Consider the following 70,300-nt stretch of genomic DNA (forward strand, 5'->3'; position numbering starts at 1 on the left):
CAAATTCTGTTACAGTGACAAGAGACAACATTCAATCACGAAAAATTAGAGCTCACAAGACAATCTGGTCACCATCATCAGCTCGACCAGATTTCGGCATCAACATATTATTATCTTCATTAACTAATGGATTGGTTGTTCTCATTATAGGATGAATTTAGATTTAATAATGAGCTAAACTTTATGCCGAATTTTTTACAATATTATGAATAATAATTATTAAATAATTAAATCTTAATGGTACAGTACAATGTTATAAAAAGATAAGTTATCAGTCATCTCAACTCAGTACGTAACTATTTGAGGAGTTGATGGATAAGGACCTCTCATGCACGATTTTATCATATCCGAGTTTTGAAGAATCTTTTGACATATATCTACTATTATTTATATATGTTCAGGATTTACTTAATTATTGTATTCTCATTTATCAACTACTAATCATATAAAGTAATAAAATATCAGAGTAGGAGAGAATTCTAATCCGAGTTGATAAGCTAATTCTTGTAAATGTGTTTATTAGCCATGTAGTGCGTAAACCAGAAGTAGTTATAGATGCTAGAATAAACTTCGTAAGAAAATATCTCGAGAAATCTATGAAGACCGAATTCGATTACAATGGAAGAATATGAGTGGGGGAAAGGAATTGATTTGATGTTATGCTAAATAATTAAAAAAAAATCAGTACACAATGTCATTTGGTAATATAGAACCTGGCCAATTAAAAAAATCAGTACACTGTAACCTGGCCAATAATAGAACACGTAATGTCACTCATTTCCTTAATGAATCAACAAATTAGTAACAGTGACAAAAGTTGTGCAATAGTAAAATAATCAAGTTAAAAACAAATTATAAAAATGGCAATTAGTAACAACGAACACTAAGTCAAATTTCTTTTCCTTTCATTCAATCAAATCAAATTTGAATAATTGATATCATTTGGATTCGGTAAATTTCATGTGAAACAAAATTAACTTTTGAAATAGGCTCATCAACTTGTCTTTAAGATGTAAGCATAATAAAAACTACTATTTGAATGAAAATGATCATCTTTTTAAAGAAGAAAAAAAGGGAAAACAAACTAATTAAAACGCTAAACACAACATACATTTTCCAGAATCTTTAAAAAACTAATCTATATTCTTTTGGAATATATTATTATTCAGTTAAATTAAAATTAGTGCACTAGAGTGATTTTATATAAACCAATAACCATATGGGAGGACAAAGTGTGTGTATGTATATATATAGCCCATAAATTTCATACAAAATTATACCCCCATATCACATCATAATGCCAATGAATTGGACTGTTGAAAAAAAAAAAAGAAGAATTTTTTTAGTAATCTTGCTAACAAAATGAATTTTTACATTGCATTCAATAACTTGAAATGAGTATCAGTATAAAACAAATTTGCCAATAGTATGAAGTTTAGTATCCTTGAAAGATAGGCGGAGGCGGTGATGGATACAAGTGACCAATGTTTGGTGGGAGCATGAATTCCGTAGGTGGAGGAATAGTAGAAGGTGGAGGGGATAAAGTTGGCGTTGGTGGAGGAGATTGGATAGGTAGTGGTGGGGAGTTGACAGGTGGTGGAGTAGAAATTGATTGAGGTGGAGATTGTACCATTGGTGGAGGAGATTGAACAAATGGCGGAGGAGAGTTGTTTGGAGGTGGTGGAGAAGATGCCTGTGGAGGTGGGGACTGAACAGCTGGAGGGGAAGAGTAAACTGGTGGTGGTGGAGTTGCTGAACCTACTAGTGGTGGGGACTGGATTGGTGGGGGTGCTAATGGTTGAGATGAAGGAGGCGGTGGTGGAGATGATGCTGGCGAAGGTGAAGGTGTAGGTGGAGACTGGACAGGTAGTGGAGGTGGAGCTGGTGAAGGTGAGGGTGGAGATTGCGTTGGTGGAGGCGGTGAAAATTGAACTGGGGGAGATATTGAAGTAGGTGGTTTTGATGGCTCAGGTGCTAGTGTTGGTGTAGGGGCTAACTGTTTGGGTGGCTCCGGAGTTGGAGCTGATGGTTTTGATGGCTCAGGTGCTAGTGCCGGTGTAGGGGCTAACGGTTTAGGTGGCTCCGGAGTTGGAGCTAACGGTTTTGATGGCTCAGGAGTTGGAGCTAATGGTTTGGACGGACCAGGAGTTGGAGCTGATGGTTTGAATGGTTGAGGTGCTGGAGTGGATGGTTTTGATGGCTCTGGTGGAAGCAATGGTGTTGGTATAGGAGGTGATGGTTTGGAAGGCTCAGGAGTTGGTGATGACGGTTTCGATGGTTCAGGTGTTGGAGCCGATGGTTTTGTTAGCTCAGGTGTTGGGGATGGGGTCATTAGTCCAGGAGCTGGAGTTAATGGTTTTGATGGCACTGGTGATGGCGATGGCGTTGAAGGTGTTGGAGTCAGAGGTGATGGTTTCGAAGGCTCAGGTGTTGGTACAGGTGTCGGTGTTGATGGCTTTGATGGCTCAGGCGCCGGTGATGATGGTTTGGTTGGCGCAGGCGCTGGTGATGATGGTTTTGATGCTGTAGGAGACAAAGGAGAAATTAGTGGTGGAGATCTAAAAGGAGGAGGAGATAACGATGGTTGATGTGGAGGTGGTGGCAATGGGGGTTGAACGGGTCGGAGCGGAGAAGTTGTTGGAGGAGAAGTTGGGGGTGGAGACTGTATCAATTGTGGAGGAGATTTCATTGGCGATGGAGGTGGTGGTGATTGAACTGGGGGAGGTGGTAATGGTGATGGTGGCAGAGACGAAGCTGGTGGAGGCGACTGCATTGGTGGCGGAGGTGACTGCATTGGTGGAGGTGATTGCACTGGTGGCGGAGGGGAAACCGGGGGTGGATATTGTACTGGCGGTTGCACTGGCGGTGATGGTGTCGGAGGAGAAGGTGGGGGAGGTGACTGTATTGGTGGCGATGGTGATTGCACAGGTGGTAATGGTGTTGGTGGTGGAGGAGAAACTGGAGGTGGGTATTGCACTGGCGGTTGCACTCGTGGTGGTGACGGAGGAGAAGGTGGGGGAGCTGACTGTACTGGTAGCGATGGTGATTGCACAGGTGGTAACGGGGTTGGTGGTGGAGGAGAAACTGGGGGTGGATACTGCACTCCTATTGGGGGAGATTGCACTGGTGGTGATGGTGATGGTTTTGACGGCTGAGGTGTTGGAGCCCATGGTGCTCGTACTGGAGGTGGAGTTGTGCCCTTTGGACGTAAGACTTTAGCTTCTCGTGGTGTTGGAGGAGCTGGTGTAGGGGTCTTCAGTTCGGGTGCTGGCGGAATTGTCGTTGGCTTTGGAGGAGCAGTGTAAGGTATAGATGGTGGAGTGCCTCCTGCCGAACACATGTCCCTACTACAATCCACTGGATTGCTCACCACCGGCTCGCATGTGTTAGCCCACTTCTGACTTGGCCTCTCTGCCAAACAATTGCTGGTATCATCAAATTCACTGTTCACCTTCGAACCTGGAATGCATTCGTTTCCCAATCCTTGGAAGTAATTATAAGAGAATGTGAAATTGGATAAGCTTGGCAACTTGCAAATTTGCTCCGACACAAATCCCGTGAGCTGATTATGTGAAAGAATCAGTGTTTGTATACTCTCCAAGCTTGAAAAGCTTTGCGGCACATTTCCATGGAACAAGTTAGAGCTGACATCGAAGACTCTCAAGTTTTTAAGCGACCCAATTTCGGATGGGAAACACCCCGATAGTTTATTGTCCGAGAGTATAATCTCGTTCAAGTTTTGCATGTTGCCAATAGATCTTGGGATGCAACCGTTGAAATTATTGTGAGCAAATGTCACAACAGATACGGTCGATCTTCCTAATTTTTCAGGAATGCTGTACGAGAACCTATTGTTGTTCAAGAAAAGTGCATCGAGTTTCATATCAAAAAGATCACATGGCAACTCTCCCTCAAAATTGTTGTATCTGAGATCAAGGAATTTAAGACTTGGCCAGGATAAAACAACTCTCGGGAAAGAACCAACAAGCCTGTTGTTGCTGACATCAAACTCAAACATAAGTTTCCAGTCAGAGAAGTCGGGAATAATCCCACAGAACCTATTAGAGTTGACGTGAAACAATGCAAGATCAGTCAGTAGCCCCAACTCAGCCGGAAAACTCCCAGCAATGTCGTTACCATTCAGATCAATGCCAGCCACAACGGTGATATTGGGATCATCCAATGCCGGTGCACAGAAAACACCGTTATAAGAACACACGTCTGTGTTGTCCACCCAATTCGCTGTTGTGTTAAAAGGGTCCGAATAAATGGACTTCTTGAATGCCTGAAGAGCGACATATGCTTTCTTCAGCCTTTCATTGGCAAAAGTTTTGTTCTTCAGACCATACTCGTCGTCAAAATTATCAGGAAGCTTGCCATCCTTGGGTAATGTTAGAAGCTGGCGGCGGGTAATGAAAGCCGCTTCAGCATCGGACAAAGCCAAACAAATGGATGAGAGTGAGGAGCAGGTGACTAGGAAGAAGAGAACAAAGCAGCCAAAAACTTTCATTTCCCCGAACTTTCGCTATTGCTTTTGCTACACCTTGGTTTCAGGCCCAAGGCTGCTTGTTGCATGCTCTCAATGGCTTTGCATATTTATATGCAGCGTGGGCCTCAAGTTTGATAGGCATTGACAGGTTGGGAAAAGTTGGCCTCTCATTGTTTTTCGCCATAATTATCTTAATACCGCATAATATTTGTCTGATTATTGCAAGCCTATATTTAGATTATATTATTTATAGCTAATTATGGGAGACAGATAATTTGAATGAAGCTTATTTTTTTAATTAAAATTTTCTTGTAAAAATGTAACAAAAAGATGTTGAAATAAATTAAGAAAACCATTAATACATAACACCAACAATAAGACAAATAATTTTAAATACATTGTCAAACAATTATGTAGAAATTGGGACACTCTCTCCCCGGTTATGGGGTACTTCATATCTAGATTGTAAATTGAATAATTTTACTGAAATACACTGTCAAACTTAAACCTTAAACTGAATTTTCTACGTATATAATTACTGTTAATTCTTATTGATGTTGTTACGCGTTTATGATTTTATTTGTGCATTTGTTTCGAATTTAGAATGCATTTGAAGTTTTATTATGATGAAGAAGAAAAGTTTGACAGCTTTTCATATAGCCTCTCTGTAATTTTACTCAAATACACTGTCATTCTTTTTACAATTCATTTTGTTCGGTTCGGTTGCATGTGACCTGATTGGTTCAATTTTTGCTTATATAATTTTTATTAATATTACTCAGCGGCTATCCATAACAATATGATTTAATTTCTGCAGATTGAGCCATTTCTGGCTTCCCAAGTAGACCTCATATAGCATATATAATATCCCCTCAAACTCAATTTTTGTTACAGAGGACAACACAAATTTGAAAAAAAAAAAAGCCTCAAAATAAACCATCACAAATAGACTCTGTTGGTACCAGCTTAGACTTTTTTTTTTTAATTATAAAAGGGCATGAAAATTATTTCTCCTTTATAAAAAAAAAAAGAAGAAATTTATAGACTTTTGATTCAATCCAAGTATCCAATCATACAAATAACACATAACAATGCCACCATAAAGAAGAAACAAAACAGCAAAACATATGATAACTCAATTGTAACACTAACAATGCCAAAAAAACTATGCTGTGTATTCTTCAAAAACATCGCCAACTGAATGTATGTACTTCCAAATATATTTATTCACACAAAATTATAGTGTCACAGTCTCACGTAAGCTTTTTTTTTTTTTTTTAAACCAAAGATACAATATTTTAACGAAGAGTAACTGAGATTATAATTTCGAAAGAGCATATAGCTATATATATATATATGATTCTAATATAATTAAGCTTGAGATTTATTTTATGTAATGACATTTATCCATGATGATTAAAAATTAAGCCCATGGTTACAATCTTCATTCCACGAAGAAAAAGTCTTACAATCAAGCAAATAATTAATACAGCTTGCAGTTGTTGCAGTTAATTCAAAGAGCTGCCCAAAATATCACCCGCAATGTAAGCAAAATAATGTTTTAGGAGGTAATCTAAATTTAGAGTAGCATAAGAATTATTGTATGGTGAATAAAAAGCACCCAACAAATTTTCAGGCGCAAAAGAATGAGATGCTAAATTTTACCAAATATGTGTGGCAGTGTATCAACAAACCTGAAGACATATATAATACCCCTGCTGCCATAGGCATCCACAGCCCAGAAAAAGCAGCCTGGGCCTCAGAATAGAAAGTGTTAACCAAAATGGCTAACGCTTCTTCGACCTTGCCGGTCTTTGGCTGCCTTGTTTTGATTTTCCTTGTCGTTTCTTCATTCTCTTCCCTTTGTTTTGCTTTAACCAAAACTGAAGAGGCTTTCATTGCTCGGCGTCAGGCATTATCATTGCCGAAAGATGGCAAGCTTCCCAACGATTTTGAAGACCAGTATGATCTCAAGGGCAAAACTTTTGAGAGCCATAGGATGAAGATGGCATATGTTGGTCTTCAGGCATTCAAGAAGGCTATCTATTCGGACCCTTACAACCATACGGAAAATTGGGTTGGCACCGATGTGTGTCAATACAACGGCGTTCTATGTGATGTATTCATTGACAACCAGGAAAGGTTTGTGGCTATGATTGATCTGAACAAAGCCGAAATTGCTGCACATTTGCCGCCAGAGATGGGGTGGTTGCTTGATCTCATATATTTTCATGCCAACACAAATAGGCTCTGCGGGATCATCCCGGAAACCTTCGCTAATATGCACCGCCTGGAGGAATTTGATGTCAGCAACAACAGGCTTGTCGGCCCCTTCCCGACTGTCGCTCTTACCTGGAAAAGGAATTTATATCTTGATCTCAGGTTCAATAATTTCGAGGGAGAGTTGCCACCAGAACTTTTCCAAACAGGACTGGATATTATTTTCTTGAACCACAATTGGTTCAGGGGAAGCATCCCGGAAACAATAGGGGAATCACTTGCAAGATATATTGTATTGTCTAGCAATAATTTCACTGGTTGCCTTCCACGATCAATTGGCTACATGAAGGAGTTGCAGGAGATTATCCTCATGGAAAATCAACTTAGTGGTTGTCTACCTTCAGAAATCGGGTCCGGGGAGTATAAAAACTTGACAGTTTTTGATATCCGCTCCAACAAATTCCACGGAAGTGTGCCGCAGAGCTTTGCAAACCTGAATAATATAATGAGATTGGATATTTCTGACAACATGCTAACAGGATTTGTGTCAGCTGACATTTGCAAGTTGCCACATCTATTGAATTTCACATTCTCTAATAATTTTTTCCAGGGAATGGCTATGGAATGTATTTCAGGTTCAAGAGATGACGTTTACTTCGAAGAAAAAGGCAACTGTCTAGCTGAGATGGAATATCAAAAGTTGCCTACTGAATGTTATCCAGTCGTTAGCAAACCTGTGGATTGCAGCAAAGATGAGTGCTCATGGGGAGGCTCTCCACCTTCTACACCTTCTGCCCCAACTCCTAAGCCATCAACGTCGACTCCAGCACAAGAACCAAAGACACCTGCACCAGCTCCTCCAACACCCTCGTTGCCATCGCCACCAGTAGCTTCTCCTACACCACCAACATGGGAATGGAATAGAGTACCCCGCCACAAGGTCCCTCCGATAATAGTTGAGCCGCCAAAGCCATCGTCACCTACACCAACCACAATGCCACCAAAACAGGAGCCCCCTCCACTTGTCCAATCTCCACCTCCATCTTCACCTCCTCCAGTTTCATATCCGCCACCTGTTAGATCTGCACCCCCACCTTCCCCTATGCCATCACCTTCATCTCCTCCCCCAGCTCAGTCTACACCTCAACCTTCACCCCCACCAGTTTCGTATCCACCACCTGTCAGATCTCCACCCCCACCTTCCCCTATGCCATCACCGTCACCTCCCCCGCCAGTTTACACTCCACCTCCGCCTTCACCTCCACCAGTTTCATATCCGCCACCTGTTAGATCTTCACCACCCCCTACCCCATCACTTTCACCTCCCCCACCAGTCCAGTCTCCACCTCCACCTTCACCTCCACAAGTTTTATACCCACCACCTGTCAGATCTCCACCCCCATCTTCCCCTACACCATCACCTTCACCTTCACCTTCACCTTCACCTTCACCTCCACCTCCCCCACCCATCCAGTCTCCACCTCCAACTTCACCTCCACCACCTGTCGGGTCTCCACCCCCACCGATTCAATCTCCACCACCACCTTCTCCTCCACCACCGGTTCAATCTCCGCCGCCACCTTCACCTCCACCACCGGTTCAATCTCCACCCCCACCTTCACCTGCCCCACCGGTCAAGTCTCCGCCGCCACCTTCACCTCCACCACCGGTTCAATCTCCGCCCCCACCTTCACCTCCCCCACCGGTCAAGTCTCCGCCCCCACCTTCACCTCCACCACCTGTTCAATCTCCACCCCCACCTTCACCACCACTAGCTTCACCTCCCCCACCAATCAAGTCTCCACCCCCACCTTCACCTCCACCAACTTCACCTCCTCCACTAGTCAAGTCTCCACCACCACCAGTCAACTCTCCACCGCCACCTGTTCAATCACCACCACCAACACCAATTGTATCTCCCCCTCCTTCTAATGTTCCTCCACCAGCAGAAGTCATCCTTCCGCCAAACATTGGCCACTTGTACCCGTCGCCGCCTCCCCCTATCTTTCAAGGATACTAAATGACATATTAATGACAAATTTACTCTATCTTGATACACATTTCGAGTTACTATATCAATATAAACATTCTTTTTGTTAGATGGACTTCAGGAAAAAAATATTTTTTAATAGCCTTATTCAACAATGAGAGGATTTTTTGTATGAATTAAAAGGCTCTTTATTATATATGACTTTTTTTTTTCCCTTGTTTGCTTGTGTAGTACATAATCACACTCATAAGCAAATCTGAATGAATCTAACACATCAATTTTTATAATCACACTCCTAATAGAGTTGAAAATTTCTAGTACCTACGACTACTATTCATTCCCCATGTTAATGATTAATTCCGTTAACAATTATGGTTACTAATCTTGTACAAGAGTAATTATCACGGATTGTAGCTACAAACACTGCAAAGAAGATGACAGCGAGACATAATGGATGATCATACACTGTTTTAATTGTGCAGAATCTGCAGATGGCAGTTTCTTTTATTTGCTATGCTTAAATTGTGGAGATGGCAATTTCTTTCATTTGCAACTTAACAGGAGTTATTGTACTTAAAAGACATGAGAACAAATACTTGTTGAGAGAGCTTTGTTGCTCTAGTGGTTCTACCCCGCTCGAATCTGGATTAGTCGGAACCTAATGCGGTTTGAAGATACCAAATAATTTAATACACCGGAAAAAAAAGAAGCCATGAGAACAAAACTTGGTAGTTTTATTTATTTTATTTTATTTCCTCTTTTCAGTCCAATTATGTACAGTTATTGGGTTCGAATATCCCAATTAAGAAGCGACCCTAAAAAAGCGTTCCCAAACGAAAAATTCCAAATCCAAATCTTAATCCCAATCCTGCAAGTCTTGAATCATATGCACCACTCTATCCATTGGAGGCCTTTCTTGTGGATTCCTAGACAAGCAAAGCCTTGCAATTCCAATTAATTCAACCATGTTTTCTTTCACTTCTCCCAGTCTCTTATCATATATTCCTTTAAGGCCCTCTTGTTTTCTCTTCTCTATTATGTACTCTCCCAAGTCTGTCATTGTAGGCCTTTGCCCTGTAATAAGTTCTAATAGCAGTACTCCAAAGCTATACACATCAGACTTTTGTGTAAACAATAGTCTACTACTCTTTTTATTGAATGTCGTCAGTTCAGGTGCCACCCGCCCAATGTTCCTTCTGATTATGGTTGCCGGAGAAACTATGTAAGGTGTTTCGTAGCTGGCAAGACATGCAGAGCAGTCTAGTCGAATCAATATATTTGAAGACTTGATCACACCACAAACTAGTGCTTCACCACTTTTGGTTACTTGGGTATGAAGAAAGGCCACTGCCTTGGCAGCTGAAAGTGCTATGTGCTTTCTTTCTCTCCAACTCAATGGAGAAAATTGCATTCCTTCGCTCCCTACATTGGGAAAAACTGATGCAAGTTAACATTTTTTTCCCCTTGAAATTGCCGCGCAAGACTAAAGGAAAAAAATCAAGAGAATTAATTACAAAACATGAAATCATATATATCTTACCATGTAAGAGATCTTCAAGACTACCTAAGCACAAATAATCATACAAAATAAAAGCTTCTCCACCGTACCAGAAGCTGAAATGCATTGGGAGAAGCCATCTGCCATGAATTCCTCCAAAGAACTTAATCCAGGACTCAAGGTTTTCATCACCAACAAGACCAGGTCGAATCATTCGCATCGCGATGATGGAACCGCAATCTAGAACTATCTTAAACAAAGTCCCCAAAGTACCTTCTCCAAGCCTGAGTTTTGGAAGCTGAGTCAGTGCTGCTGGATCATATTTTTTGGCAACAGTTTTATCTCCAAAGATTACTATTGTGGGCAGTGTCACCTGAACCTCAAGCATAGACACTGGAGTCACATTGGTGAGTGTGACTTTTCCAAAGCTGGATTTGTCCTTTTTTCTTTCTCTGATCCCTTGTAAACAAGAAGATATAAGGCAAAAACAGAACAACAGAACTGGAAGAACAAAAAATGCAGGAGGAATTAACATTTTATTTTTCCAACTGAAATTCTCTCTATAGGCGAAGCTTCAGAGGCTTTGTTCACTTTTTGGAAGGAGATGAAAGATTTTGTCTTGTCTTCTTCTCATCTTAACCATTCCTTGTTTTCTTCACTGCAAACCTTGGATTAATCATCTGTGCAGAAGCCAGGTAATTTCTTATTTGTGTTAAAATCTTTTTTAACTTCTTATAGCTAGATTTTGTAAGGACACAGGACAAGTTCTGAAAATTCATCTAATCAAAAGTATGGTTAATTACAAGTGTTCTTCTTATTTAATGAAAAATAATAAAAAAATTCTTGCATGTTGATATTATCGAATTCAACTGAATTATAAAATAATGCCTTTTGACTTTTCATAATTAGAAGCTTTTTAATCAAAACATATGTTTATATAAAGCATTTTTAAACGAAAGTACTTATAAAAGTTTCCAGGCAATCAAAGAGTATATTTGATGTACTGTGTAACCCATCAACAAAAGAACATCTACCATTTCAACAAGCTGCAATTTTTTCAGTTGAAATTTTGTAGATTGTGGTACTTGTTACAACTTTTTTTCAGGGATCTTTTGTGAAATTTGTGAATCTATTTGGGTCATATCCATAAAGTTTCGATACTTAGCCGTTGCAGCTGAAATTATAAAGAGTACTGAAATTTGAATGGAATAATCTAACATAGAGATTTTATAATGTTGAGTAAAACATTAGCAATACTTTTCGATTAACACTATAATATCATATGATTTTCCGCTATTTTTGTTGACGTGGCAAAGCCCAAAGATTGCAACAAATTACCCTTATTGAAACCCGTTTAAAAATTTTATATCGTCAAATTCTTGTTCAATTATATTATTTGAGGGATAAATGTATTATTTAAATTATTTAAAATGATGTATTAAGTAAATATTTTGAGGGATAAAAGTCACTATAAAAACATTGAATTAGGGAAAAAAAAGAAATTTAGCCTAAATCAAAAAATATTGTTGGTATCATGGTGGTGTTACCGTTAAGCTATAAATCATTTATCAATTTTAAATCACTAATATAATCACAACAGTAACACTAACAAGTGTCTCCATAATCAAGATGATTAATCATCAATCGAGGTTATGGTTATTATATTTGTCTAAAATAATTTCATTTTAACGAAGAAAAAAAACAAAGGGGACAAAACAGTAAAAAACCATCACCAAAACGCTGTCGTTTATAGAATCAATTGAAACCGAAACGACGGAGATTGATTGCCTTCAAAAACACGTTGAATCATCTGGTTTTTGAGTCCATTCTCGACTTTTAGTCAGTTGTTGCAACCAAAGAGCTCTCTTCATCAATCACTAATCATTCACATTTATCACTTCCAGATCTCACTCATTTTGCCCAGTTTTCTTAACCAATTTTTCAAGGCCACGAAATGGAAGATGAGAAGAGCAAGAACGATAACCCACCGCCAGAACAAGCAAAGGAGTCTGGAAATCAAGAAACGAAAGCAGACACAGTGGAGGCGACGACCGGAGGATGGGGAGGATGGGGATTTTCTCCATTTTCAGTTCTTTCAGATCTTCAAAAGGCTGCTCAAGAGATCTCTCGCAGTGTAAGCTTTATTCATTCAGTTCTCTCTCTATTTGTGTAAATATGTACTTTTTCTTTGGAACCACTTCGTTTTCTTGAGTATGTGAAATGGGTTTTTGTTCTTAAGGCTAGATATGATTGCTTTAATAAGCTTTCCGATATTGGAGCCAAGGGTTGCTCTTTTATTTTTAGTTGAGAGTTGGGTTATGTGTGGATTAACAAACGAAAAGTTGAGATTTTAGTTTTCAGGAATGAGAATTTGGCATTTTAGTGGAAATGTGGAATTGTTGGCTCATAAGTGTATGGGACATGTAGGCTGTATGATACAACTCTGCAACTCAGAGTTTATATCCTAGATTTACACTTTTCGAGTAAGTGCTGACTCCCGCAAAAAGAAGCAAAAAGAATTGAAATTAATTGGAGAAACAGAGATTGCAGGAGAAGACGGAGAGAGAAGAAGAAATATTTTCCATTTCCTTACTTTCTATGACGTGTTCCCCTCTACATATATCTTTTACCCCTTAACATTACACGTGTAACTAACCAACAAATGAATGATTCAAAGAAAAAACAGTCACAACAAAATAACAAAATCACAGCTGCCATCTTTTCCACTCTCTTTGTGCCTTCTCGAATATTCCTTAGGTAATGTAATCTTTGAGGTATGTTGGTGCCCTGCGCATACGAGCTAGACCTTTTGTGTGCTCCTCAACCAGCTGGGCTTCTTTCTCTGTTTCCCATGCTGACTTGTCATTAATCTCGGGCAAGGTTGTATCACTGTACATGTAAAATTGAAATCTCAATTTAGGGCCCCAGTTTGCGCAAACTGTGACAGATATGATTATTAAGGTCAATTTGTGGATTACTGCACAAAATTTATGATTGGCAGGGTTCGAAGCCTATCTTTTCATGGTCATTTATTTGTCATTAGTTTAATTTCAGTCACGTAAGGTAAATTAAATTATGCTGTAAGAAACGTTGATTAATGTATGTACTTATATTGAGTGAAAAGCCTTTCTTACTGAATGCTGATTATGGTTTACCATCCTTCATGATAGTTTCTGGTCCTTGAGCTTTCTTTGCTTCTCAACTATCTTACTGTAATTAATCACCTATAGGACTTAAAGAAGAAGAGTTCTTAATTATCTTGTATAAAAAATCAAATTAAACATCTTTCTAGATGCGTGAGAAATATACAAAATCGAGCTATCCCTGGTGTAAGAACTAAGTTGAAACAATATACGAGTTCTTAAACAATAACATGGCTGGGATTCTGAAACTTGTAATCAGGATGCACTTGTAACATTTTTGAGGTTGATTACTAATGGCCGCTGTCTGTATCTTAGATTTTAACACCTATAGTTTACTGTTCAATGTCCTTGTTAGTTTGCATGTTATTGAGCCATGTGTTGTAGATGCAGGCTTCTGTGGCTGCTGAGAAGGCGGCAAAGAGCATTGCGGACATACAAATTTCTGAAGTATCAGAATCTTTGAAGGAAGAGGAAGAAACAGAGGAACCTGCAGCTGAAAAAGAAAGCGATGATGAGGATGAAAAGCGACGAAAATCTGCTTTGGATAAATTGGAGAAAGCAAGTGAGGAGTCCTTCCTTGGTCAGGCAAGTTTAAGTTGAACTTTCGTATTTTAATATTAAAAACTGTACTTTTGTCTCGCTTGGATATGCTAACCTTTGTTTTCCGTCATTTCTGTCACTGGCTTTTTATGTTTTTGATCTTAAGTTATCATACTTTATTTAACATAGGTTTTTATTCTGTTAATTATCTTCTATGTGTAGTCTAATTTAGTCGCTTTTCTGCTGGATGTGAACTTTCTTCTCACATGTATTTGTCTTCCACTGCTGATACATTAGTTTCTTGCACTGGTTTGAACTGTTCTTTCTTCTCAACTATTGCAGCGTTTGAAGGTTATTGATAATTCTGTGGAGAATCTTGCTTCGGGAGCTTGGCAGGCTTTAGGAAGTGCATGGAAGGGCAGTGCCAATTTTGTTCAGAAGTATGTTCAGTTGCAGTTGAATGCATTATTCGGTGCACATTCTATTACTAACTCAGATGGAGAATTAAAATAGTTATTTGTGCAAGCGAACAAAATTTTTCTGGTCATGTTGTCTATTTCATAAAATAAAATGAGCAAATTGCATTTTGAGTGACACGCTGATTTGACCTTGCTGTTGTTTTTGCCTGTTTGGGCTATTTGTGCCATTTGTGTGTTTGAGTTTGCATTAAATTATGACTCATATTGTTTTATCTATGGTAATGCAATTTCCTTTATTGACTGTTTGTATCTTGTATTTTGCAAGTCCACTGCATGTGAGAAATTAAATCAAGATTTGCAGGTTGGTTTTGACTCATTTGCTAATGAATTGAATTTCTTTTTTCTCCTGTAGGCTTGAGAATTCTATTCAACAAGGTGGTTTACCGGTGGCAGCTGATTCTGTTGCACCATCTTTTATTGAGGTTTGCTTAATCCTTTACTTCTTGTATATTAATGCTGCCCCATGCTAATTTCTCACCTCTATGTTACAGACTGGAAAAGCTTTTACTGCTAAGGGAATGCAAGTTCTTGAATTCGTTGGCAAAGAGACTATGGATCTACTGATCAGTGAGACTGGCATTGAAGTTGAAAAGAATCCTAAAGATGGTGAACAAGAAGGTTATGAGGATCAGTTACATGAGGAAGTGACATTTGATCGATGCTTCTACATATATGGGGGTCCAGAACAACTGGAGGTCACTTTCTTATCTTTGAAGTTGAAAGTTGATGGTTGAAGTACAAAACTTTCAATATTATTGAACTGTGTAATATTTTCAGGAACTGGAGGCTTTGTCCAACCATTATGCACTGTTATTTAATAGAAGAAAAGCAAAATTGTCATCAGAGCAGAAGTCTGTATATGATGGAAAGCTTAAACAGGTCCAGCAAATTTTTAGCTTGAGTACTGATGTGGAAGGGAGTGGGAGAGAGTCAGACAAAGGAAAGAAAGTAGAGACCGGAACTGAGGGAAGTGGCGATGAGATGAAGAATTTACATGATACAAGTGTCAGTAAGGCTGCTGATATGGCTGCAGGGTAATATGCTTATTTCAAATTAGTTGTTTGGAAGCTTCATGTAATCCAGTGTTATTGACTTTTGTGCTCCCTTGCATGGATGTGTTGATTCTATGGCTTTATGCGATCTTTCTTTTGGAATCAGATCTAGCTCCCATTGTCAAATTTTGAGGTTTATGCAATTCACTGTCATTCCATAACCTGACAGTCAATCTTTCATTTTATTGAAATGGTTATAATTATACACACAAAAGCAGATTTTTATCCTGGCAAGTGTTTAAATAGTTTAGTTGGATGGTAGGCTTCTGCATTCTTTCATTCAATCACACTGAGTATAGCAACTGGGTTGACGCTATTGAGAGTTCACGATTTTTGGACATTGGGAGACAAACTGTACTCAGCAGTAGGAATATGACTGTTTTTCTTTACTTCAGACCCCTTTTCAATGTGTTGTAATTAATTCTTTCCTTATTTTTTGCAGGTTCACAAATGCCTTAGCTGGTCAAACTGTTAATGATATAATTCAACGGACTGCTGGCAGACTAGAGTCTCTTCACTCGGAGGGGGTTCACGTATAAAAATAATTTAAATTTAGTGCAATTATTTTCACAATTATTTTTTATGCAAACAATTATTGAATGCAATTTGTCTATGTATGTTTGTGCAGAGAATCTCGGAAATGTGCTGTTTTGCTATTTCTCAGTTGCTTATGCTTGGTAAATCCATTATATCCAGTACTAACAAGGTTCAGGATGAAGATGCTGATACTGACATTTTGAATATTGACTGGCCTGTGGATTCTGTTGAAAAGGCCAAGATAATCAGAACAAAGGCACAATTGATGACAGGATTTGTGGAAGCAGTTTCCAGCAGTTTTATCACAGGTTGGTCTTTTGGTTCTCAAATATCTGTGCGTACGATCATATTGACATCATGCTGATTACGTTCCTTGTAATTAATTAGAGCGAAACAGTTTTTGCAACGCCAATATCTTGTCATTGTTGAAATGACAAAGATTCTTTTATTATTGTCTGTCATGATAAGATGTGAATTGAAAAGCCTCTCAAATTTTTCCTAGAGGTTCATAAATATCCAGTCCTTAATTACTTGGTTCTGTCATTCTGATAGCCAAAATAGTAAGCTGTCTTCTTTTCTGCTGCTGTTAGTTTCTTTTCTTTTCTTTCTTTTTTTAAAGAAAAAAAAAAACTTCGGTAGCCACCTTGCATGGTCATGCTCAAATTTGTTTTGAGACTCACTGTAAAGGCATATTCCTTTTGCTGCTTTCTTGGTACAAAAGATTTTAGCATTTAATTTCCTGATGTCTAAAAGATGCTTCTATCAAATGGTAGATATTTTATTGATGACTAAAGAATGCCTTTCTCAAATCTTTTGGATATGCTATATGTTGGTGTAGTTTGCATTTGCTATCATATAGTAATGCATGGCTTAGAGCTACAAGAATATGCTTTCTGTTAGCTTTGTTTTGTTGTATTCATTTGTGGGTCATAGTATTCCCAGTGAAATTTGAAAGCTTGTGTTAATCAGTTAATCACCATTCATGGTTATCTTTGTTCTTAATGTTTTGTTTGCTGACCACTGCATGTAGTATTGACATTTTTTTATCCTAATGTTTTGTTTAGGCGTAGCTGATGTAGCTGAAGCTTACCAAGCAGCTATGAAGGCTGTCACTGCCACTTCCCTTGATGCTTCACCACAAACATTGGTTCAAGAAAAAGTCAAGGCCTTCTCTGAACATCTCCGATCTGATCAGACGACTGCTGTGGGAAATATCCAGGATGGGCTGCAGTACTTGACTTACTTGGTCCTTTCAACTTCCATGCCTTCTGCTTGATAACTGGAGTCACTCTACTCATTGTTATATAATACCGTCTCACATTTCGATGTCATTTGTATATAGTAGAATTTAGTGGTGGATCTGTCCCTTGTTAAAAGATTTATGGTATGCAAATGAAATTGAAGTTAGCAGAAAGATTTTTCTTCATTAGGTCCCTGAATTTCTTTTATAGGGAATGCTAGTCCCACTGGTTGAACATTAATGCTTCATTGACATTCAATAAAGAAAATTAACAGTCCAATACGTACTTTTGACAAAAAATTTAGAGGATGGATGGGCATTGCGCTCTCTATTTTCACTGTGCTTCACTTGGATGGTAAGATGAAGTGTACTTATGGGGTTCAAGTATAATTTTTTTTTTACTGGTAGTTCGAGGTTGAATTTTATAAAAAATAGAGATTAAAATATTAATTTAGACTTTGTTCACTACTCCCCTCTACGCTTAAAGTAATAAATTAATAATAATAATAAATAAATAAATAAAAAGAACGAAATGTCATCTAATTGAAGACATGTAATTCTGTTTTCAAGGTGCTCTTGTGCAGGTGGAATGGCCTGTCTTTTTTTGTCCCTCTTCTTCCTAAAACTTGGAGAAGTTTCTTACCTTTCTCTGGCAGATTTGTCAATAATCAGTAAGAGATGAGCATGACTGATGGAAAATATCATAACTACCACCTCTAACCAGCAATAAAAAATTTACACACGTTACAGAAGTTTCCAAACCAACCCCAGTACCCCACCAACCAACAATTTTTTTTTTTTCCTTTGTTCATACTGAAAAATGTCCATGTTCATTGTACATACTTTAACACTACACTAAGATTATTAAACTACCTCTGTTTTGTTTCTTGAAGAAAGGAAAGTTCTCCCACACACACACAATCACAAACAGAAATATAATCTGCTGGTTTCAATCATGGGAGATGTTGATCCAGCCTTCATTCAACCCCCTGAATTCAGACCAAAGGTTCAAAACAACATGGAAATAGATGATGAAATCCCAGTTATTGATCTCTCTACCGACCCCAAACAACTTGTCTTGGAAGTTGGCCATGCATGTCAGAAGTGGGGATTTTTTCAAGTCATCAATCATGGGGCGCCATCAGAATTAAAGGCCAGGATTGAAAAGGCAGCAAAAGAATTCTTTGATCAACCAATAGAGGAGAAGCAGAAAGTGAAAAGAGATGAAGTTCATCCTATGGGATATCATGACCAGGAGCATACCAAGAATGTTAGGGACTGGAAGGAAGTGTTTGATTTTTGGTTGCAAGATCCAACTTTTCTCCCAGCTTCTCCTGAGCCTGATGATAAGGAGCTGAGGAGGCTCACTAACCAATGGCCTGAGTACCCTCTTGGATTTAGGTAATTGAAATTGAGTTTGTTTGACCTTATCTGTAAGTTTAAAAAAATTTGTGGCTACAGATTAAGAGTCCCACTTAGCCTGTGGCTTCACTTTTAGACTAATATAAATAATAGAGTAATTTGGTTGTTGCATGAAGGGAGTGCCATGCTAATTTTGTAATTTTGGGCTAAGCAGTAGCTTTCATCCTTCAGTACTTATTTGCATCTTTTGCCATGCCGAACTGCTAGCCTTAAGCAAGATGTTAATTTGTCTGATTGTTTGTACCATCTAATTAATCGTGTTCACCAGGGAGTTATGTGAGGATTATGCTAGGGAGGTGGAAAAGCTAGCTTACAAGTTACTGGAACTTATCTCCCTCAGCTTAGGCTTATCTGCTGATCGGTTGCAAGGCTATTTTAAAGAACAAACAACCTTTCTGCGATTCAACTACTATCCTCCTTGCCCTTATCCTGAGCTAGCTCTGGGCGTTGGTCCACACAAAGATGGAGGTGCCTTAACGGTACTTGCTCAAGATGACGTTGGTGGACTTCAAATAAGGAGGAAATCAGATGGAAAGTGGATTCCTGTTAAACCAATCCAAGATGCCTATATTATTAACATTGGTGATGCCACTCAGGTACTTGACTTATCTAATTCAAGTGGTTTGTTTATCATTAGTGGGAAAGCGAATTAGCAGCACGTATAATAGTTAGGATGCGACCATGTAATGTAAAATGAAAGGTAATGGTTTTAGTGATTGACACCTAAACATTCAGGCTACTTTTGTGAATTGGTTATTTGGTATGTTTTTTCAGGTTTGGAGCAATGATAAATATGAGAGTCCAGAGCACAGAGTGGTGGTCAACACTAAGAAGGAGAGGTTTTCGATTCCATTCTTCGTCTTCCCCGCCCACCACGCCATGTTGAAGCCATTCGATGAGATTGTAAACGAGCAAAATCCTGCCAGGTATAGGGAATTCAACTGGGGAAAGTTTGTTGTTGCTAGAAATCGAAGTGATTACAAGAAACAAAATGTCGAAAACATACAGATTAGGCATTTCAGGGTGGTGGACTGATCATGGCAGAGCAAATTTGTTGATTATTTTAGCAATTATAACTTTTTTAGGAGTTTGTTATATCATGCATGCCTGCTGATTAAAGAATAAGGCTTATGTTACAACTTGTTGCTCACAAGCTTAGCTTTCGAACTTGGTGGTTACTTAATGTTGTATTGGAACAGAATCATTGTATGTGAATGTCCGCATTTGTTTCTGAATCTGCATGACTTGTTGAGAGCTTTTATTTTCAAAACAAGAGAGGTTTTTTTTTTTTTTTTTTTTTAATTTAAACCACCAGTAAAGTGGGGGGTTAGGCATGGACCTTCTATAAAACAGTAAAAGTTAAGGTACATATGGAGGGGAACGTGGACCAAAACCTCCAAGCTAAACAAATAAATACATCTAAAATAAGAGTAAAATATAATAAGACACAGCCTAATTAAAAAGGCGATAAACAAGAGCTAATGTAATCGCCCTTTGCGATGCTTGCGGCGAGTGACGAGCAAAGTCTTTATTTTGTTGTGAGCCAAACACTAAAATTGGGCTCGAGATCAGGCTCCTCCAGTGTAGATGAAAAGTGTTAATTAGCCATCGGGATATAGCCCATGGCTTGCTGATTATCTCGGTCCCTATCAATACTATGGTCCTCATCAGAGACATGAACGTCGGTACTGTAGGAATTGATCCCAAAAGTTATTTGCGAGATATTTGCCATGGTGGATTTTAGAAAGTTTGTGCCAGCAAAAACTCTATGAGCGCCTGAATCCTCAAACTCAACTCAGGCAGGTGATCCGGAATAGTAACATTAGCAGTGAGGGCGCTCATATCATCGGATCGGGTCACCGCAGGAGATCCCCTAGTAATTGAAATCCCTCCATTAGCTGTTTTCGGGGTATTGCTCTCTGTTGCTCCTTGTTCGACTTTTGGGGACGAAGTCCCGGGTTGGTCATATAGCATGTCTCAGCATTGTGACCAAGGTGCTTGCATCAATCACAACAAGGTGGAACTTTTTCAAAGTTAACATTCTGCCAAAATCCGAAATCACCTACACCGATCCGGATCCGCGTAGGTAAAGGTTGGGTTACATTTCTAAATAAGAGAGGTTAGAATCATGCCATCTGCCAAGTTTCAATAGTCTGGTGCGTTTACTTATCAGATTGGGAAATTGAAATTCAGAATCAAAATTATTAATAATGTTTTCTTCACAAAAATGGAGCAGGAATCGGAATCAAAATCGTGGGGCCTCCCACTATTTTGGGAATGGAGAATGGGAGATTGATTCCCATGGGGGAGGTGGGAATCAATCTCTCATTCCCCAAAGTTTCCATTTTACCTTTATTGACATTCAAATTTTTCTAAAATACCCCTCCTTTAAATAAAAAATATAAATATCAAAAATAAAAAAGCCAAATACATAATTAATTAATTAGTATATTATAGTTAATTAGTATATTGATATATTATTAACAAGAATTATCAATAATTGTAATTTTTGAATAAAGAATCACAATAATTAATATATTGTTATTATAATTAATTAATTACTATACTATTATAATAATTATTAAATATAATTATTATAATTAATTTATATATTATCATTAATTAATTGCAATAATTATTACTATTAATTAATATAAAAACTATAATTATTATTAAAAATAATTAATATAATTATTATAATTGATTCATATATTATTATTATTATTAATTAATATATATAATTATTACTATTAATTAATATATTAATACATTATTAACAATAATATATTAATAATTATAGTTTTTGAATAAATAATCACAATAATTAATATATCATTATAATTAAATAAGTAATATTAATATTATTAATTAATATATTTTATAATAATTATTATAATTAATTAATAATTTTTATAATTAATTAATATATCAATATATTATTGACAATAATTAATAATAATAATAATTTTTGAATAAATATCACTATAATTAAAAGATAAAATAATAATTATGACAATAATTCATTAAGAACTTTTTAGTAATTTATTACAATCTAACTCATTTCGATTCCGATTTCAAAATAAAATAAACACATTTATGACAATTTAGCTCATTTCGATTCCTACAGTTCAAGTAAATAATTTATTCTCATTTTCACTCTCTATTCTCATTCTAATTCATTCTCATTCCTTCCCATTCTAATTCCAACTTTTTTCAATTTTAATTTATTCTCATTCATTCTCATTCTAATTCTAATTTATTTCAATTTCAGTTCAATACCCGTAACGTAAGAATGTCCGGTGAGAAAATGATGCTATGAATCGACTGAATGGCGCAAAAAAATCATCGTAACGGGGCCGCGGCCCACGGGCTGTAATTAACATCCAGGTCCTGCTTTGTTTAACAGGGACTCAAATAAATCAAACGTCTTCCTAATCAATCAACCAAGTCCCCAGTATTCGCCGTTATATCACACGCCCGGACGTCCCTTGATGGCTTGACCAGCACTAATATTTGATTGTGCGTGTTTTTATCACTCAATTTCTTTAACATTACAAACTCCAAAATAATAAACAACCAAAGCAATTCATCAAGATTGTATAAATTTCTTATCTTGCATTTATGTTCACATTTTTTGAAAGTCTAGACTGACTGTGCTTAGAAAAAAAAAAAAAAGAAAAAAGATAAAAACAGTAGATTCCAGGAAATTTTTCTCCTTATGTCACTTTCAATGGAATTTCCACGGGGGGCCCCTTCGGCTTCCTGGCAGAATCCTTGCAGTTGTCACTCTGGGTCCATCAGATAGAAGTCTTCCAGGTCCATTAGATATCTTGTTCACTCAATCCCATTACCCAAAAAGCACATCAAAACACTGTTTTGGATTTTTGATCTGCTAACAGAAATGGCTGAGGCTATCCTTCAAGTTGTGCTTGACAATTTGAACTCACTGATCAAAAACGAGCTCGGATTGCTTCATGGTGTTGAGAAAGAGATGGAGAAGCTATCAAGCACACTCTCAACAATCCAGGCTGTGCTTGAAGATGCAGAAGAGAAGCAACTGAAGGACAAGGCACTGCAGAATTGGCTGAGGAAACTTAAAGATGCAGCTTACGAGGTGGATGATCTCTTGGACGAGTACAAAACAGAAGCCTCCCGGTTAGCTGATGACAACAAGGTACATGCTGCTTATCTTACATGCTTTCGTCCAAATGTGCTTTTTTATCACAATATTGGCAATAGAATTAAGGATGCACGAGAGATGTTGGATGGAATTGCCGAAGAGCGAATCAAATTTCATCTTCGAGAGGCAGTAGCAGATAGGCGAGTTGAGGTTAGCGCAAGACGCGAAACTGGTTCTGTTGTAGCTCAACCTGAAGTTTATGGAAGGGAAGAAGATAAAGAAAAAATCGTGGAACGTTTGGTGAAGGATGTGGCCGGTTCTGATGATATTTCCATCTATCCAATTGTCGGCATGGGGGGCCTGGGAAAGACAACACTTGCGCAGTTGGTTTTCAATGATGACAGGATAAAGAGGCATTTTGAATTCAGGATTTGGGTGTTTGTTTTTGAGGATTTCAATGTGAGGAGGTTGATGACTGATATTATAACATCTTCGGGGGGCAATGTTAGTGAAGCCTGGAATTTAGATCTTTTGCAGAGACGCCTAAAGGATATGCTGGATGGGAAAAGGTATTTGCTTGTTTTAGATGATGTGTGGAACGAAGATCAAGAGAAGTGGGATCAGCTGAAATGTACACTGACTTGTGGATCAAAAGGATCTTCAGTTGTTGTCACCACTCGCCTTGCAAAAGTTGCTTCAATTGTGGGAACACTCCCGGTGTATCGTTTGTCTGATTTATCGGAAGATGATTGCTGGTTGTTGTTCAAGCAACGAGCATTTGGAAATGATACAGAGCCGCCAATGAACATTTTAGCAATCGCCAAGGAAATAGTGAAGAAATGTAAGGGTGTCCCACTGGCTGCAAAGACTTTAGGGAGCCTGATGCACTTTAAAAGCAATGAAAACGAGTGGCTTCATGTGAAAGACAGTGAACTTTGGAACTTACCCCAGGAGGAAAATTCAATTTTGCCTGCCTTACGATTGAGCTATGCCAACTTGCCAGTGGAATTGAGACAATGTTTTGCTTTTTGTGCTGTATTTCCTAAAAATGCTGAAATTAAGAAAGAACGTCTGATTCATCTTTGGATGGCTAATGGTTTTATTTCATCTAAGGGAAGTCTTGAGGCTGAAGCTGTTGGTAATGAGATATTCAATGAATTATACTGGAGATCTCTTATCCAAGACTTTGCTGGAGACAATGGTTCAACATACAATCAAATTTACAAGATGCATGATCTTGTACATGATCTTGCCCAATCTATTGCGGGAGATGAATGTTGTATTACCAAGGCTGAAAGACCAAGTGATCATTTATCAAGACAAACTCGCCATGTCACATTTACTCTTTCTAAAGATTCATTTACCATTCCACATGCTCTGTACAGAGTTGAATTCTCAAGGACACTCTTAATACAACCAACTTATCCAATCATCCTCACCAATTCTGGTGAGTGTCCCTCTGATATCTCAAAATTTCATCGTCTGCGGGCACTGGAATTTATCGACCCTAGATTAACCAAGTTGTCACCTGCAATTGGAAAGTTAAAGCATCTAAGATACTTGGACCTCACTAATGCCCTTATAAAATTTCTTCCAAAGTCGCTATGTAGCCTGTGGAATTTGCAGATTCTAAAATTGGAATGCTGTACGGCTCTCCGGCGATTACCACATCATATGAAACGCCTGAAAAACCTGCATCATCTTTACTTGAATGGCTGTTCTTCATTAACCTCCATGCCTCCTAAACTTAGGCAGATGACTGCCTTAAAGACTCTTCCTATTTTCATTGTGGGCAGAAAGAAAGGTTATCGCCTAGATGAACTGCAGGGCTTAAATCTCAGTGGACAACTACATATTAAGCACCTTGAAAGAGTTGGAAATCCAATGGATGCAGTAGAGGCCAGTCTTGGTGAAAAACCCAACCTCCGTCGACTTTTCTTGTCTTGGGAAAGTGACAGTGAATCTGAGTTGCGAGGAAATGCTGAAATGGTACTTCGAGCCCTTGAGCCTCACTCGAACCTTGAAGCACTTGAAATATCAGGATACAATGGTATCAATTTCCCTCTTTGGGTGAGCAGTCCAGTCCTTAATAATTTAGTTTCTATGGGGCTCAAAAACTTCAACTGCTTAGAGTTACCTCCCGTGGGGAAGCTGCCGTCTCTAAAACATCTCAGCATAAGTGGAATGAAGCATGTGAAGTACATTGACCACTATTTCTATGGTGAAGGCGTAAAAGTATTCCAATCCTTGGAAACACTCAGTATCTATGAGTCACCAAGTTTGGAAAAGCTTTCAATAGAACAAGGGAGAAACACGCTCCCCTGTCTTACTCACTTGTTCATATCAGGATGTCCTAGTTTGACTTTGCCTTTCCTTCCATCACTAATGGAGTTAAGAGTACAACCATGCAGTGAGGCCTTTCTGCATTCAATATCAAATCTAAATAAACTTACCAATCTTTCGATTGAGGGTAATGATAAGATGACATTGCCAGATTCGATTTTCCTGAACCTAACCAGTCTTCAATCATTGAGTATGCGGTATTTCACCAAGCTTAAAGCCCTGCCCACTGACCTGAGAAGCCTCAATGCTCTAAAGTCATTGTATATTGGTAAGTGTTACGAGCTTGAATCTCTTCCTGGGCAGGGCCTGCAATGCCTGAACTCTCTTGAATCTTTGTACATTGAAGACTGCAAGAAGTTTAACTGTTTGTCCGATGGGTTAAAACACCTCACTGCCCTTCAGAATTTGTCTCTTGTGGGTGTCCCAGAGCTGGTAGATTTTCCAGACGGACTTCAGCATCTTGTTTCCCTAAAACATTTGGGCTTCCATGGACAAGGAAATGTACATAATCCTGTTGGTTCCTTAACTGCTTTACCTGAAACCTGGCAGCATATCCCCTCTCTTGAAGCTCTGGCTGTAACTGGTTTTCCAAATTTGACTTCATTACCCTACTGGCTGGGCAACCTTACCTCTCTTCGATTTCTCCAATTCAGTAGATGCTGTAAATTGAAATGTCTTCCTGCAAGCATCAAGAATCTTATCAATCTGCAGACTTTGGACCTGTGGGGTTGTCCTGAATTAGAAAAGCGATGCGAGAAGGAAACTGGTGAGGATTGGCATAAAATAGCACACATTCCATTTGTCGAACTGTCCTCTAAGACACTGGTGGAGGAGGAGAGTTCAAATTGTTGCATGCGTCTCTTTGAGAGGTATGTCAAGGCCTTCTCAACTGATCTTTTTTTTCTTTTTTTCCTTTTTTTGGGGCACTAAGTTTGAACATGGAAAATATAACTTTCTGCAGATAAAAGAAAATGCGGATAACACAATTCTTTCAAAAGGTTGTTGTGCCTCTTAAGAGAGTTCCAAGCAGTTGCATCGAGATGCTGAACCACATGTATGTAAGAATGCTCTTTTATTCATTCATTTATTTTCCTTTTTAATGTGTCAAAAAGAAAAGAAAAATGAGTGAACTTTACACTTGTTTTACTGATCAAAGAGTTCATGCTGGGAAGCATAGTTTTGAGTCAGTGTTCGAGCCTTGGGGGCCTCTCTCTGTAAATCATGGATACGGATTGTTAGTTTTTAACTTATTTAACATTTCCACTCACTTTTACCTTTCATTTAGTTTTCTCTGGTGTGTTTAGAATCATTTATCTGTCATTGCCTTCCCAATAAGAAAGCAAAGCCAAAGGATGTGCAAGCCCAACATAACACGGTATCCAGTGAATAAAAGAAACATACCAGTCTCTTCCTTACTCATTAAACAGTGTTCAAGGGCTCCTCTAGTGTGTTATAACTTTGATAAGCACTTGTGTCAATTTCAACCAGCATTTAAAAACTCTAAAAAAGGCGTGTTTGGCATTGTTTTCAATGGTGGTTTTAAAATTTATTTTAAAGAGTGAAAATACTGTTTGTTGATGTGATTTTTTTAGAATTGAGAAAGAATTTAATATACAGCTTGTTTTGAAACCAATATCTGAAAATGAAAACGGTAAATCCTGTTTGCTAGTTTTTTTGTAAATATAAATATTTAATATGTTAAAATAAACTTGTGAATGGGGTGTGTTTCTGCAAGTGCAGAGCATAGAGAGTGGTGGTGAACACTGAGGAGAGGTTTTCGATTCCATTCTTCTTCATCCCCTGCTCACCATGCCTTGCTGAAGCCCTTCGACGAGCTAGTAAACGAGCTGAATTCTGGTGATCCAGTTACTTGATGTATAAGGCATATGCTAGAACTTCAATATTACTGATAGAACTATGCCTTGTTTTAGCAGTCATTTATATCATGCCTGTAGATTAAGAGCAACGCATATGGTAGAACTTCAATATTATTACTGATAGGCTCTTCCCAACAAGCTTAGCTTTCGGATATGGCGGTTACTTAATGTCTGCATTTGCTTTTCTATATCTGCATGACTGCATTCATTTCTATCTTGCCTAAGTAGCTTAAACTTCTGGGTACTACTGATTTCTGGATCGCTTTTATTATATCTCGACGGTCATCTCTTGATGTACAAAATCGTGCCAAGTTTCAATAGTGTTGGAGAAAATTAAAAGGTACTTGGGAAACTGATGCTGTGTAGCCAATTCCTTTTATTACCAAATGTATACTATTACATTATTCGTGGAAAATCAATTAATTTATTTAATATTAATTAATCAATAAATTATTAAATTATGACGTTGTTATTATGGATATGAATAATTTAAAACATAAATTGAAATATCATAAAAATATTGTTATTTTTATTATTATTATTATTGTTGTTGTTTTAGTCGTTGTGGTCATTATAAACAATATATTTTATAATTAAAATTGATTTTTTTTTCATTTTTATGTTAAGGCTCCGTTTGGTACAGCTTATTAAATAGAGTTTATAACAGTAGAACTTATAGGAATAGAGCTTATACCAATAGAGTTTTTGGACAAAAAGTCATTTGGTGTTTAGTTGTCAATTAAAAAAGTATTTTTGAACCATTAAACTGTTTGGTTGTGTAAAATTAAAAGTACTTTTGTGTAATTAAATTACCAAAAAGAATATGTATTCATAATTATATAACATGTAACAAAATATATCCAAGCTATCAATTAATGAGAAAAAATTAGTTCAATCATTTCTTTAATTTTCAAAATTAAAAATCGCATCATTGATATATTCTCCTAAACAAATAATACTATCCAAATTAAAATGATAATCAATAATATCCTCACCAAAAAGGTTGGCTATGACTATGATTGCGCTCTCAAGTGTTGGGTATGTGTATGGATTGCAAAATTAAAGTGCTGGTTATTTAAAAAAAAAAAGAGAGATAAAGTGAAGTGGCGGCAGTAATATATTTATATGGCGGCAACAATTTTTGTTGGGTAGGTTTTATACAAAGGGTATTATGTAATTAATGAAATATGTCAATGATATTTTTGATATTATATATTTTTTGTAAAAGCTCTCTAACCTCTACTCCCAAAAGCTAAAATTTTGGGCTTTTGCTAGTATAGGTAAATTAGCTTATTTAAGCTAAAAAAACTCTACTAAAAAAATAACCAAACACTATAAAAATTTTTAAAAAGTACTTATGAGATTAAATAAGTACTTATAGCTCTTAAATAAGTCATACCAAACAGGCACTAACTGAGTTTTCATTTAGGCATCATTTAGGATTAAGGTTAAAACTCGATAAGTTACTTATTTCATAATTTTTAACAAAAAAATATATATTTGGTAAATTTTATAAAAGTTACTTATTTTATAAATTTTTCTATTTTGATAGTGACTTTTAAAAGTAAGTAGAGTTTTGTTCGTGAGTTTTTTTTTTGGTAAATAACTCATTAAATAAGTTATCATACATTTTTAAAATTCCTATTATAATTTTAATATTTTAACAAAAAGACAATTATCTTATTTTTCTATGCACTCTAATATATAAACTATTAGATATCATATCACTGTCATAATCAAATTACCGCAACTGTACGTTCTCTCTAGTATCAAAGTTTTATCCTATAAATTCATATTTTTAATTATACTTTTATTTTTCCATTATAAGAATCAATAAGATTTGCATACGATTATATAAATTTTCTTTGAACTATGAACAATTTCACATAAAAGCTAAAGATAACTTTTGAAATTGCAATTTCATAACCATGACTTTTAACATTCAATGTATTTATATTTTTTTTCGATATTCATGGTGTTTATTGCAAAAATTTTAATGTGAATGTAATGCATATTATTTTATTTTTTTAATTATGTACTAGTATAAATTTTGTATCATTTTCTAAAGTTCACTATATTTTATTTAATTGATTTTTTTACTTTACATAATTTTACATGTTTTAAAAGAAAAATGTACGTCTAAATATCACTAAACATACTCTAAAAATAAAAAGTAATTTAAATTTATATTTTTTCAACTATTATATAATAAAATAATACCACCAAATACATAGATACTGCTTTTTAAGTTCACAACATTTCCAACAATATAGTTTACTAAACAATAAGCTTCTTTTTTACTCAATAACTTATTTTATCCGCACAGCAGAAAATAACTTATTTAATTAACCACTGCAATACCTTATAATAATTTAATTAAATTATAAATGACATGTCGTTTGGGTATACTCTGGGGTGAAATATGTATGTAATGTCATTTATGTGGTCAAAATATAAACGAAAAGTCATATATTTGATCAATTTATAAACTATATGTCATACATTTTTTAATCCAAAGTAAAATTCATATGCAATGTCATCCATGCTCTGAAAAAAAAAAGGACATATCATGCTACTTATAAACATTTACCATAGGTCCACTATGTGATGAAGTTGTAAATGACATGTCATACATCAATAGCCAAATATTTATTTTCTCTTCATTTTTATCTTCCAACTTAATACCAAACTAACAAATCACTCGTTGACTGAGCGCCTCCTATCTTCATTTTGAAGCAAGTTCTAACGATATCATTTCATCCTTAGACAAAATCAATTAGATGTTTGATCAAGAAACTATTATACTAGGTGTTAAGCAAATTAAAGAAGCATGGAACTTTAGTCAGGAACTTTAATTAAAAAGGTAAAATATCAACTTTATGAAGTGGCATTCGCGAGCACTCAATATTTTTATATTGTGTGCTCAACTAGGGGTGGGCATAAACCCACAACCCATGGTTTAACCAAACTCAAATCAAATAAAATAGTTTGGGTTGGATAAATCATTAAATGGGTTAAATTTGAGTTTTTATGTAAAAAATCATTTTATAATAGTTTGGGTATGGTTTACCCATGGGTCATGGACAAATTCAAGGTGACATGTTAATGAAAAATAAATTAAACAAAATAAATGGAAACCAATTAATTTCATTATTTTCAATTCTAAAATCTCACATTCAAATTGAGCAAATCAACAACGAGGTATTAACTATTAAGCTATTAGGTTTTAAGCTAACTTCTTTATATATTTAATTATGTTTGGCATCGTGTTTGACTTTTTTTTTTTTTGAAGCTCAATTTTCTTTTTGAAGTAAAATACTAAAATATCTTTCCCTTAATAGCTTTTTTTTTTTTAATGTGCAGTCCACTCTTTGTTATTTGTTTATTTATTCATTTTGTTTGTGAGTTTATACTTTCAACATCTCATTATCTTAAAATTAAAAAGATTTTTTCCGATCTGCTTCAAATTAAAAAGATTGAGATGAGATTTTATGCTAGAGTTTTTGCCATGTATCTAGTGATATATAAAATTAGGGAAAAAGTCATTTTCATCCCTAAGATTTAATGTAATAGTCCATTTCATCCCTACTTTTCAAACAATAGCCCAAAACATCCTTCTGTGAACTCACCGTTAGTGTAAAACCGTTAACTAATAATTCATTAAGGGCAAAATATAATTTTTCATTAAAGTGATACAAACTATATTAAAATATTTTTTTTTACACAATTAAATAACACTACAAAGTATGCAAAATTTATAAATTTTTTCTTAAATGAAGTTCCTGAGATGCTCAATCAGTGGCCTGATTATCCTCCTGAATTAAGGTAAAATTAACTCTTATATTGTGATGGTGAAGTTTGAGTACTTAACGATAATTTGATCATTGCAATGTAGTGGACCTATTTGATTTGAATAGATAATTATCTTGTTTTCATTATTTTTCGAAACAATATGTTTTTTATTTATATTTTTTATTTTTAGTATAAATTCTTAAAAATTTAAGAGATCTCAAATGAAGAGATAAATATTCTAATCTTTTAGTACAAGTGTCGAAAAGAGTTTTTCCCTTTTTATGCATCTAATTGACATTTTGATTACTATCTTTGTGCTATCCAATTTAATATGCTTGAGAGTAAGCAAATCTAAATTGGTGACGTGAATTTTCTCATGGTTGGAGAGAAGTCACAATATAGTCCACAAGAGGTACTTATTGACAAGATAAACAACCATAACAAGCTGATTCGTAGGTGTTAAATACCACTCAAATGGTTATAATTGGTTGTTGGTCAATATGAGAACTTGTAATCTTTTGGAGCCACCGTATATACTTTGATTAATGCAAATGTTTAATTTTGCAAGAAAAGATTCAATGATAGGACTTTAGTTATGAATTTATCTTTGGTATGCTTGACAGAGAGTCATGTGAAGAATATGCTAGAGAAGTGGAAAAACTTGCTTACAAGTTGATGGAACTTATAGCCCTAAGCCTGGGACTCCCAGCAAGGAGGTTCAGTAGCTTCTTCGAAGATCCAACCAGATCTGTTAGACTTAATCACTATCCGCCATGCCCAGGTCCTCACCTAGCTCTAGGTGTCGGTCGACACAAGGACCCTGGTGCCCTTACCATCCTTGCTCAAGATGATGTCGGAGGCCTGGAGGTGAAGAGAAAATCAGATGGAGAGTGGGTTCGCATCAAACCCACCCCGGGTGCTTATATCATAAATGTCGGTGACATTCTTCAGGTAATTCGTAATAGCCAGCTTAAGTTTTTTGTTCAAACGGTTAATAATTACTAATATGGTGTCAAAAATCAAAATTTCGTGTTCGATACACTTTTTTTTTTTTTAATGCCAATAGAATCTACGTAATTGTGCAGGTATGGAGCAATGATGTTTATGAGAGTGTGGAGCATAGGGTTACGGTGAATTCTGAGAAGGAAAGATTTTCAATTCCATTTTTCTTCAGCCCACCACATTACACAATGGTGAGACCATTAGATGAGCTTACAAATGAGCAAAATCCTGCTAAATACAGAGCATACAATTTGGGAAAATTTTTAGCCACTAGAAGGCAAAGTAATTTCAAAAAGCTTGATGTTGAGAACATTCAAATTTTTCATTTCAAGGTACAAGAGTTAGCTAACGAGTTGGATGGAGCACTCTCTATTAACAAGAAGTAATTAATTTAAATTTGCTTTGTAGTTAGCGAAATTACATATGTAGTGTATTTCATCTTTGAATTGATCAACCTGTCTGTGAATATATTATGCGATGGAAATAATGGAATTTGCAATAATGCCATCTGCTAGTTGGTGAATTAATATTGTTTTTTTTTTTGGATTGGATAGCTCCTCTAGTTTTGGGAAATCAATCCCATGATTCTTGCTAATACAATATATCTAATGCTTATCTGTCTTCATCCATGTTCTGGTAATAAAAACGACACATCCTATAATTTTTATACATATTTACGACAAATCAACCACTTGCTGAACTAGTAAACAACGGGTCACGCATCAATTAAATTTTTACTTAATGTTAATTTTTTCATGGGGTAAAAGCTTGTTTAGTCCCTATATTATGAGGTTAGTGTTTATTTAGTCCCTGTATTTTTAAAAACACCTCAAAGCGTCCCTGCTACTAAATATTGACACTTATGCCATTATTTTTTTATTATTTTTAACTTATTTTTACAATATTACATTTTTACAATAATATTTCTTTTTTGGATATTAATAAAGAAATTAAATTATCAAATTAAACTCAAAAATAAAATAAAAACAAAAAAGGTATATATTAATTTTTGTGGAAGCTCACGTATGTCTAAAAAATTAATATCGTAAAAAATTACATTTATCAATTTTTTTAGAAAAATTAATATTTTAACTCAAGAGTGTGTTCCACAAAAATTAATATATATATTTTATTTTATTTTATTTTTTGGTGTTAAACTGGTAATTTATTTTTTTCTTTTTAATAATGTCTAAAAAAATTATTATAATAGGGTTATTTTTTTCTTTTTAATAATGTCTAAAAAATTATTATAATAGGGCAATATTATAAAAATAAGTTAAAAGGAACAAAAGATAATGGCGAAAATGTCAATAATTTAATGGTAGGGATGATTTGAGGTATTTTTAAAAATATAGGGACTAAACGGACACTAACTTCAAAATATAGGGACTAAACGGGCTTTTACCCTTTTTTCATGTACTGAATTACCTAGGCCTTAATTAAGGAGTTAAAAAACAAAATTGGGCTCAACGAGATGGTCGGAGGGCCAGCTACGGTTCTTATTTTGCAGGCCCGTGCTTGTATTAAAAAATTCGATCCCAGGCCAAGGCCCAATTATTAATCTCAAGTTTTAATTTTATTTTTCTAATACAAATGTTTTTAATCTAAAGGGCCTGTTCTGTATTGTATTACATTATATTATATTAAGTTGTAATATAATATTATATTTACTGTGGTATGGATTATATTACTTAAAATAATAAATTTTATTATAATTTAATATTCCTGTTCAATTAATATTTTACGATTCATTTATATTTTATTACTATTTATATTGAATTAATAATTTAAATTTATATAATTAAAATAAACAATTTTCACCGCTGGTCACCCTAAATTGTGGACGGCCGCTATGGGGCATACTTTAGTATTATTTGAACTATATTTTGGTATCATTAGAATTCTTATTATTAGGACTCGCAATGGTGCAATTATTATTTGAAAGGAAATTTTCATCTGCCATAGATCTATAGTCAAAGTTTCGGTTTTTGATTTTTTATTGTAAATTTACGTCGAACGGAAGCTTTTCTACTAATAATAATTGCACCATAGCATGAGCCCCGACAATAAGAATTCTAATGGTACCAAAGTTTTGTGCAAAACACAATCTTATGTGGTGGCCACGGGTAGTCAGTAGCCGTCGAAATGTCGCTGACAGTTCATTAGCACTTGCCGCGACATACTTGAGTTTTTAATTTTATTTATTCATTTTTATTATTTTAATTAAAGAAAAAAAAGTTAATGTGAATAGTGCCATATTACACAAACTCGATCCCCCCTTATGGTTATTTTAATATGCAACTCTTAAAATATAATTAGGCCATTGTATTTTTTAGGATTGTAATGTTTATGGAATAAATCATTTAAATGGAATAAATCATTTAAAACAATGTGGATCATTTGTATAAGAATTTCCATACGAGCTAAAAGAAGCTTTTGTTTTGTCTAAGCATCAAAGCATCATTTCTTTCAAAAACTAGGAAACAAGCCAAATCATATATCTATCACTCAACTCACAAGCAACAACTTCTTTTTGCATTGTAGATAAACTGCTAAAAGAGACTTTGGCTCAACATTTTACCATAAAAGCAATACCGATTGTTGCGGACCGCCCAATTCACTAGCCCAATTGCCCACAATTTCGGGCTAGAGAGCCAACACAAGGCCAAGAGTGCTAGCTTGGCCCAATTCCGGAAGGTTCTAGGCAACTCTAGCACATGTGAACATGTAAATATTTTAGAATACTTTATACAATTCCAGCACATGAGTTTGACCAAGTTTGGCAAAGTTAGGTGAAGTTAGGCAAAGTTAGGCAAAGTTAGGCAAAGCCTCCCCTATAAATATGGGATGGCATTAAGCATTTGTATCCAACAAGCACTGTAATCTCTCTTTGCGCAATACAAGTTTCTTTGGCTCAATTGCTCTCTTCTCTTGTTCGAGAATCTCTAGGCTTACTTAGCAACATTCGGCAAAGTTGTCTAAGTGCCGCACGGGTTAGCTGCGCAAAACACTCATCCCGTGACAAGTGGTATCAGAGCTAAGGTTTGCACGCACGCAAATTAGCTCACGAAGCAATGGCCAACCCTTCGAACGTAGCACAAGAGGGTGTTGTTGGTGTGGATGTTCCACCGGAACCAAGCCGTGGCCGAGAGGGAGAACGCGCCCAAGGCAAGACTCGCGGCAAGTCCAAGGCCCTATCCGTGGATGCGTTGGAGCCTCGTGTAGGCACTCTCGAAATAGCATTGTCCGCCGCTCAAGATAGCCTCGTGGGATTGGAGGAAAGAGTGGATGGTCTCGAGGGAGAATACGCCGAGTTCACGGTGGCCACAAAAGCTCTCATCCATGAGCAAGCGAACATTCTCCGAGGTGAGTTTCGTTCTTTCCATGATGAGTTGTTCAAACTTCGTAGTTTTGTTCAGGACGAACTACGTACTGTCCGTGCGGAAGTGGATGAAGTCCGCTCGGATTGGGCATGGCACAAGCGCACACTCTCCACAAGTCCAGCTTCTGTAAACTCGAGTGATGCGCGCCGCATTGACGTGCCAAAGCCTGACACCTACGATGGCACACGCAATGCCACCATCGTGGACAATTTCCTCTTTGGGCTGGATCAATACTTCGATGCCATGGGTGTCCGAGATGAGGCATCGAAAGTGGGCACTGCACCCACCTATCTTAGAGGCGCTGCACAACTATGGTGGCGTCGCAAGCATGGCGAGATGGGCAAGGGCATTTGCGCCATCGACACTTGGGCCGACTTCAAGCAAGAACTCCGAAAGCAGTTCGCCCCAAGCAATGCGGAGAAGGAAGCACGAGTGCGCTTACGTCGCCTCAAGCAATCGGGTAGCATTCGGGACTACATCAACGAGTTCACTACCCTCATGTTGGAGATAAGCGACATGTCCGACAAGGATTCACTCTTCTACTTCCAAGATGGCCTCAAGGATTGGGCCAAGACCGAGCTTGATAGGCGTGGTGTTCAAACACTTGACGACGCCATTGCTGTTGCGGAGTCGCTCACCGAATACTCTACCCAATCCAAGGACAAAAAGGCCAACCAAGGCAAAGGTGGGGGAGAGAGTCGCAAGGACAAGGGCAACAACCGCAAAGATTGGGGGCAGAAAAAGCCGCCTAGCAACAAGAGTTGGCAAGGAAAATCGGAGGGCAAGAAGGAGGCGCCAAAGCCGCGAAGCCCATGCTTCATATGCAATGGTCCTCATTGGGTACGCGACTGTCCGGAGAAGAGGTCGCTTAATGCTCTTGCTGCCCAACTCAAGAGCAACCCCGCAATGTCCACGGAGGAACCCCAACTCAGCATGGGTTCTCTCCAACGCCTCGGCGCACTCAATCGCCAACAGCCCGCACTCGTCAAGAAAGGGCTCATGTATGTAAGCGCAAAGGTAAACGGTCAGTCCGTTCGTGCGCTGCTAGACACGGGAGCAACACACAATTTCGTGTCCGTAGACGAGGCCAAGCGCTTAGGCCTCAAGGCCACTAAGGAAGGAGGCACAATGAAGGCTGTGAACTCACCCGCCAAGCCAATTGCGGGAATCGCACAAGGCGTGCACATCACACTTGGTACGTGGAGCGGAAAGCTTGACTTCTCCATCGTGCCCATGGACGACTTCAAGATGGTCCTCGGCATGGAATTCTTCGACCAAGTCCATGCCTTCCCACTGCCCGCTACAAACTCCCTAAGCATCCTCGACGGGAGTAAAGCATGCATGGTACCCACGGAGCGAGGCAAGTCCGAGGAGAAGACACTCTCCGCCATGCAATTCAAAAGGGCTTTCAAGAAGGACCCAAGCTTCTTGGTCTCCATTCGGGAACTAAATGAGGAAGGAAATAGCGGAACGTCGCCAAACCAAGTCCCTCCACGAATTCAAGCCGTCCTCGAATATTACAAGGATGTGATGCCTCCAGAACTTCCGAAGAAGCTCCCACCTCCGCGAGAGGTAGATCATGCGATTGAACTGGAACAAGGCGCAAAGCCACCAGCCTTGGCACCCTACCGCATGGCGCCACCTGAATTAGAGGAGTTGCGGAGACAACTCAAAGACTTGCTGGATGCAGGCTACATTCGCCCCTCAAAGGCCCCATTCGGTGCACCGGTCCTCTTCCAAAAGAAAAAGGATGGATCGCTGCGGATGTGCATCGACTATAGAGCGCTCAACAAGATCACTATCAAGAACAAGTATCCGATTCCCTTGATTGCGGACTTGTTCGACCAGCTTGGCAAAGCACGGTACTTCACCAAACTTGACTTGCGCTCCGGGTATTATCAAGTGCGCATCGCCAAGGGAGACGAACTGAAGACAGCGTGCACAACAAGGTACGGGTCTTTCGAATTCCTTGTGATGCCTTTTGGCCTTACTAATGCACCCGCCACATTTTGCACACTCATGAACAAGGTACTCCAACCATTCCTCGACCGCTTCGTGGTCGTGTACTTGGACGACATTGTGGTGTATAGCACCACACTCGAGGATCATGCCCAACACTTGCAACAAGTCCTCCAAGTACTTCGAGACAATGAGCTCTTCCTCAAACTAGAGAAGTGCTCGTTTGCCCAACAAGAGGTGGAGTTCCTTGGCCACAAGATTGCGGGCGGGAAGATCATGATGGAGAATGACAAAGTAAAGGCCATCCTCGATTGGGAGCCTCCCTCGAAAGTACCCGAGCTTCGCTCATTCCTTGGGCTGGTGAATTACTACCGCCGCTTCATTAAGGGCTATTCAGCCAAGGCGGCACCCTTGACAGATATGCTCAAGAAAAACAGAACGTGGCATTGGTCTGAAGAGTGCCAGCGTGCATTCGAGGAGTTGAAGAAGGCAATTTCGGAGGAACCAGTCCTCGCTCTTCCGGACCACACCAAGCCCTTCGAAGTTCAAACGGATGCCTCAGATTTCGCCATAGGTGGAGTCCTTATGCAAGAAGGCCACCCAATAGCGTTCGAGAGTCGAAAGCTAAATGACACGGAACGCCGCTACACGGTGCAAGAAAAGGATATGACAGCCATCATCCATTGTCTAAGAGTGTGGCGACATTACTTGCTTGGCTCACACTTCACGATCATGACGGACAACGTGGCGACAAGCTACTTTCAAACTCAAAAGAAGTTGAGTCCGAAGCAAGCACGGTGGCAAGATTTCCTTGCGGAATTCGACTATCGGCTAGAGTACAAACCGGGGAAAGCCAATGTTGTTGCGGACGCTCTAAGCCGCAAGGCGGAATTGGCAACACTTAGCATGAGCCAACCGAAGTCCGACCTTGTCTCACGCATCAAGGAAGGCCTCCAACAAGATCCGCTAGCAAAGGATTTGCTGGAGAAGGTGCTCGAAGGAAAGACAAGGCGGTTTTGGCAAGAGGAAGGCATCCTCCTCACCAAGGGAGATCGGCTGTTCGTGCCAAGGTGGGGAAACTTGCGGAAGGAAGTAATCAAGGAGTGCCACGACTCTAAGTGGGCTGGTCACCCAGGAATCGAGCGCACCACCGCACTAGTTCAAGCCTCGTATTTTTGGCCGAACATGAGGGACGACATCGAGGCATATGTGCGAACTTGTCTTGTGTGCCAACAAGACAAGGTGGATCATCAACTTCCAGCGGGACTGTTAGAGCCACTACCACTAGCAACAAGGCCATGGGAGAGTGTCTCCATGGACTTCATCACATCACTACCCAAGTCCGAAGGATGCGGTAGCATCATGGTCGTTGTCGACCGATACAGCAAGTATGCTACATTCATTGCCGCACCCGTCGATTGCAAAGCGGACGAGGCAGCCCGCCTATTCGTCAAGCACATTGTGAAGCTTTGGGGAGTTCCGAAGAGCATTGTGAGCGACCGAGACCCTCGGTTTACTGGGCGGTTTTGGACGGAGCTCTTTAAGATGTTGGGGACCGATCTCAAGTTCTCGACAAGTTTCCACCCACAAACGGATGGGCAGACCGAGCGTATTAATGGCCTCCTCGAGATGTACCTGAGGCATTATGTGAGCGCTCACCAGGGGGATTGGGCGAAGCTACTCGACATCGCCCAATTTTCTTATAACTTGCAGCGAAGCGAGGCTACAGGCAAGAGTCCGTTCGAGATCATCATGGGATTCCAGCCCATGACCCCCAATGCCATAGCCTCGACTTACGGAGGGAAAAGCCCCGCGGCACACAAGCTCGCCCGCGAATGGCATGAGGAAGCGGACATCACGCGAGCCTATCTCGACAAAGCCGCGAGGAAAATGAAGAAATGGGCTGATACAAGGAGACGGCATGTTGAGTACAAGGAAGGAGATCAAGTCATGATCAAGCTCCTACCCCAACAATTCAAGACTTTGCGGAAAGTTCACAAGGGGTTAGTGAGGCGCTACGAGGGACCCTTCCGAGTTGTTCGACGTGTAGGCAACGTTTCGTATCAACTCCAACTTCCGCCAAGACTCAAGATCCATCCGGTCTTCCATGTGAGCCTTCTCAAGCCATATCATGAAGACATGGGAGAACCAAGTCGCGGAGAATCGAGGCGCGCGCCAACTGCCGTTGTCACCGCGTTCGACAAAGATGTGGACTACATCATTGCGGACCGAACGGTTTCGAGGAGGGGCGTGCCAGCACATAGCGAGTACTTGGTGAAGTGGAAAAACCTCCCCGAGAGCGAAGCCACTTGGGAACGGGAAGATGATTTGTGGCAATTCGCTGAGCACATCCAGCACTTCAAGCACGAGAGCGCGACGAGGACGCCGCTAGCTTAGGTGGGGGAGGATGTTGCGGACCGCCCAATTCACTAGCCCAATTGCCCACAATTTCGGGCTAGAGAGCCAACACAAGGCCAAGAGTGCTAGCTTGGCCCAATTCCGGAAGGTTCTAGGCAACTCTAGCACATGTGAACATGTAAATATTCTAGAATACTTTATACAATTCCAGCACATGAGTTTGACCAAGTTTGGCAAAGTTAGGTGAAGTTAGGCAAAGTTAGGCAAAGCCTCCCCTATAAATATGGGATGTCATTAAGCATTTGTATCCAACAAGCACTGTAATCTCTCTTTGCGCAATACAAGTTTCTTTGGCTCAATTGCTCTCTTTTCTTGTTCGAGAATCTCTAGGCTTACTTAGCAACATTCGGCAAAGTTGTCTAAGTGCCGCACGGGTTAGCTGCGCAAAACACTCATCCCGTGACACGATGCTTACTACTTTTCAACACACTAAAATAGGCAAAGGCTTGAAATCCTATTATCACTTATCACTTTGCCTTGCAATATTCCTCTTATTAACAATCCATTGTACCCTAAAAAATTTACATGTGACAAAAGCAAATAAAAAACAAGCTAGTTCCCATTTTGCAACTCCTCGATAACTTATGAGCACTGAACCAAGAACATAGTTTCACTCTTTATCTCTAAAAGAAAAGGTGCAACAATTAGTGAACACAGCCATAAGCATTTCTAGGCTCAACGTGCCATCCCACCAATAGTGGGCCAGAGCGCTACAGATGGTCTCATGTCTTGGACTCGGGATGCATTTTATTGCTACAGAGCCCAGTGCCACAAGCTTCCCAACTGTAAATTTATCAGCTGCTAGTTTTATTGCAAGTTTGTATCTCAAGATGGGGCAAATAGTGTCAACTGATGCTCGGTGCCATGTACAATGTTGGTCTAGCCAGGTTGACGTATTGGGGTCCTAATGTTAATAAGTTCCATGACTTGAGATGAGGCCGTGGCCAAGAAACGCCTAAAGAGAATCCATTGGCGGTATCAATGTATATTGTGAATTATGTTATAGGTTCAGAAGAAATGGGTAATAGAAAAAGTTCAACTAAAGACAGGCTTAACGGTCTCTAGTTGTTGCAAGCATTATACTATTTATGATGTTGACAATTGAAAAGGCGTTAATCGATTGCACTTTCATCTAAAGGTATTATTATTTATTACGTTTATCATAATTTGTAAAGACAATTAGTGTGATGCATCATGTTATATGTATGATACTTTATATTATCTTAATTAAGTTCTGCCTTGTTGCGGGTGACAAAATAGGATTTGGAAGACACATATTTGCTGATTTGGATCTGCACAAAGGATTTATCAGAGGCCAAAGGTCTTGATGGGTTTGCACTTACATATAATCCAAATTAAAGCTCATATGCATACTAGTTGAAGAATGTAAAGATAATTTTCCCAAAAAAAACATGTGAAACTAATTTTCAAAAACAAATTTATATTGTCAAGTTGGTTATTAAGTTTTGGCAATAATTGTTTAAATTGAACTACAAATTACTTAATGTATCTCTACCAATTTCTATGTGTATCCACATCTTACTGTATGTTTCGTTATGCACGTGGAAGATTTTCATTTTCAATATTTTTTAACAAAACGATCTGGGCTAAAGTCCGGCAGGATGTGAAGGAAGATTGACCTTCTGCCATCCCTCCAAAAACCCCTATAGGACCCACTTTTTTTATACCTTCCACTAAAATATTTAATAGTGATATAAATATGTTATGACACCCCGTTTTAATTCTATAAAGAACCCTACAAAATGTAAAAAGGGTAAGGAGTAGTTTAAAGGGACGGTAAAAGAACCACTCGTGGAGGAAACAGTCTGCCGTGTTAGACTCATTTTTCAAATTATTAATTTTATAAACCCTCTTAAACCAAATAAACATTAATAATGGAGTAATAGTCATCAATTTCTGTGCCTAAGAAGTTTCCTTTCAAGAATCTCACCTCTTGTCTGGTCGTCTTCCCCTCAATTTCAAGATAAAAAAAGGCTCTGCCTCGCTCACAACGAATACTCCCTATTCTCGAAAACGTAAACGCAACTCTTCGAACAAATTTATCAACTTCTTTTTATTAGAACTCTGTCTTGCTACGAATACTCTCGATTTCCAAATACGTGAATGGAATTCTGCAAACATATTTTACGAAATAACAAAATTTAGCACTCACTTAATAACAAATTTTGTTATTTATCTGTTTTTTTATTAAGTGAATTTGTTATTTCATAAAAAAATATTTACAGAGTTCTGTTCAATATTCGAGAATCGAGAGTATTTGTCGAGAGCAAGACAGAGTCCTAATAAAAAGAAGCTGAGAAATTTTGTTTCAAGAGTTGCATTCACATATTCAAGAATTGAGAGTATTCGTCGTGAGCAAGACATAACCTTTTTTTATCGAGTGAGTGCTAAATTTTGTTATTTCATAATTTGTTTTACCACTGTACATGATGGCATGAGTATTTATTTTGAATATGATTTTGTTGAATTTCTAAAATTCTGCTTAATCTCGACGGAGTTAGTGTAAAGTTTATTGGGTTTTTTTTCAAGTATTGAAATTTTATTAACCTTTTTTTCTTTTTATATTATGATTGGATTTAATTTTTTTTAATCAATTATCATATAATCTTGTTGTGCATGACGGTAGGAGTATTTATTTTAAATATGATTTTGTTGCATTTCGGAGATTCTTTGAATCTTGTCATGTTATTAGTTATGGGAGTTAGTGTAAAGTTTATTGGTTTTCAATTTTTTTCTTTAATTGCTGAAATTTTATGAATCGTTTTTCTTTTTTAAATTATGATTCTTTTATTCTTAATCAGTTATCAGATAATCTTTTTTTAGAAGAGTTATCATATAATCTTGTTAATTCCTTTTTTTTGCCCAATTGAAAGAAAATGCCTCAATGCACACGAACTGTTCTGAGGGTCTATGCAAAGACCCGAACTAGTATTGATGGTTTATGCAAAGTATCATTGTGCGAGAATTCTTGTGTAGAAAATGTTTGTGTTTGTTTTTGGTGGATTTTGGGTTAAAGGACAAATAGGTGAAATCACACTTGAAACAATGAATTTGTCTTGAGGGGTTTGGAGTACCTCACTGAGTCATGGTGTGTAGGCTAATTTGGGCTCACAAAAAAGCTAAAGAAGAAGAGGTTTCGGATGGCAGCAACGAGGGAGTTTGGACGAGAGTTAGAAATCTTGAAGAAACGCCTCCCAATCTGCAAAACAAGGAAATGAGGTTAGAGGTGGAGTCGGCGATGGTCGGCGATCACACTCCAATGCTTAAGTTAGCTACTTGGGCTTTTTAGATGATGAGAGTTTGCAAGCTCTCTGAGAAAGTGGTGGTTGGAGGTTGAAAAAGACCTCAGCCCCCTAATTTTGTGTGTGTGACAGTGATAAAATTTTTTAGGGTATGTGTATAAGAGGTCATAAGAGAGAAATAAAACCTTCTTGGGCCTTTATATAGTACAACCTTTGTACCTTACCTTGGTACAGTCAAGTCAGTCTCAATGGCTTTCACGGGATAACAAAATACTTAAATATTTGTGTCTAGAAAATTAATCAAAATGAAACTAAAAGAGCTTAATTAAAAGAAATCCTCCTTTAAATAGGAAAGAATGGTGATAATGAAGAATAGGGATCATTGGAATTTAAAAAATCCTCCAGATAAGATAATGTTTCTTTAAATTTAAATTAGGTAGGATTCTTGAGTGTTCAAAATCGGAACCCCTATCCCTCAGCGTTTATGTAGTTATATAGGAGTATGAATCATTTCTGTCTGGATCTTGGTGGAGTCATTTTTTTGGATAGAGCTCCCCTTTTTTATCTCGTTTAATTCTAGAATTGTAGATTTTCAGATAGGACTCTATCCCCCACATCTCTAGAATTGTGGATTTAAATGTGTGTGTGTGTGTGTGTGTACAAAATTGTTTTGTTGTAAATAACTCTATGGGAACAAAATAATTTTTGGATAGAACCATTTAGCACAACAAAAGCGTTTGTTGCCAAATAATTTTTTAAGCAAGTTGGACATTCTTTCACACATTACAAGAAAATTGGCAATAGATGATAGACACTTTATGACGGATTCCGAGAAAAAAGGTATAGGTCATAAAAATATGATATAGTTGTGATAGATTTTTTGTCTATCATGTATTCATAACTGATTCGTGATGGACTCGTGATAAAAAAAGATTATGTCAAGAATATATGATGTCTTTGTGATATAAATTTAAACAACAATAATACATGATAAAATTTACGCGTTGACTTGATTTTAGCGCATTTTTGACCTAAATTTTGGGTATTATTTAAAATAAAATATTATGCGAATGAAAACATGTCGCAATTTTAGCTAACTTGGAATGACAACATTTTGTACATAAATATAAAATTTTAAAACTTTTTATTGTAAAATAAAATTTAAAAACTTGAAATGCGTCATTTTGGTGCAGAGTTGGACTTCTTTAATCCCTAATTTTTTCTAAGTATCAACATACAACTCACAAACATACAGAGAGTAGGCTTAGGCTAAAACTCTCAATTCTAACTTCTCTTAATCTCTTATACTGACTTCCGTTTTGCCATTATCTTACCAGAATCTCGGCCGTCGTCATCTTGCCATCATCTTCCTAATGTATTGGTTACTGATTGCATTGTGAAATTGACTGCGTGAAGGTGTATTTCGTGGTATTGCCATCGTGTTCCTCACCATCGTTTTTCTATCCTCGTCTTGCTATCTTCCTCACCATCATTTTTTCAAAGCCTTTGATATGCTTTCTATTATGTCTTCTTTTTGCATGCTGTTTATTTTGCACAAATCTAAGTTAAATGAATTAATTCTATAAATAATCTAACGATAAAACCTCATTGAAAAATTGATTAGTTAATTTGTTGAAGGAGAGCATAGAATGTTAGTTTGTTAGGGTTAGCAGTAGCAGAAGCACAACAGTAGCAGTAGCATGAGTGAAGTAGATTTTGGAGTTGAAGGATTAGAGAAAATGGATAATTATTTAGCAACAGTAGTACTACTAGTAGCAGGACCAAGAGCCAAATAATTTGTCTATTGTGGTAAATTTGCATATCTAGGGTTAATTTTTCATTGAAGTTCCGGGTTATTAAGAAATGAGTGAAGCAGCAGTACTTTTTTTTTCAACAAATTTATACTTGGAACCTAATTTAGCTTTTAATGCAAAATTGTATTTTAATTTGTTGAAAATGTGTATCTTTCCTTATGCAATAGTTGATTCTATATTTTTGTTGGAGCAGCTTGCTGCCACCTCTTTTGTTGCAGAGTTTGTTGCGTCTCTTTTGCTGGAACAATTTATTGTATATGAATTAATTTGATTTGGTAAATAAATTGCATTTCTTTATTTTTAGAATTTTGAGTTCGTTAGTTAATTTATAGTTGCATGAAAGCAATTTAATATTATGGTCCTTTATATGATAGCATGACTTGAAGTTGTATGGGGCTTGATTTTTATGTTATGTTGTGACTATTGTAATGTGTTTGTTTACTTGCATTTTGTGTTGTGACTACTATAATGTGTGGGGTTGAAATTTTTTGTTATGTTTATGTTGTAGTAAGGGTATTTAAAATGATGTTAATTTGTACTTTTGCATATCTAGGGTTATTTTTTATTGAAGTATAGGGTTATTAGGAAATAATGAAGTAGCATTACTGGTTATACTTAGAACCTCATTAGAACTTAATTTATCTTCTGATGCAAAATTGTATTGTAATTTGTTGAAAAAGAGTATCTTTCCTTATGTAATAATTGATCATTTGTTTTTGTTGGAACAACTTGCTGCCCTCCCTTGTTACACAATTTGTTGCATCTATTTTGCTGGAATAATTTACTGTAGAGGAATTAATTTGATCTGGTAAATAAATTGCACTTATTTATTTTAGAGTTTTAAGTTCATTAGCTACTTTATTATTGCATGAAATATCTTTAATATTATAGTCTTTTATATGATATCATAACTTGAAGTTGTATTGGGCTTGATTTTAGTATTGTGTTTATTTACTACTGTAATGATTTTGACTACTATACTGTGTTTATTTACTTATATTTTGTGTTGTGACTACTATAATTTGTGGGGTCAAAAATTTTTGTTATGCTTATGTTGGAGTAAAAGTATTTAAAGTGGTGTTAATTTCTACTATTATAATGTGTTTTTTTTTAAATTTATTCGTAACCTCCTCAATATGTCAGGATCAAAACTAATTGAAACTAAAAATGGATAAGTCTTAGGTTCATTGTAGTAAAATGTCAGGTGAGTATGAAGATGGGGTTGAAGAATTTATGAAGTTTGTTATTGGTAATTTTGAAGGCAGTAGCGTCATTAAATGTCTGTATACTAAATGTATAAATTTATCCTTTCGTATACATAACATTGCTCGTGAACATTTGTATTTTCATGGTTTTGATGTTTCTTACACAACCTGGAGTTGGCAAGGGGAAGATGTCAATGACACACCACTTTGTAATGTAGATGTAGATGTTCCATTTGAGTTTATAGATTACGATAACGGTAACACAGTAGACATGGTTAACGATGCTTATAGGGATTGTACTGCAGATCCTAAAATATTTAAAGAACTTCTAGAACAGACTGAGAAGCCTTTGTACTCGAGATGCACAAATTTCACTAAGTTAGGTACTTTGGTTAGCTTGTTCAATATAAAGGGTAAATTTGGGAGGTCTGACATAAGTTTTACTGAGTTATTAAGTCTTCTAACCAAGTTTTTGCATGAAAGTAATGAAATTCAAGTGTCTATATACGATGCCAAAAAGACAATGTCCGCTTTAGGCTTATAATATGTGAAAATACATTCTTGCCCAAATGACTGCATACTTTACAGAAAAAAGTATCAAGGGTTGTCTAACTGTCCTAGTTGTGATTTATCTATATGGAAAAAAAAAAGATGATAGTGTTGACCAATATAAGAAAGGGGTTCCTACGAAGGTTTTATGGTATTTTCTGCTCATACATAAATTTTAAAAGCATGTTTCAATCCTCAGAACTGCCAAGGACTTGACTTGGCATGCAAATGAGAGAGTCGATGATAGTAAGCTTCAACATCCGGTAGACTCGCCATCATGGAAATTAGTAGATAACAAATGGCCTACATTTGCCTTAAATTCTAGAAATCTCTGCTTTGCGTTAATGATTGATGGAATAAATCCACATAGCTCTCCTAGTAGTATGAAACGGATGGTTGTTGGCCAATTATTCTTATAACGTACAATCTTCCTCCATGGTTGTGTATGAAACGGAAATTTATGATGTCCCTACTAGTTTTTGGTCCTCAACAATCAAGCAACGACATCGATGTGTACTTGGCACCTTTGATAGAAGATTTACAAATTTTGTGGGAAGTTGGGGTGGAGGCTTATGATGCCTATAGAAATGAGTTCTTTAATTTAAGAGTTGTGTTATTATAGACTATAAATGACTTTTTGGTATATGGAAATCAAGCTAGTTGCACTATTAAAGGATATAATGACTGTCCATATTGTGGAGTAGACACTACTAAATGTAGACTTAAACACAATGGCAAAAATGCATGTCATGAAATGGAAATTCATGATGTTGTCCCGACTGGTTTTTGATCCTCAACAATCGAGCAACGACATCGATGTGTACTTGGCACATTTGATAGAAGATTTACAAATTTTGTGGGAAGTTGGGGTGGAGGCTTATGATGTTTATAGAAATGAGTCCTTTAATTTGCGAGTTGTGTTATTATGGACTATAAATGACTTTTTGGTATATGGAAATCTAGTTAGTTGCACTATTAAAGGATATAATGCATGTCCATATTGTGGAGTAGACACTACTAAATATAGACTTAAACACAGTGGCAAAAACGCATATATCGATCACTATCGTTGGCTTCCTCATGGTCATGAATTTCGAGACCAAGAAAAAGCTTTTGACAACACAATAGAGAGAGTTTGCTCCAAAATCGTTGGATGGGGAGGGTGTTTTGCGATTGGTTGAGTCTCTTGATTATAAATGGGGAAAGAAAAACTCTAAAAAACGCAAAAGTTCAGACACTAATGAATGCATTTGGTGGAAAAAAATTCATATTTTATAATTTAGAGTATTAGAAGCATTTACTTGTACATCATCAATTAGATGTTATGCACATTGAAAAAAATATATGTAAGAGCATATATGGAGCACTGCTCCATATTTTAGAAAAGACCAAAGATGGTCTTAAGTTAAGGAATGATCTTGTGGAAATGAAAATTAAGGATGAGTTAGCACCAACTTTAAAAAAGAATAAGTGCATATTCTTTCATGCGGCTTGTTACACATTAACTAGAGATGAAAAAATAAGGTTCTGCAAAGCTTTAAAAAAAATTAAGGTTCCAGGTAGATATTCCTCAAACATAAATAAATCTTGTGTCAATGAAGGACCTTAAACTTCATAGCCTTAAATCACATGACTGCCATGTTCTTATGCAATAACTTTTGCCTATTGTCATTCAGTGTGTCTTGCCAAAGCATGTTAAAGAAGCTGTGATTTTGAGGAAAAGTCCAAAACTCAATCCTTCAATCCCAAAGGATTATGCAAATGATGAGAAGAAAAGAGTTAGAAGCAGTAAAAAGTAATTGGATTTTGACTATGTTGATGGTACAGCTGATGATATACATGAGATTCATCTTGACAGCCCAACAAAAAAGCCACTTTTGAAAAGGATAAAGCCAAAAAAGTTGTAGTGCACCCAATGAGGAATTGTGTGAGAAATACCAGCCTGATGAAAATGATGGTGTTCTGACATATATGATTGATGATAACGTATTCCAAAAACATGATTGTGCTTATATTGGGAAGAAAAATTGCAACGAATTGTTGTCAATGCAAGCACTAGGAGTAAATGCTATTCAAATATATATGGCGTAAGTAATTTAATCACTTTTCTTTACACTATTTTGTATCAACTAAGTGTACTTTTTATTGATGCAATAATTTTCTATTCAGGTTGTTGGATTCCACCATTCTACCAACCACAAAATGAAAAAAATCATTTGGATTCATATGTCCAAGTTTGGTTTGCTCAATAAATCCAAAGGCTACAGAAAAATTTCGCTCAAAGAGAGTTAAGCATATTCACGACAGCTTGAAAAAAGCCAAAAATGGACAACTCATTCTCATGCCATACAATCCTTCGTAAGTTTTAGTTTTCATTTAAAACTTTTACAGTTGTTTCTGAATTTATATTACTGTTACAACTATTTGTTAATTCATGGTTTTGTTTTCTGTTTTTTTTTTCAATTGCCTTCTCCTATTGTAGCTACCATTGGGTTTTAGTTGTGTTTGACGTGGTTAAAAATGAAGTGTTTTATGTAGATCCTGTGCTGTCCAATTCTGATATTGATTTAGAACAACTCCTTAAAATGTATGTATGCCAACTTATTTCATGCAATTGATATTTTAAGTTTTTTCAATATGATTAAGAGATAACAATTTACTTTTTTTTACAACACCATGACACTTTTCACAGCAAAGGATAGTAACGAAAAATGGAATTATAACTTTAAGAAGAGAATTGTGAAGGTAAAAAAAAAGTTACCCTACAAAAATTACATGTGCCTATCGATTACATACCTCAACTAAAATGGATGAGTTTTCGTAAGATTTTTTTTTTGTCATGAATATGCTCTCAAACAAAATATCACAAAATCGGAGTGTGGCTATTATGTGATAAGATACATGAAGGAAATAATAGCAGATGTTAATTTGTTATTGAGCAATGTAAGTTGATGATAAGATTTCTTAATTTTCTTTTATTCCATATATGTGACATTATTTTTGAAGTTTGACCTCTTAATAATCTTATGATTAACAGTTTAATGGAAAGAAAGTATACACTGAGGATGAATTAGATGAGATTCATTTGGAGTGGGCTAACCATTTTTCCGACATCCTTGTTGCATTAGCAAAATGGTTAGTATGAGTATGAAACTATAAATATTAGTTGTAAAAGATTTTTAAAATTAAAGTTATAGCGTCAAATTATAATTGTTACTGTTAACGATTATAGTGTACATGTTATGCATTAGATAACATTGGGTATTTTGATTGATTTCGAATAGATTGGTATGCGAAGTTTGGGTTGGAGGGTTGCTGTGTATGTGGCTAGAATACCAGTGGTGTAGAAAGATACTGGGTCGCTGTTGAATGTGTGTTGGAGTGTTGTTGGGTAAGTAGCTATTGGACTATGAGTAATGATATAGCCACAAACTTATCTTGTACAAACTGATGTGATATGATAAAATTGGTTGAATTACATATCTCTTGGTCCACATGATTTATTTTCATTATTTTGTATTTTCATTCAACCAATGAATTAATGTTATATCAGTTTGTACAAAATAAGTTTATATAAGAGTTTGTGGTTATATCATCACTCTTGGACTATTGCTGCTAGAAGATGTATTGTTGCTGGAAGTTTGTTGGCTTAGTGGCTGGATTTTGAGTTCCTTTTCTTGAAGTTTAATTGGATGATTTTTTTTTTTAATTTGGGATGTTGATTATATATGTATTTGTAGTGATGTCAATATTAGATACTATATGTATTTATTTTGAAATTAACTTGTTGGAATGAATGGATGTTAATTAATTAATATTAATTGCTTTTAGTTTGTTTCATGATACTCATTTTTATTAATTAGTTAAATTTGTAAACAGGAATTTAAAAATAAATTATAATCGTAATTTTTTAAAAATATAACTTTATGATGGGAAATAAAGTCTGTCATAAACAATTTTCTGTAAAAAATGAATAATAAATTTACACATGATAATATAATTTCTTGCCAAAACTGAATAATAAATCTACAAATGATACTATAATTTCCCACAAAATTTTTAAAAATAAGACTCGAAAATATAAATAAATTCAAATTTCAATTTACTCCTATCCCCTATATGCATTAAGAATTCTCTATTTATAATACAATTTAAGTATCCTTAATCTTTGATAACTCCTCATTTTGATGATCATTATCGCTTAATTAGTGTTTTATCTCATATCAACATTTATCTCTTTCTTTAATTGAGTTTTATCTAACATCAATGTTTATCTCCAACATTTATCTCCTCTTTAAACTCACATTGAGCTTTGGGAGCTTCTATATTCTTCTACTAGGCTTGGATAATGCTTCCAACTATTGGACCTTAAATGTTGAATTTGGCAGCTAGGCTTATTTAATTAAATTTATCTCTGACAGTTGTGCTTTCATGTTATCATCCTCTCTTACAACTGTACTCTCCTGCAGTTATACTTATTTGATTTATTAAGCTTTTGAGCTCTTATGCTATTATGTTGTAGCTAGGGGCAAAGCTCAGAGTAAATCTCTAGAGGGGCAAAGATCAAACTCCAAGTATTAATAAGAGATTGATTTTGGATGGTTTTTTCATCCATAGTTGTGTTGTAGTTGTCAGAAACTTAGGAATTTTGCTTGTAATTGCAGCAGTTTTAATTTAGAAATTTTGATTAATAACAGAGGCTATTGTTATGAATAGAAAAAAATAAAATGAAAGGGCAATTAACAAAATTAAAGTCAAAGCATTAGGTCTAAACTTTATCAAACTTGGCTATTTGCTATTTTGTCATGATGAAAAAGCAATTAACAAAATAAAGATCAAACAATTGGGCCATTTTGACTTTATTTCACAAAATATAAAATTACATATTCATCTTATATATAAAGTTTACAAATTAATTGCACAAGGGCCAAATCAATATTTTTACACTTAATTTTTAATATTTCCTTTAGAAATTTCATTATTTTTTTAAAGCTTGTAGGTGTAATGGCCTCCTCTAGTCCTAAGCACCTTCTGCCTCTGGTTGTAGCTATGCTTTCTTACAATCATGCTCTCCTACAGTCATGCTTATTTGATTTATCAGACTTAGTGCTCTTATGCTCTCGTGCTCTCATGTAGCTGTGCTTATTTGACTTATTAAGCTTTCAACTACTGAGCTCTCATACTATTATGGTCTATGATCTCATGCTCTTATGTAGTTGTGCTTATTTGACTTATTAAACTTTCAACTACTGAGCTCTCATGCTATCATGAGCTTATACTCTCATGCTCTTATGTAGTTGTGCTTATTTGACTTATTGGGCTTCCTGGGCTCTCATGCTCTTATGCTTGGGTTTTTTTGGCCTCCCTGATGTGAGCTTTTCGAGTTCTATTAGAATCTCCTCTACTTGCAAACCCACCAAATATAGTTCTTATAGGTACACCCCTCACGATATTTGGATTTTTAATTTGCTCTGCCGCAATCATGCTCTCCCGCAGTTGTGCTTATTTGACTTATCATGTTTCATGCTCTCATGCTCTTATGTAGCTGTACTTATTTGACTTATTAAGTTTCTTGCTACTGAGCTCTCATTCTATCATGCTCTCATGTAGCTGTGCTTATTTGACTTATTAAGCTTCTTGAGGTCTCATGCTCTGGGATTTTTTTGGCCTCCCTATCATGAGTTTTTTGGGCTCTATTACAATCTCCTCTACTTATATGCCTATCGAATATAGTTCTTCTAGGAGCACCTCTCGTGATCTCATAGTTTTCAATTTGCTCTGCTACAATTATGCTCTCGTAAAGCCGTGCATATTTGACTTATCAAGCTTCATGCTCTCATTTAGTTGTGCTTATTTGACTCTTTAAGCTTCTTGCTACTGAGCTTTCGTGTTGTTGTGCTATCATACTCTCATGTAGCTATGGTTTGAACTTTGAAGACTTATTAACTTCTTATTATTGAGCTCTCGTGCTATCATGCTCTCATGCAGCTGTGCCTATTTGACTTATTAAGCATTATAAACTCTCATGCTATTATCCTCTCATACTCTCATTAAGCTATGTTTTTTGACTTATCAAGTTCTTGTTATTGAGCTCTCATGCTCTTATATGCTATTAAACCTTCATGCTATTAGGCTTATTTGATTTATTAAGTTTCCTGCTACTAAGCACTCATGCTCTCATATACTATCATGCTCCCATGCTATCATGCCTATTTAACTTTTCACATTTCTTGTTACAACACCGACTATGTATTTTTCCCATGTGGTATTGTTAGATACATTAGATGGAATAGAATAAATTATTTTCTGTATTAAAAAAAAGAATAAATTATTTTCTTTATTTAAAAAAGGAAATGGTGTGTTTCGTCTAAATTCTACTATGTACATTTTTTTTTCCAACTTATATAACATTCTTAATGCTTTCCATATGAATAAGCTATCCTTCTGAATTTAGGTAAAGTTAATTATTTTGTCCCATTTGATCAATTGCGTTATATATATAATATAATGTAGGTATTTGTGTTTATCAAGGACTATGTTAATTATAAATATATAAGTATACGTATATACAATAAAAAATCTACTGAGCTAACCTTATTCGTTGTTGCAAAAGTTTAATTTTAGAGGCCACAGTCAAGACATTTTTCTGCAAAACAACTTTAATGTCACATGCTTGTTTTGGTAGATTATTATTGATTTTTGAATTGGATCTGCTTTTGGGAAAACCAATTCAATGATTGTTGCTAATACACTGTGGTTAATATTTGTCTTCAGTGAAGCAAGTAATTTACATAATTTCGATTTAACAGTGAAACTTTTGGATATGGACTCATGATCTTTGATAACATGGAGTTAAATTATAAATTTATTGCATATATTTGTATGAAAGTGAGCGCATATAAAAAGTAAAAAAAAAAAATACCGACATACATCAAATAATGCGATATTAAAAAATATGATTCTAAATAAAGTACATATAATTAATAAAAAATTTCTCTAACTCACAATTAAAATGATAGAATACTCTTCTAATATTGAAATTTAAAGGTTCCTTTGAAAGAGTAGATTAACTATAAATTGTATTTCATTTATTTTATAGAAATTGATTCAAGGACATATGTAAGAAAAGAGTGAAAACTCTATTTTCATATAAAACTTCATAATACTTTAGACTTCAAAACTTTTTTCTTGGACTTGGTCGCGCTACAACCTGGTTTATAGTGGATCTTTTGAATGTGAATATGCGCTTTTAAAATGCACACCCTCAATTCTTTGAGTTAGCTGAGCAAAAATTAAAGAGAAGTGAGATGACAAAATAATTGAATAAAAATTGAAAGTTTTGCCATTACATCAAATGTGCATCATAATTTCGCATTCACTTTGTGTGAGGTCTCCCTTTAATAAACCAATAAAATAATTAAGCATCTATATACAAGAATTCCCACAAGAAAGTTGCTTGTTTTAGTAGCTTTACTTTCTAAAACAAATGAGGTTAAATCCTGCTAAATGTCGAGCATACAATAGGCCGCGTAAAGTTTGTCAATATAGATGGGAAAGCTTAGCTATTTCAATAAGCTTGACGTTGAGAATTTCCAAATCTATGCAATTAATTAAACAGCCAAAAGAATTAACAGTCTCCATTAACAACTAGCTAGTAATTATTACTGATTTTTATATATGTGTGTATGTATATTAAACAGAATGAATTTAATATTTTTAGGGATATTATCATTTTATCACCTAATATATATTGTCATATCACTTTATTACCAAAGTTTTCTGATAATTACTTTTTCTCATTTACCGTTACAATTTTTATCATTTTACCAAAAAATCATTAATTCCATTAACAAATTGATGATGTCACAAGGATATTTTAAAATTTTCAATATATTCAATATTTTAGTAATTTCATAAGATATAGTATTTACAATTTATCAATTAATTATTTTAGATAAATAAAATAATCAATTGATAAAAGTATTATTTTCTTTGTATGTAATTAATTTTTTATTTCTTTTAATTTAGAAGGTCAAATTGTACAGTTTAGGGATAAAATAAATTTTTATTATAATTTACTTCAAAAATACTATTAACTTTGACAGTTTGGTGATAAAATGATAAAAATTGAGAGTGATATGTCAAATAACATTAGGTGGCAAAACGATAACATCCTTTATTTTATTTTAAAAGATAAAAATCGTGTTTCATCTGAACTGTAATATATTCAAAATACATATTTTAGTTAAAATTAAATATATTTGGATCTGTTTAAAATTTTAGATGGACTCAAATTTTAGATTAGAAAAAAAAATACTAAAAAAGAATTCAAATAAATAAATAAAATATAAACAAGCTGACGTATCAATGGTATGCTGTCCAAATTGAATTATTAGTGTATTCCAATGCTAAATCGTAGATTCCATACATGATACATGTGACGTTTCTTTTGGACACGTTATACAGGCAATGCAATGCAAGCACAAACGTCACCGTATCTCTGCCCCGTAAATAAATAAATATCAACAACCACATTTACCTCGCCATACATTATCTCTCAGCACCTCTAGAGCCATGGGAGAAGTTGATGAAGCTTTCATTCAAGCCCTAAAGCACAGGCCTAAACTTTCGGTAACCGAAGCCGAAGGCATACCCTTAATTGATCTCTCAGCTTTGAGCGCCACCAGCACCAATATTAAAAACCCTGACAGTACCATTAGTGACTTAGTGCAGGAAATAGGCAATGCATGCAAGAACTGGGGTTTTTTTCAGGTGATCAACCACGGTGTGCCCTTCGATAAGCGCTGGAGCATAGAAAATGCGGCGAGGAAGTTTTTCGAGCAGCCGTTGGAGGAGAAGAGAAAGGTGAGGAAAGATGAGAACAAGTTGGTGGGGTATTATGACACCGAGCATACCAAAAATGTTAGAGATTGGAAAGAAGTGTTTGATTTCCTTGTGGAGAGCCCTTGTTTGATGCCAGCTTCACCTGAACCTGAGGACAAGGAAATTGCTGAAACGTACAGTCAATGGCCTGATTATCCTCCTGAATTAAGGTAAAGTTCAATTCTTACATTTTGATGGTGAAATTTTAGTACTAAACTATAATTTGAGGAGAACTCGGATTAAAAGAGAATTTTGATCCTTTAATAATGTACAGGTCAATTTAGCGAGAGTTTTTACTTTTTAAAGCATCTAATGGGCATTTTAATTTCGTGCTATCGAAATTAATAAGCTGGAGAGCGAGAAAATATAACCCGAATTTTCTCATGGTTGGATGGTAGTCACAAACTCACAATATAGTCCATAAGAGGTATTTATTGACAAAATAAACAGCAATAAGCAGGTGAGTCATAGTAAATACCACCAAATAATTTTAATTTGTTGTCGGTCAATTTGAAAGCTTGTAATAGTATTTTGGAGCCAAGCATATTCTGATTAATGCAAAATTTAAAATGTTGCAATTATAGTATCTATTTGTTTACTTTTGGCATATGCTTGACAGAGAGGCATTTGAAGAATATGCTAAAGAAGTGGAAAAACTTGCTTACAAGTTGATAGAACTCATAGCCCTGAGCCTGGGACTACCAGCAAACAGGTTCAATGGCTTCTTCAAAGATCAAACCACCTTTGCTAGACTTAATCACTACCCACCGTGCCCAGCTCCCCACCTAACTCTCGGTGTGGGTCGACACAAGGACAGCGGTGCCCTTACCATCCTTGCCCAAGATGATGTCGGAGGTCTTGAGGTAAAGAAAAAATCAGACGGAGAATGGGCTCGCGTCAAACCCATCCCGAATTCTTATATCATAAATATCGGTGATTGTATTCAGGTAACAGCTAGTTTAAGCTTTTTGGTCAAACGTTTAATAATTATTAATATGGTATCAAAATCAAATTTTCGTGTTCAGTAGATGCTTTTTTGGTCTCAATAAAATATATTCATATACAATATCGGTCTCTATAAATCTATGTATATGCTTTTTTGGTCTCCATAAAATCTATGTAATTGTGCAGGTATGGAGCAATGATGCTTATGAGACTGTGGAGCATAGGGTTGTGGTGAATTCTGAGAAGGAAAGGCTTTCAATTCCAATTTTATTCAACCCATCTCATTACACAATGATGAAGCCATTAGATGAGCTTATAAATGAGCAAAATCCTGCTAAATACAGAGCATACAATTGGGGAAAATATTTTACTTCTAGATTGAACAGCAATTTGAAGAAGCTTGATGTTGAGAACCTTCAAATTTATCATTTCAAGGTACAAGAGTCAGCCAATAAGCTGGATGGACTACTCTCTATTAACAAGTAATTAATTTAGTTATAAATTCACACACCTATTGTGTTTCATCTTCGAATTCTACCTATATGTGAATATATTATGTCATGGGAATAATGGAATTTGCAATAATGTCATCTGCTAGTTGGTGTCAGTGTCTCACATTAATAAATATTATTTCCGTAATGTGAAATCAATAAATAAAGTGGTGCCTACTTTGTGGAATCAGTAAATAATGTGCTGCCTATTTGTCTCCATTAAAATATTAATTATTAACCATGTATGGTCATATAAACGATTCAACAATGAAAGATAGAACGTGAAGCAAGATATATAATTAAAATGAAACTTTTTGACATCAATATATTTTAAGTGCGAAGCTTTGTATGTTTTAAAATGTACACCCTTAATTCGAATAAGAATTAAGGTCAGATGATAAAATTATTGAATAAAAAAATTAAAATTTTTGTCATTACACCAACCGTGCATCTTAATTTCACATTCAACCTCTCTTCTCTTTATTTAAAGTCTCCCTTTTGATAAACCAATAAAATAAACATCCATATAATAAATTCCCACTAGAAATTGAATGTTTTAATAGATTTTCATAAAATCCAGCTGATTTTGGTTTTCAACTTTTAATAAAATTCAGCTGATTTTGATGATCATATCAACAAACCCATTGATCATAATCTTTAGGCATAAGCAAACATGACATTTTAGCAATCGCCAAGGAAATAGTGAGGAAGTGTAATGGTGTCTTGCTAGCTGCAAAGACTTTAGGAACCTGATGCGCTTTAAAAGCGATTAAAACGAGTGGCTACATGTAAAAGACAGTAAACGATGGAACTTACCCCAGGAGGAAAATTCCATTTTGCCTGTCTTACGATTGAGCTATTCCAACTTACCAGCGGAATTGAGACAATGTTTTGCTTTTTGTGCTGTATTTCCTAAACATTCTAAAATTAAGAAAGAGCGTCTAATTCATCTTTGGATGGCTAACGGTTTTTTTCATCCAAGGGAACTCTTGAAGCTGAAGATTTTGGTAATGAGATATTCAATGAATTATACTGGAGATCTCTTACTCAAGACTTTGTTCGAGACGATGATTCAAGATACACTCAAAATGAAGATCAAACTATTAATCATACAGCAGATAATGGATCGGTGTAGAAAATTATTAATCCACCTTGTTTTCAACAGATTTTGGGGTAGGAAAAGCCAAAATCTATCTTGAACAATGAATTTATATTTTTGGGGGAGATGGGGTACCTCACTGGTTTGTTGTGTGCGGTGCGGCATACCTGAAATTTGGGAGAGGCGAGAAGGGGAGATGGAGTGGTAATAATGGTGAAAGGTCAAAACCAAGAGGGGTGTCCTACAAAATGGGCTTCGCGCCTGCAAAACAGTGAAATAGAGGTTAGAGGTAAAGCTGGGGTACCCCGGCGTTCACACTCCGACGCTCAAGTTAGCAAACTCAAGCTTTTATGGCAAAGAGAGCTGGCTAGCCCTCTGTAAATTAGGGTTTGAGGTTGAGGAAAACCTATTTTTTGAAGTGTGAGTGTTAATGGTGAGTGAGAACATGATGGAGAATAAAACCTAGGCACCTTTATATATGGAGTACCTCAGTTGCCACGTGGCGTACCCTTTTTGGCTAACGTTCTTTTGCCTTTTTATGATTTTTAGGCCGTTATGTATATGTTCGCGGCGTATCTCATCATTTGGAAACGTGGCGCGCGCTGAAGAGTGGTCTAGGGTACCTCTGTAGTAGTTGTCGGGTAGGCGGTTGAGGACCACTGTCCTTGGGACAGTGTCCTTCACTTTTGGCAGAAGTAGCAGGCGGCTGTTCCCCCCTTTCGGTACGACATTTTTTATTCCTACTTCTAACAAAATCGAATAATATTTTTTAAGCGGTGGAGACGTTTCTCATGGTGGATATTTTCGAAGGATTCTCTTGCATCTGTTCTGCCGGGTACCTCGAGTTACGTGGGGTACCTCAATTTATGTGGGGTACCTCTAATTGTGCGGGGTACCTTAAATCATGCCAGGTACCTCGGATCGTGCGGGGTACCTCAGATTGTGCTGGAGTCATTCCATTTGTCGACACGTAGCACTTTATTGCCTTTCCTATTTTTCCCTCAAACAACATCCCCCTAGTTTCTTTTTGGCGAGAAGTATTGGAGGCAAAAGAAACTCATTTGTATGAGTGACACGTGGCGATGCGTCTGGACCGGGGATACCTTACTTAGTTTCTTCTCTTGACTAAACTTTGTGTACTGTCGAGCTAAAAAATCTTCTCTTTGTCTTTTCCCTTTCCCGCCACATTTTTTTTTTACTCAACTGCTGATGAGAACGAACAGTTGTTTTTATGTCTCTCTCCTGTTTTCTTAGGAAATGGCAGCCTTCTGACACACAATTTGAATTTTAAAAATATAAATCTCACACAAACATCCCTTACCTCATTTCTTGTGCAGTGTGTTCTGTCAGGTTGAATTAAAAACCCCTGACGTGAATGTCAATCTTCTCTCATTTATTTTGAAAATCCCCAAACGATCTCCCAAAAGTTGATTATCTCCAGTGGCCTTCTTCTTTCAAAATTTCGTCTCTTCTCCTGACTGTATCAATATTGCTCACAGTAAAAAAATTTTCTTTTTTACTCTTTTTTTTTTAGTTTCTGCCGGTGTTTTCCTTTGTGGTTTTCCGGCATTAGTTCGGTGGCTGCAACTCCCTCCCGCGTTGGTTTGGTTCGTTCTTCATTTTTTTTAATTATTTCTTTTTTATTTCGCCCGGGGTCCTCCTCTGTGATTTCCGGCGTCGGTTCTCAGTGGTTGCAACCATGGCAGCCGGCGTTGGTTTGGTGGCTGCAGTCCCCCCCTCCGTGTTGTCTTCTATGTTCTTCACCCTTTCTCTCTTTTTCTTCTTTTTTTTTAATTTATAAATAACTACATATATTTAAGCTTATTTTTGTTTTTATACTTGCATATTCTTACCTACTGTTTTTGGTTGCCTGCAACTTCTTCTCCCCAACGATTATCAATCTCGATCTGCCGAGTTGGTGAATCATAGATATCCCTCCTCGTTACTCTTTCTTTGGCGCATTTACAGTGGCGCTATTTTGCATACTTTGAAAAAAAAATTATTTTTGTTTTTGTTTTTTATTTTTATTTTTGTGGTTGGTGTTTACATTTGGTGGTTGATGTGTGGTGGGTGGTGTTTGGTATGAATGTGTTGTTGTTTGGGAATTTGTGGCTTGTTGGATGTGTTGTTGTGGGCTTGTGGATGTGTTGTTGGGGAACTTGTGGCCTGTTGCTGGGGAACTTGTGGCTTGTTGGATGTATTGTTGGGGGATTGTGGATGGGTTGTTGGAGAACTTGTGGCTTGTTGCTGGGGAACTTGTGGCTTGTTGGATGTATTGTTGGGGGTTTGTAGATGGGTTGTTGGAGAACTTGTGGCTTGTTGCTAGGGAACTTGTGGCTTGTTGGATGTATTGTTGGTGGTTTATAGATGGGCAAGAAACATATGGGACCCGTGAGGAAGCGACGTGCAGTTGGGGCTAGGAAGGTTGACAGCCCTCATGCGGGTTCTCCTTCCCACATCTCTATTAGCGAGGGGAATATGTCCCCCCTAGTACCTCTAGCAGTTGTAACTCTCGTTCTGAGCTCCCTCTCTCTAGGAGTACTCCTCGTGTCAGCCCCCGCTTTCCCAGTAAACAGCCAACCCCCCATCCTCGAAAGAAGGGTAGGTCATCCAAGCCTAAGGTTCCAGCTCGTTCCTCAGACCGGCCTCCCAAATCTTCCCCTGCCACACCTTTAAAATCTGGCAACCTTTTTTGCCTAGGCACTAGGAGGGCTACTTTGGAGGATTTAGAACAAATTAAAACCAAATACAATATTCATTCCTCTGTTCAGCTTAGGGTACCCTATGTGGATGATCGTCCTGAGAGTCCGAAATCTGATGGGATTGCTCTCCATATCGACCTCTTTGATCTAAAACTCTGCCTGCCCCTCCAGCCTTTCTATATGAGAATGTTTGATTATTTGGGGTAGCTCCCGGGCAGCTGTCCCTTCCGGGGTGGAGGACGCTTACAGGCTTACATGTGTTATGGTTGGAGGTACTGAAGCGCGACATTTCAATTCAGGAGTTGAAGGGCATTTACCAATTCAAAAAGCCTAAGGGTCCCGGTATTGTTTACTTCTCCGCTTGGGGTAATCATGATCATATTGTTGAGGGGAACCGCGCCTTGAAGAAGGGTTACCGAAAGGGATGGTTTGTTGCTGAGGGTAGGTAGAGGACAGAAACTCTAGGTAAAAAGGGCAACCCCGTGGAGGTTCCAAATTCCTTCAATGTAGACTGTAAGTATCTTCCTTATTTACGGTTATTTATTGTAATCTTTCGCATGATGTCTCGCTAACCCTGGGTTCTATGCTTTTGCAAGTGTGATGTGGGCAAAAGGATCATGTCCACTTCAGAAGGTAGGGAATGAGGTGAAGGAGTTTGTGGAGAGGCTCCGAGGTGCACAGAGGGGTAGTGATGTGTTAGAAGAGAGCCGATTACTGAGAGCGGGACTGATTGACCGAAGTCCTCCACCTGCTTCTGGGGGTGACTCATGTATGATTCGGGTGTCCGGGGGTACCCTATTATTATCTACGGGAGTGGGGTACCCCGTTATCACCGTATTCTTTATTTTGATTCCCCGCTTTTCATTTCCCATTTTTGCTTTTATAGTACTTAGTACTTGTCCGGTTAACATAACTTTTGTGCATTAGGTGCAGTTATGGAATCGACGGGTGACGCTTTTGATGCTTTTTTCCAAGCAATAGTGGGCGGTGCTTCCGGATCTCAAGATTCGGCGGTACCCCAGAAAAGTTCCCGGCCGCCTCGAGCTCCTAGACCAAAGGAGAAATCCCAGGGTACCTCCCACAGCAGGTCGAAGGGTACCCCTCGCTCGAAGAAGAGAAAATTCGGGCTGGTTTTCGCTTTCCCTGATGAGTTGCGTGAATGTGACTTAGACCCGGCTTCCAACAAGGAGGTTTCACACTTGGCTTGCTGTTTCTACTACTCTGCCGAAAATGTTACCCCCGAGGTTGCTGAAGAGACTGACAAGATGAGTCTGAGCCAGCGCTACGGTCAAGCACTTAGGGCTACCCAAGAGGTAAGCTTTAATGGGGTACCCCGGGTGTATCCTCCATTTTTATTTATTTACTCTTATTGCCATACACATATATTTAACATGTATTTTACGATCTGTAGGCATCCTTCCTCCTCAGCCACTGCCTTCCAGACCTCGACTCCCTTGTTGCCGCCCAATCAAAGGTTGACAAGTTGAGGGGTGAGCTCCAAAGTCGCCAATCTCGCGAGGACGAGCTTGCTTGAGAAGTTAAGACTTTGCAGGAACGCATTACTGGCCTTTCTAGAGAGAAAGCTTGAGTGGAGAAAGATTGCGACGAGTTGAGGGCCACCAACGAGGATCTGTTAGCCAACAAAAAAAACGATGGCGGAGGATGCGTTCTCACTTATCATGATGGAGGTGTGGAGCGTGGATCCGGAATTGGAGGTACCCCGTGTACAGAAATTTATCAACAAGGCCACGATTCTGAAGACGATTGCGGAGAGGAAGAAGTCTTCCCATGCACGGTCGGGTACCCCTTCTGGGTCGCCTGGGGTACCCTGCGTGCTTCAGTCGTTGCCTGCCTCAGATGCCCCTACTTTGGTTGCTCATATTCCGGGTACCTCAAAGTCCTCTGCTGATCGCCCTTCGGAGACAGAAGGCGGGGATGGTGTTCCACCCTCAGTGTAGCCGCTTCATAGTGCTCTTGTCTTTTTGGATCTATTCACGTTTTGCTATTTGGAAATTGTTTCTTTCTTTTTGATTTCTTGGGATATTTTGTATTATTGGGACTTCTCTTTTGTTATGATACCATGCCACCGAGCCCTCTTATACTTTGCATTCTTGTAATTCTGCAAATGAATACTTGGCTAAATTGTTATTTTATAAATCTCTAGGGTACCTCTCATTTTTTTGAAATGGAGTACCCCTCGTACCTTAACAAATATTCGACATCAGGCGGATTCCCCACAAATAGGTAATCAAAATATCATCGCGACATCTCGATCAAACGTTGAAAGCGCAATTAGTCCAACCAATCACTTTCTTATTCTTTCGAAGTTCTCTCCGAATTTTTTGAATAGCTTACCCCCTCCTTTGCTCAAGTAAGAGGACGGAGGTGTGGGTGTACTCATACCTAAGCTGAACCTCGTGGCGCTAGGGTATGCCGGTTTTACTCCACCCTCGGGTCCTCTTTGACCCTCCATCTCTTTGTTTAGGTAGCTTTGTCATGCTTCCGCAGAAAGGCTACCCATGGGCTGTTCACTCCGTTGCCCATCTTGGCTTTGCATAGATCGTCACGATCTAGGCATATCAGGACTCTGGCTGGTCCTGTGATAGGTTAGTCATAATTGATAAGCGTATGGCGAGAATTGCATATAACCATATGCGAGGGTATATTAATGGCGATAAATGAATATAATCCGCATTCGAATATCGAAGTGGCGAAAAATAAAGAAAGAACCAACATCATATTTCTTGAGAAAGAAAATACATTTATAGATAACGAAAGCGTTGATCAATACATGACTTACCTTTGTTACCCTAAAGAGAACGAAAGACCGCAAGACCTTATATCCTTTTCATTTAAAAATTAAAGAAACTCTAAAATTGCAACTAACCATCATAGGGCATTTGGGGTACCCCATTTGGCCTACCACATAAAAACATTAAAGAAAGTAAATAACAGCAAAAGACTAAAGGTTAAGATATTGTCCTTTAGTAATATTTCTGTACCATTGCAGCATTCCAGGGGTGCCTCACGATTGTCTTATCCATGTGGAGTAGTCTGTATGCACCTGACCCAACGGGTTTGTCGATGTGGTAAGGTCCTTCCCAATTTGCCCCAAAAGTGCCTTCGCAGGGTACCCTAGTGTTCTGAGTTACCATTCTCAAGACCAAATCTCATTTCTTGAAGGATCGAGGGCGTACCATTTTTTCATATAGACCCGAAATGCGATGCTGATAAATGGTTGTCCTCAATTCTGCTATAGCCCTTTTTTCAGCCACCAAATCAAGGTTGGAAGCAATCAAGGAGGTATTCTTGGCCTCATCAAAGTATTTAATCCTGTGAGAGGGTTCCCCGATTTCCGCTGGAATCACTGCGTCAACACCGAATGCGAGGGAAAAAATGGGTCTCCCAGGTGGAGGTAGCTCATCTACCCATGCTCCATTTCTTTCTTCTAACTTCTTCTTCAGGATACCTTTGATAATATTGTTAAAGGCTTCGACTTGCCCATTAGATTGGGGATGGGCAGGTGTAGCAAATCGGTTGGCTATCCCAAGCTTTGAACAAAAACTTCAAAATTTTTCATTATCGAATTGCTTGCCGTTATCATTAACAATTGCATAGGGGATCCCAAATCTGCAAATGAGGTTCTTCCAAATGAATTCTGTGGTTTTTCTTTCTGTGATGCTTGTTAGTGGCTCCACTTCCGCTCACTTTGTGAAATAATCTACCGCCATGATTGCATGTTTTGCTTGCCCCTTCCCGGTAGGTAATGGGCCAATGAAGTCCACTCCCCACATAGCGAAAGGCCAATGGGAAGATATAACTGTTAGCTTCTTTGGGGATAGGTGAGGTACCCTGGCAAACCTTTGGCATTTGTCACAGCTTCGTACCATATTCTTGGCATCCTCTCGCATGGTAGGCCAGTAGTACCCCTGACGGAGAGCTTTTTGCGCTAGTGACTGCCACAAATCCCCTCATGTATCTCCCTCATGACATACTCGGCCTTGTCACTTCCCAAGCATTTAAGGTAAGGAAGAGTGAACCTTCTTCTGTATAGGGTATCTTGGATCAGGCAATACCGTGCGGCTTTATACTTTAGTCTTCTTACTTCACTTTTATCTGAGGGGAGGTCTCCGTCTTTGAGGTACCTTATGATAGGCTTCATCCAAAGTACCTCGTTGGACAGTGATAATACTTCCAACGGCTCTAGGAGATCAATGCTGGGGGTAGGTATGTATTCTGTCGTGATGGGGCCAGCTAATTGAGTTACACCAAGGGACACCATTTTTACGAGGGTGTCGACTTCGTTGTTCTCTAGTCAGGGTACCCTTTCCACCTTAACCTCGCAAAATTGGGACATCAACTCTCTGGTTTTTTCGAGGTACCCCTTCATGTTTTCCTCTTTCACTTGATATTGTGCGCTAATTTGGCTTACCACCAACTGGGAGTCACTCTTGACGTGTACCCACTTTGCTCCCAAAGCTTTCGACATCCTTAACCCTGCTATGATGGCCTCGTATTCGGCTTCGTTGTTTGAAGCCTAGAATCCGAATTGCAAGGCATAGTATATTTTCACCTTGTTCATGTCGATTATAATAACTCCCGCACCACTTCCGTGTGAGTTAGAGGAACCATCTACATATATTTTCCAGACATACCCCCTTTCGTCGGTAGATGGGGTATCTGACAGGTACCTCGGATCACCTTCACCACTTGAGTCATTGGCAAATTCCGCAATGAAATCAGCGATGGTTTGGGCTTTAATCGCCGAACGAGGCTTAGAGATGATGTCGAACTCGCTTAATTCAATGGACCATCGGAGAAGCCTTCCGGACATGTCTAACTTCTGGAGTATTTGCCGGAGGGGAAGGTTGGTGACGACTGTAATTGAGTGAGCTTGAAAGTATGGTTTGAGCTTCCTTGCGGAGACAATCAATGCCAAAACGATCTTTTCAGATGTGGGCCACCTCTTTTCGGCATCAACCATAACTTTACAAGTGTAGTAAATAGGTCGTTGTACCCCATTATCATCCTCTCGGAGTAACACAGAGCTGGTGGCATGCTCGAATACGGCGAGATACAACAGAAGCACCTCTTTCGGCTCAAGTTTGGCAAGTAGTGGAGTATTCACGAGGTACCCCTTCAGTTCTTGGAAAGCTTCTTCGCAATCGGGTGTCCATTGGAGCTTCTTACCGGTCTTCAAAGTTTTGAAAAAGAGCTTACGCTGGTCTATAGCCTTGGAGATAAAACGGCTCAGGGCAGCTACCCGGCCTGCCAAGCTTTGAGCCTCCTTGATGGTGCGCGGCGATTTCATGTCAAGAACCGCGCGAATTTTATCGGGGTTGGCTTCGATCCCTCGTTGTTGTACCATGAACTTAAGAAATTTTCCCGAGGTAACCCCGAATGCACATTTTTCAGGGTTGAGCCGTATTTGGTGTCTTCTCAAAACTATAAAGGTATCTCTGAGGTGCCCCAGGTGTTCCCCCGCATGCACTGATTTGGTGATCATGTTGTCTATGTACACCTCCATGGTGTGCCCGATTTGTTCCTTGAAAATTTTGTTCACTAGCCGTTGATAGGTAGCCCCGGCATTCTTCAAACCAAACGGCATAACCTTATAACAGTATAACCCACGGTTGGTGATGAATGTTGTTTTCTCTTGATCGGGTTCATACATTGAAATTTGGTTGTAACCGGAGAAGGCGTCCATAAAACTAAGCATATCATGCCCCGCTGTTGCATCCACCAGCTGGTCCACCTGGGGAAGCGGGAAGCTATCCTTGGGGCAGGACTTATTCAAATCGGTGAAGTCCACACACATGCCACTTTCCGTTTGATTTCCTGACTAGAACGACGTTGGATACCCAATCGGGGTACACTACTTCCCGAATAAATCTTGCTGCTAATAGGCGGTCTACCTCTTGTTCAATTGCATCGTACCTCTCTTGGTTGAAGGCGCGATGCTTCTGTTTCACTGGTTTATTATGTGGGCTGACATTGAGTTTGTGACAATAGAGGGAAGGTGGGATACCCAGCATATCCGAGTGAGACCAGACGAATACGCCGTGGTGCTCGCGTAGGAAGGTGATGAGCCTCTCTCTTTGTTCCTTCGAAAGATTGGAGCCTACTTTCACGGTCTTTGTTGGGTCGGTGACACAACTCGAGACTGAAATAAGGTCTTCAACTGGGGTACCCCATTTTTCATCTTTCAATATTCGGGGATCCAAAAGTGCCTCAACTTCACATCTGGGCTCCACCTGGTCCCCGTGGGGTACCCTTGAGCTATCCCCCGCAACTACTTCTACGCCCATTGGTGAGGATTCTAACCGTTTTCGTGGGTGGACAATATGAGGAGACTTTTTTAGTACCGTTGTCTAGCAAGTGCTCGCTTTGAGGGGTAAGATGTGGGCTGGCTGCCACTGGGGTACCCCTTCATTAGTAGATCAGAAGCTATTTGGTAAGTGACTTTGGAGGCCACAGAGTAACATCTACAAGCCGATTGCTGGTGGCAATAGAGCTGCCGATATACCCACGAGGATCTTACTAACTTACCGGTGGCAACCTTCAACGTAATTACTAAGGTATTGTCATGGGGGTACGAGATACTCTCCCCATCTTTTTCTGTAAAAAGGATAGGCGGGGGATGGTGAGGTACCTTCGGTGTACCTCATTCATTAAGGTTGACTTCCCCGCCAATATTGGTGGTTATTGACAACGATCTACCATAGCCTTTGATAGCCCTCCTATATTGACCCGCTAAAGTCGGTCCGCCCATGATCATCCGGACATACACGCATTTCTTATGTCCAGGGGGTACCTCTAGTTCAGGACTGCCATCAGTTACCTGCTTGCCCTTATCCTACTCCGCGGATTTCCGAGCTTCTCTCATGCCAACAACAAATTCTTTGAGGTACCCACTAAGATTCAAAGATTCAATTTCCTCTCACAAGGTAAAACACTCAGCTGTGCTGTGACCGAAGTCCTCATGGAACTCACAATACTTCAGGCCACGCTTCATGTTGGGGTACTTCTCCATTGGCTTAGGAGGACGGAGGAGGCAACTATCCTGAATATGGTAGAAGATCTGCTCTGAGGATCGATTCAGCGGATGGTAAGATTCGTACCGAGGCCTCGGTGGTAGCTCTTGTTGATCCGGTGGTGGCGATCTTAGAGGTTGGGGTACCCTCGGGGTACTCTGAGCGTTATACCCTCGTCCCTGCGGGGCAGCCCGTGGAGGGCTCCGTGCTCGGGGTACCCACGGTATTGTGGCCTCCATCCTCTTGGGCTTGTCCTTGTTCTTTGTAACATCAGCCTTATCTTCTTGGCGCTTCAATTGGCATTTCTCGTCCATCTCTACCTGCTGCAACGCCCGGGAACGGGCTTGCCCATATGAAAGTGGGCGCTTCTTTTGAAAAGAACGTCATAACTTGCCTAACCGTAAATTTTTTTCAAAATGGGTCAATGTGTATTGGTTTCCAAATGCTCCGGTTCGCAGCACCTCTTGGTGGAAACTACTCACATACTACGCCAAAGGCTCGGATTCCCCTTACTTGACAAAGGCAAGTTTGGAGGCTACCATATCTTGAGTGGAAGCGTAGGAAAACTCTTTAGTAAATTCAGATAACAATTGGTGTATGGAAGATATGCTACCCGCTTTCAAAGAGCGAAACCATGACTTCGCGGGGCCCGTGAGTGTGTTTGTAAACATCCTACACATGGCACTCTCATCTACACCATTGATAATCATTTGGTCGCGATATAGCTCAACATGCTCCGAGGGATCAGTGGTACCCGATTATTGGGGTATCTGAGGCATGGCGAACGCCTCGGGGAGAGCTGTCTTCCGAATCTCCATAGTGAATGGCGATTGGTAGGTCGTTGGCGTTGGAGCAGCTATGATGTTTTGCTTCTCAGAGAGGAGCTTCACTTGGCATTCCAGGTTCTCCATTTTTTCCACAAATTCGTGGAGTACCCTCGGGGTACCCGATGATGTCGCCGCCGTTTGAGAAGCCCTTTTGACGTTTAACTTTTTACGGAGATCCTCGTGGGTATACTTTGCACGCCTCGTACCCTGACTGCTGCGGGAATTGCAAGAGGCGGTAGAACGCTCATCGCGGGAGCCCACGGTTTGAAACTTAGAACGGGTACCCGATGGCCTATGCTTTAGTTTGTTGGCCTCGGGTACCTCTTTTCTAACCATAGCTTAGTCGCCCATTTGAGGTGGTGAAGCATCTAACGTCACTGGTGGAAGTGAACTTTCGGGTGCCCGAGATCCAACCGCCCTAAGTATTGCGTGGGCAAGATCCTCGAAACGCTTGTGAGAAATAAGTTCCTCATCTTGGCGAACACTCGTCGATTGCTTGATACCCTTGCCCTTGCTGATGCGGGCTACCTTTCTTGAGGGATCACTACCTTCACTGCTGCTGTCATCTCTCATCCTTGTAGGATCCCCCATTAAACCTTCGGGAGGTACGTCGGGTGTCATGTATTGGAGTACACACAACAACTAGTTTGGTAACCGTGGTGGAGGCTTTTTGTGCGCTTCCCCACAGACGACGCCAATTGTTTTCAACAGATTTTGGGGTAAGAAAAGCCAAAATCTATCTTGAACAATGAATTTATATTTTTGGGGGAGATGGGGTACCTCACTGGTTTGTTGTGTGCGATGTGGCGTACTTGAAATTTGGGAAATGTGAGAAGGGGAGAGGGAGTGGTAACAATGGTGAAAGGTCAAAACCAAGAGGGGTGTCCTTCAAAATAGGCTTCGCGCCTGCAAAACAGTGAAATAGAGGTTAGAGGTGAAGCCGGGGTACCCCGGCGTTCACACTCTGACGCTCAAGTTAGCAAACTCAAGCTTTTACGATAAAGAGAGCTGGCTAGCCCTCTGTAAATTAGGGTTTGAGGTTGAAGAAAACCTATTTTTTGGAGTGTGAGTGTTAATGGTGAGTGAGAACATGATGGAGAATAAAATCTAGGCACCTTTATATATGGAGTACCTCAACTGCCACGTGGCGTACCCTTTTTAGCTAACGTCATTTTGCCTTTTTTATGATTTTTAGGCCGTTATGTGTATGTTCGCGGCGTATCTCATCCTTTGAAAACGTGGCGCGCGCTGGAGAGTGGCCCAGGGTACCTCTGCAGTAGTTGTCGGGTAGGCGGCTGAGGACCACTGTCCTTGGGACAGTGTCCTTCATTTTTTGCAGAGGTAGTAGGCGGCTGTCCCCCCCCCTGTTGGTACGATGTTTTTTATTCCTACTTCTGACAAAATCGAATAATATCTTTTAAGCGGTAGAGACGTTTCTCAAGGCGGATATTTTCGGAGGATTCTCTTGCATCTGTTCTGCCGGGTACCTCGAGTTACTTGGGGTACCTCAATTTATGTGGGGTATCCCTAATTGTGCGGGTATCTCTATTTTTGTGGGGTACCTCTATTTGTGTGGGGTACCTCTAATTGTGCAGGGTACCTTAAATCATGCCGGGTACCTCGGATCGTGCGGGGTACCTCAGATTGTGCTGGAGTCATTCTATTTGTCGACACGTGACACTTTACTGCATTTCCTATTTTTCCCTCAAACACAGCTTATGTTAATTGGCGAGCTAAAGATCAAACTCTCCTTGGCTAGCTTCTGTCAACGATAAGTGAAGGTATTTTGAGCTCCGTACTTAACTATGATAGATCTTATGATGTGTGGAAATATATTGAAAAACAATTTGGTGCTCAATCTAAGGCCAAGGTTATGCAGCTTCGATATAAAATGAGTGTACTTAGAAAAGAATCCATGATTGTTGAAGAATATTGTTTGAAAGTTAAAATTCTTACTGATAAACTTACTTGTGTTGGTAGTCCT

General features: G+C 38.0%; 8 protein-coding genes across 12 annotated transcripts; 6 read left to right on the forward strand and 2 right to left on the reverse strand.

The window, feature by feature from the left end:
* Positions 1-1,435: 1,435 nt before the first annotated feature.
* On the reverse strand, positions 1,436-4,528 carry LOC102609113 (pollen-specific leucine-rich repeat extensin-like protein 3). Its single transcript, XM_015530712.3, has one exon. The coding sequence runs from the start codon at positions 4,508-4,510 to the stop codon at positions 1,436-1,438; it is 3,075 nt and encodes a 1,024-aa protein (XP_015386198.2). The 5' UTR covers positions 4,511-4,528.
* A 1,628-nt stretch (positions 4,529-6,156) lies between these two features.
* On the forward strand, positions 6,157-8,883 carry LOC102608820 (pollen-specific leucine-rich repeat extensin-like protein 4). Its single transcript, XM_006480005.4, has one exon. It carries the CDS (start codon positions 6,273-6,275, stop codon positions 8,727-8,729), a length of 2,457 nt encoding a protein of 818 aa, XP_006480068.2. The 5' UTR covers positions 6,157-6,272; the 3' UTR covers positions 8,730-8,883.
* A 672-nt stretch (positions 8,884-9,555) lies between these two features.
* LOC102608534 (probable inactive receptor kinase At1g48480) lies at positions 9,556-10,732 on the reverse strand. Its single transcript, XM_006480004.2, has 2 exons — positions 10,240-10,732; positions 9,556-10,121 (listed from the first exon to the last, which is right to left on the reverse strand). The coding sequence occupies exons 1-2, from the start codon at positions 10,730-10,732 to the stop codon at positions 9,556-9,558; spliced, it is 1,059 nt and encodes a 352-aa protein (XP_006480067.2).
* Positions 10,733-11,997: 1,265 nt separating this feature from the next.
* LOC102628144 (uncharacterized) lies at positions 11,998-17,374 on the forward strand. 2 transcript variants are annotated; one of them, XM_006479339.4, is made up of 9 exons: positions 11,998-12,331; positions 13,725-13,925; positions 14,223-14,320; positions 14,712-14,781; positions 14,851-15,054; positions 15,137-15,393; positions 15,854-15,944; positions 16,040-16,256; positions 17,013-17,374. In XM_006479339.4, exons 1-9 carry the CDS (start codon positions 12,152-12,154, stop codon positions 17,222-17,224), a joined length of 1,530 nt encoding a protein of 509 aa, XP_006479402.2. In that variant the 5' UTR covers positions 11,998-12,151; the 3' UTR covers positions 17,225-17,374. The 2 variants fall into 2 exon arrangements, with proteins under 2 accessions (XP_006479402.2, XP_006479403.2); XM_006479340.4 differs by having other exon boundaries at positions 11,999-12,331; positions 13,731-13,925.
* Positions 17,375-17,766: 392 nt separating this feature from the next.
* Positions 17,767-19,845, forward strand: LOC102627848 (protein DMR6-LIKE OXYGENASE 2). The gene is made up of 3 exons (XM_006479338.4): positions 17,767-18,589; positions 18,879-19,206; positions 19,385-19,845. Exons 1-3 carry the CDS (start codon positions 18,144-18,146, stop codon positions 19,643-19,645), a joined length of 1,035 nt encoding a protein of 344 aa, XP_006479401.2. The 5' UTR covers positions 17,767-18,143; the 3' UTR covers positions 19,646-19,845.
* A 2,382-nt stretch (positions 19,846-22,227) lies between these two features.
* On the forward strand, positions 22,228-27,388 carry LOC102627369 (putative disease resistance protein RGA3). 4 transcript variants are annotated; one of them, XM_052432425.1, is made up of 3 exons: positions 22,228-25,942; positions 26,035-26,131; positions 26,809-27,388. In XM_052432425.1, exons 1-2 carry the CDS (start codon positions 22,512-22,514, stop codon positions 26,036-26,038), a joined length of 3,435 nt encoding a protein of 1,144 aa, XP_052288385.1. In that variant the 5' UTR covers positions 22,228-22,511; the 3' UTR covers positions 26,039-26,131; positions 26,809-27,388. The 4 variants fall into 4 exon arrangements, with proteins under 4 accessions (XP_052288385.1, XP_052288383.1, XP_052288384.1 ...); XM_052432423.1 differs by having other exon boundaries at positions 26,814-27,388; XM_052432424.1 differs by having other exon boundaries at positions 26,035-26,127.
* Positions 27,389-30,029: 2,641 nt separating this feature from the next.
* On the forward strand, positions 30,030-32,166 carry LOC127899121 (jasmonate-induced oxygenase 2-like). The gene is made up of 4 exons (XM_052432094.1): positions 30,030-30,044; positions 30,696-30,775; positions 31,366-31,693; positions 31,828-32,166. Exons 1-4 carry the CDS (start codon positions 30,030-30,032, stop codon positions 32,128-32,130), a joined length of 726 nt encoding a protein of 241 aa, XP_052288054.1. The 3' UTR covers positions 32,131-32,166.
* A 22,696-nt stretch (positions 32,167-54,862) lies between these two features.
* Positions 54,863-56,754, forward strand: LOC102627081 (protein DMR6-LIKE OXYGENASE 2-like). The gene is made up of 3 exons (XM_006479335.4): positions 54,863-55,388; positions 55,838-56,165; positions 56,350-56,754. Exons 1-3 carry the CDS (start codon positions 54,910-54,912, stop codon positions 56,647-56,649), a joined length of 1,107 nt encoding a protein of 368 aa, XP_006479398.2. The 5' UTR covers positions 54,863-54,909; the 3' UTR covers positions 56,650-56,754.
* Positions 56,755-70,300: the final 13,546 nt, after the last annotated feature.

Source organism: Citrus sinensis, chromosome 8 (assembly GCF_022201045.2).
Source record: "Citrus sinensis cultivar Valencia sweet orange chromosome 8, DVS_A1.0, whole genome shotgun sequence".
Classification (NCBI taxonomy): Eukaryota; Viridiplantae; Streptophyta; class Magnoliopsida; order Sapindales; family Rutaceae; genus Citrus; species Citrus sinensis.

What these genes read in the sequence shown, in the direction of transcription:
- LOC102608534 (XM_006480004.2), bottom strand. Translation starts at nt 10,732, where the DNA reads ATGTTAATTCCTCCTGCATTTTTTGTTCTTCCAGTTCTGTTGTTCTGT. An exon ending in TCTTGAAGATCTCTTACATG is followed by an intron (nt 10,122 to 10,239) that starts GTAAGATATATA and finishes TTCCCAATGTAG; the next exon opens with GGAGCGAAGGAATGCAATTT.
- LOC102609113 (XM_015530712.3), bottom strand. Translation starts at nt 4,510, where the DNA reads ATGAAAGTTTTTGGCTGCTTTGTTCTCTTCTTCCTAGTCACCTGCTCC.
- LOC102628144 (XM_006479339.4), top strand. Translation starts at nt 12,152, where the DNA reads ATGGAAGATGAGAAGAGCAAGAACGATAACCCACCGCCAGAACAAGCA. An exon ending in CTCAAGAGATCTCTCGCAGT is followed by an intron (nt 12,332 to 13,724) that starts GTAAGCTTTATT and finishes CATGTGTTGTAG; the next exon opens with ATGCAGGCTTCTGTGGCTGC. An exon ending in TTCCAGCAGTTTTATCACAG is followed by an intron (nt 16,257 to 17,012) that starts GTTGGTCTTTTG and finishes TGTTTTGTTTAG; the next exon opens with GCGTAGCTGATGTAGCTGAA.
- LOC102608820 (XM_006480005.4), top strand. Translation starts at nt 6,273, where the DNA reads ATGGCTAACGCTTCTTCGACCTTGCCGGTCTTTGGCTGCCTTGTTTTG.
- LOC102627848 (XM_006479338.4), top strand. Translation starts at nt 18,144, where the DNA reads ATGGGAGATGTTGATCCAGCCTTCATTCAACCCCCTGAATTCAGACCA. An exon ending in GAGTACCCTCTTGGATTTAG is followed by an intron (nt 18,590 to 18,878) that starts GTAATTGAAATT and finishes CGTGTTCACCAG; the next exon opens with GGAGTTATGTGAGGATTATG. An exon ending in ACATTGGTGATGCCACTCAG is followed by an intron (nt 19,207 to 19,384) that starts GTACTTGACTTA and finishes ATGTTTTTTCAG; the next exon opens with GTTTGGAGCAATGATAAATA.
- LOC102627369 (XM_052432425.1), top strand. Translation starts at nt 22,512, where the DNA reads ATGGCTGAGGCTATCCTTCAAGTTGTGCTTGACAATTTGAACTCACTG.
- LOC102627081 (XM_006479335.4), top strand. Translation starts at nt 54,910, where the DNA reads ATGGGAGAAGTTGATGAAGCTTTCATTCAAGCCCTAAAGCACAGGCCT. An exon ending in GATTATCCTCCTGAATTAAG is followed by an intron (nt 55,389 to 55,837) that starts GTAAAGTTCAAT and finishes TATGCTTGACAG; the next exon opens with AGAGGCATTTGAAGAATATG. An exon ending in ATATCGGTGATTGTATTCAG is followed by an intron (nt 56,166 to 56,349) that starts GTAACAGCTAGT and finishes GTAATTGTGCAG; the next exon opens with GTATGGAGCAATGATGCTTA.
- LOC127899121 (XM_052432094.1), top strand. An exon ending in GATTATCCTCCTGAATTAAG is followed by an intron (nt 30,776 to 31,365) that starts GTAAAATTAACT and finishes TATGCTTGACAG; the next exon opens with AGAGTCATGTGAAGAATATG. An exon ending in ATGTCGGTGACATTCTTCAG is followed by an intron (nt 31,694 to 31,827) that starts GTAATTCGTAAT and finishes GTAATTGTGCAG; the next exon opens with GTATGGAGCAATGATGTTTA.